This window comes from Gorilla gorilla, chromosome 9 (genome assembly GCF_029281585.2).
Source record: "Gorilla gorilla gorilla isolate KB3781 chromosome 9, NHGRI_mGorGor1-v2.1_pri, whole genome shotgun sequence".
NCBI classification, from domain to species: Eukaryota; Metazoa; Chordata; class Mammalia; order Primates; family Hominidae; genus Gorilla; species Gorilla gorilla.
The window spans coordinates 20,091,999-20,164,087 of NC_073233.2; the positions used below are offsets into that span (position 1 = coordinate 20,091,999).

Below are 72,089 nucleotides of genomic sequence, written 5' to 3' on the forward strand. Positions count from 1 at the left end.
ATACTGTCATATCCAAGTTTATATGCCTAGTGTAGTGACAAGCACTTTAAATAAAGGCATTTACCTGATTTAAACAACTTAATGACTAAATTAATAAATATGAATACTGTAATCTTTGTTTTGTTGCTTGTGTTCTTTTACAGATTAGAATTTGGTCCATAGTTCTTACGTTTGTTTTGGGAGAATATTTTGACCCACTTCTAAGAAGTGTTTCACCTGATCCTGGCTATTTATGAATATGGCTATTGGACTGGATGGGTTCCAGGCATACACTGTCTTGCCTAAAGTAGCGGAATGCGACATCCCTGAGGGTAAGCAAGTGTGTTAGCTTTGTGTTCTGTGCCCTCCTCCAGAAATGACAGTACTTGCTGCAAGACTGTGAGCTCATCGAGGCAGAAGCCATGGCATTCAAATTAGTCTCCTGAGCCAGAACTTAACATCTGTCACAAAGTAGGCAGTTCAGTGAGCTTTTGTAGTTTCCAACTGGATGCAGCACTATGACTGCTTTTAGCTACTAACAGGGCCAGGCACTGAAACAAGCTCTAAATCCCCACAGAAAAATCACTCTGAGCCATCCTGGCCCATCCCTAAATACCAACCTGTGCATGCTATTCACTGTGCCAAGAGCGTTCACTCATTTTTGCTTCTCACAAATCCTTTTTTTTCTTCCTATGGCTTGCATGTTTTGAATGACAGCTAAATCCTAATGCAGACTGTTTATACAATGGAGTCCCACGGAGCCCAAAGGTTGTGGTAATATTATTACAGAATTCTCATGATCCTTTTATTATTTTTTAAAAATGAGCCGTATGAATGTGGTAATACTATTAAGTGTCCGGCTCGATGAATTCTTCCATGTGTACACAGCCCGGAACGACCACCAGGATCAAGACGCAATATTTCCAGCTTTCCATAGGTTCCCTCGTGCCCCACCCCTCAGAAGTAAACGTTATTCTAACTCCTGTCACTACCGGTAAGTTTTGTAGGGAATTATTTTGGAGGAAGTGGAAGGTGGAATGAATGGGCCCACAGTCCCCTGGGGCTGGGCGAGACCCGTGGAGGCTCCAGGGGTCCATACAGCTCTCCGCTCTCACCGACCCGGGCCACACCCGCCAAGCTGGTAGTTCTCCGAACGGATCCCTCACGCCCAGCAATGGCCGGAGGGCCGGTGGGGCCGGAGGCCCCACCATAATAGCGCTAAGCACGCCACAATGGCAGCCCCGCTGTCTCCCGCGCGGGCCTCGCTGCGTGCTCCCAACCTTGGGAGTTGGCGCCCCTCCCGCGCGACGGACAGCCGGGCGTGGCCCTGGGCGCGACCCGACAGGACGCCAGCAGCCGGCGGGGGCGCTCCAGGACTCGAGATGTGGGGCGCGGGCCCATTGGCTGAGCATTCCCCCGCGAGCCTCCCGGCCGCAGGGCCCACCTCCCGGCCCTCTCTCCGCGCCCCCATTGGCCGTTCGCGTTCCGCTGGCGTCCGCTCCCGCCCCACTCCCTCCCGGAGGGAAACCGGGTTGGGGGTGGGAGGCTAAAGCAGGGAGGAGGATGACTGGTCCTGCGGATAAGGGTGTGCGCGAGAGCCAATCAAAAGCGGATGTCGAAAAGAGGCGCCGCGCCAGCCAGTCACGTCGCGAGGTGCGGTCGGGGCCGGCTGACGCGACTGCGGGCCTCAGCCAATGGGCGTGCCACTGCCCGTCCGCTCTTCAGCAGCCGGTCGGGGGCGGTGGAAAAGCGAGTGAAGAGAGCGCGACGGCGGCGGCGGCGCAGCTATTGCTGGACGGCCAGTGGGAGAGCGAGGCCTGAGCCTCTGCGTCTAGGTGAGAAGCGGGTGCGCCAGCGGGAGCGGCCGGGCTGCGGGCTCCTCCTCGCCTGGCTCGGGCAGTGGTTGCGGGAGCCCGGGCTGCAGGCCTGGCCGAGGCGGGGGCGCCGACCAGCCGTCCCGCCCCCGCCCCCGCCCGGGTACGCCCAGAAGTGAGGGCGCCCGCCTCACCCCGGGTGGTCTCTGCGCCTCTTTGCCCCGCCGCCGCCCTTCACAGGGCCGGGACCGCGAGGGGGACGTACGGTGGGGCCTGGTTTGCAGCCGCGGAGCCCGGGGGGCCGCCTGGGGTGGGAGGCCGCGTAGAGGTGGCGAAGGTGGGGCGGGGTGGTTAACCGAGCAGCGGGCTCCGCGTGCTCGCGGAAGGGTAGCGGCAAAGGGAGGCCTAGTGATTGCAGGATTCCGGGTCTGGGGAGGAAGAAAGTGGTGGGAAATAGGTGATGCTCAGAAAAGGGTGCTCAGGGAGAAGGCGCGGGGCCGGGGAGTGTGGTTGGCCTATTGGAAGTAAGGATTGATAGGGCCTGGGGGGAGATCAGCTGGGAGTGAAGGGAGGACGAGCTTGGGGTTTGAAGGTCTCTGGAGAACTGGGGACACGTGGATCTGGAGTAAGAGGCACCTACTGAAACCGGAAGGTGGCTGAGAGAAGGTTTTATGTGAGGTGTGGACGGGAGGCTGTTGGACTAGAAGGCATTAGTTGGTCTGTTAGGACAAAGTATGCAAGCAGCAAACGCGGTAGATTTATGTGTGGTAGGTGAAGGCTGTGAATCTTTTATGAGTAGTTGAGCAAGAACAGTTGTCTGATTCTGCAGTGTCGGAGAGTGGAGGGTCTCAGGTAGTGTCTTGGTCAGGTTTGAAGGTTAATTTACTGCTAGTGGAGGGCCAGATACTCAAAAGAGTTTTTAATTCTCACTACTGGGGCTGATCCTCCTACACTCCACCTCTCCTGCCATCCCTGTGACAGTTCATCTCGTTTTGCCTCAGCAGCACAAGAACTCACTCCCTCCGAAGTAATGGCATACATATTGTTTGCTTTTGACTGGATGGCAGTCAGGAATCCCTTAATTCTTTATGTTAAAAAAAAAAGTGTTGGTTTAAAGACAACATCAGAAGATACTCTCAGAAAATCTGCCCTCCAGGGGAGTTTCTCAGCTGTCATGTTGGGCATGTGTAATATAGCATAAAAATGATGCAAGATCTCTTACAGTAATACAAGTGAAAATTAACGTATAAGTACAATCCTGATGTATTTTTTTCAAGTTAATTTAAAAAGTAAACAGAGACAGGGTTTGCTGTCGCCCAGGCTGGAGTGCAGTGGCGAGATCATAGCTCGTTCCAGCCTCAAACTCCTCGGCCCAAGAGATCTTTCCACCGTGGCCTCTCAAAGGCTTGGGATTACAGGGGTGAGCCACCCCACCCAGGCCCTGTTATTCCATACATTTTCCATAAAATTATTTTATAATTTTTGTTTTGTTTTTATTTTATAAATTTGTATGTGTGTGTCTCGCTTTGTTGCCCAGGCTGGAGTGCAGTGACGCGATCTTGGCTCGCTGCAACCTCCACCTCCCGGGTTCAAGTGATCAGCTCTTGCCTCAGCCTCTCGAGTAGTTGGGACTGCAGAGACATGCCACCGCACCGGCTAATTTTTGTATTTTTAGTAGAGGCGGGGTTTCACCATATTGGCCAGGCTGGTCTCGAACCCCTGACTTCAAGCGATCCATCCACCTCGGCCTCCCAAAGTGCTGGGATTACAGGCGTTAGCCACCGCGCCGGCCAAAATTATTCCATAAATTTATCCATAAAAATTCCACATAAATTTTCTGGAGTTTGATTATGTATTAGGCTTGTTGGGAAATTTATTACCCTTGTGAAGAATTTTGTAGCTAAGTAGATTGAGGTTTTTTTTTTTTTTTCCCCACTCAGGAAAGACATGGTATGTATGCATCACTGCTATTCTGTTTGAAGCTTTTGGAATTTTTATTTATGGGGTGTGGATAGAGGCTGGAGGCAGAGACTGAGGTCAGAGAAGAGGTAGTAGAAAAGAAGGTGGCCCACTACCATATTTCCAGTGTATTTAAATGGGAGATAGAGTTTCTGTTTGAGGATAGGACAAAAGGTTTGTGAAGAGTATGAGTCAAGGACAGAAGCCAAAGAGAGCATTTGCTGTGTAACATGTTTGCTTGTTAACCAGATCAGCAAAGCATTTTAACTAATGGACCATTATTTATGATCTAGAAACAATTTTGTGAAAGCGATTTCTTAGTGATGCTGTTTACTGTGATCACATTTGCCCTTAGTATAACAATACCTAAGTGCTGAGGCGACTTGCAGTAGAGAAGTAATCTGAATGGCGTGGAGTGAATCAGGGAAGGTTTCCTGAAAGAGGTGAGTTTTGAGCCATCATGTGAACTAGAAGTTGGGATGTGGGTTATTACAAGACATGAGGATGACATTCCAGTAGTTTGTACTTGGTATAAGCAACTGTGGACAAGAGTGACAAATTAAAAATGGTTTTTAAGGATAATTGAAGATTCGAATGAAGATTTAGGGGTTTGGAAATCAACCAAGTCTATGTTGCAGCTTAGCTGATAAATAATTTTTTATGTTGGTTAGGAGAGAAAATTAACAGTTGATAATGGATTGGAGATAGGTAGTAAAGGAAAGAGCATAAAAATAATATTTGATAGTTATAGGAGAATGAAGTGAAAGTAAGGTTCTTGAGAGGTAGGTTTAACAGTCAACCATATATCATAAGTCGGAAACATTTTTGAGTCCTGTGCTAGAGTATATTGATAATAATAGCAAAATTTATTGGGTGCTACTTTGTGGCAGACACTGTTTTGAACCTTCCAAATATTATCTCATCTTCTGATTATCTGTATTTTATAGATGAGGGAGATAAGACTCAGAGAGATATAACTTGCCCAAGGTCACACAGCTAGGAGGGGACAGGTCAGGATTGGCAGAATCAGTCAGTAAATGTTAATTGAGCATCTGCTTGTTGCCAGGCACTGTACTAAGTGCTGGGTGTTCAACATTGACAAGAAAATTCAAGTCAGACCTCATCTATTTTCTAGAGATTGTCAGTTTATGTAAGAAGAGCCAGTGAAGAAAGAAAAAGATTAGTTGGAGAGATTTCTGTAGATACTGAGGAATACACTGTTTAGAGAAACCTGGGATAGAGTTTTAAAGAGGTGGTGGTTAGCAACCAAGTATATAGCTGAGAGACTCAGAACGATTGAGAAGAAACCATTGAGTTAAGTAAGTAAAAAAGTAATGTGAATTTAGTCACAAGAAAGCTGGAATGAAGATATTAATGTTTGGGCTGGTAGTTAATTGTGTTTAGTGGCAGGTACTCTATACAAATTTAAATATTTTCACAGTTATGGTCAGATTCATAGGAAAGATGATGGTATGACCCCTTGTAATGTTTTAATCTTTGGCTGGAAGATCATGGATGCTTTAAAATGCTTGCACTTTTTAGTTTTTTCAAATTTAAAAAAATGAGCAGGCAGACCGCCTGAGCTCAAGAGGTCAAGAGCAGCCTGGGCAACATGGCAAAACCCCTTTTCTATCCAAAAAAAAAAAAAAAAAAATTAGTTGGGCAAGGTGGTGTGCGCACCTGTAATCCCAGCTACTTGGGGGCTGAGGTGGGAGCCCGGGAGGTTGAGGCTGCAGTGAACCTTGATCATGCCGCTGTACTCCAGCCTAAGTGACAAAGTGAGACCCTGTCTCAAAAAAAAAAAAAAGTGAGCATTATTTTTATAATTAGTGGGGACAAGCATTCAACTGAAATGAGCTAATACTCAGGAAAATGTGGGTAGGCTAGTCTGAACCTGGGGTAGGAGAGAAGATAGTCTTATTTCAGTCCCTACTTGGTAAGAGCCACCTTGGTAGGTGTGTTCCTATCTTGGAAATGACTGGATTGTCACTGATGGAAACTGAAACTGTATGTACTGAAAGGTGGTATTTGCTTAACCTGAAGGATCAAGTTACTAACCCACCCTGAATGGTGGAGATACAGTCTTTGTTTTCCTGAACATTTGTTTTCTTAGAGTTTAATACATGAATTTAAGGTTTAAAAAAACCCAACAAACCACTGATAGAATTGTGTCATTTTAACTGCTTCTTTTGGCTTTATATCCTTCTTCCTACACATTGGTTCTATAGTTCCTCTCATTAATGGGTTTGTAACAGGCTTAGAGTTTCAGTTCAGTAAGACAAAATGGAAGTGCTGGATTTAGGTATAGCTGATCAACTTAAACACTTATAAATTCACCATTGTTTTCGGTTCCCAATTTGAAGAGTGGAGACAGAAGTCAAGAAAATAAGCTTTTCTTATTCAAAGAATGATTCCCAAACTAATAGGATTTGCCCTAGGATCAGTACAGACTTATTACAGTCTCCTAAACAGAGAGGAAAGAGTTTCGTAAATTCATCTAGCTTTTAGTTTAATTTCACTTGGCCCATAGGGATTCTGAGAGGAAACGATATTAATGTGATTCCTATTTCATCTAGGCACTGTAGCATAATCCTTCAATAAATTACCACATTGGATTCTCATATAATTCTCTAAAATGTGAATACCATATTACAGATGAGGAGAGTGAGACTCAGAGAAGTTAGTAACTTTCCAAGGTTGGAGAGCTAAGTGACAGAGCTGGGATTCAAACCTTTCTTTGTCTAACTCCAAAACTCATGCTTGTGAAACTAATAGCAAGGAGGACTGATTTATACCTTCAACTGAAAAAAAATGCCACAAGCGTTAGGTATTTGTTACCTTAGAAGATGAGACTCTTGCTCTGAGTGTTTGTGCTCTGTGACACTGCCTCTAAATAAATGACAGTGATTTTTTAGTGTCTTATAGGATACCTTATATTTTCTTGCTTTAGAGATGTATGTTTTCATATTTTAGAATTTTTTGAAGATGTATATTGTCTATATTTACTTCAAAATGTTTGTGAAATGGTTACTATGTCTTAAATGTATCTCAGAATTGATGAAGCATGGCATATGCCTGTAGTTTTCACACATAAGTATCTTACCAATTTGTTGTGCACTTTTTCTTACCAGCCTTCCCCATCTTATCCTATTATTTTTTAAAATATGATTTAATAAATAATTGAAATATATACTACCAATAAAATAACTCATTCTCTTTCATTAGTTAACATTACAGTGTACAGAAAAGCATTATGATGTAGAAAATTCAAATTGGGCCGGGTGCGGTGGCTCACGCCTGTAATCCCAGCACTTTGGGAGGCCAAGGTGGGCGGATCATGAGGTCAGGAGTTCGATACCAGCCTGGCCAATATGGTGAAAACCCCATCTAGTAAAACTACAAAAATTAGCCGGGCGTGGTGGCGCCCACCTGTAGTCCCAGCTACTCAGGAGGCTGAGGCAGAAGAATTGCTTGAACCCGGGAGGCAGAGGTTGCAGTGAGCCAAGATAGCGCCACTGCACTCCAGCCTGGACAACAGAGCAAGACTCCGTCTCAAAAAAAAAAAAAAAAAAGAAAAAAAATTCAAATTGAACTGTGAATCAGCAGATCTGAGCTTTAATTTTGGTTTTGTTAGCTACTTGGTGTGTAACTTGCTAGGCAAGTCACTTCCCCTCTATGGGCTTTAGTTTCCTCATCTGTAAAATGAAGGGGGAGGAGAAATTTTAAGCCTGTCTTCCTTGAACAGGTTGTATGCCTTCTTTCTAATTAAAAACATAGATGCCCTAGATGCCTTTCTTAAAAACTGTATTACTGCATTTTACAATATTTTCTTTTCATCTTCCTTCTTTCCCTTCTTAATTTATTAGAGAGGATAAATTATTTTTGGTATCCTACATTTACCAGGACAGCATATCTTAGGAAGCAGGGACCCAGAAAATAATGAATGAGTGAATATATGTTTTATTTGAGCTAATGAAAAATTTTTTTAAATAAAGTACTGTCAAAAAGATGTTGAAGTTTCATTGAAAAGTAGTTCTACCTAAAGAATGAAACGTGTTTAGTAAAGTTCAGTTCGTCTGCTCTGTATTGGATAGATGTACAAAGAAGAACACTCTTGAACTTGTCTTTAAGAAGCCCTCTTACTAGTAGGAGAGGCAAACTTCTAAACTTTGTATTATGGAAAATTGACAGCAATAATACATACATCACCAACTTTAAGAGTTACTAACTTGTGGTCAGTCTTGCTTCATCCATACCTCCATCCACTTCCTTCTTTATTTTGAAGCAAATCCCTAGACTTTTTTTTTTTTTTTTTACCAGTTGTTACCATGCAGTGTGATAAGTATAATAATAGACATGTTAATCCAAGTGAGGTGCAAATTTGTTCATATAAATATATTTTGAGACTTGAGCATTATACTGTTCTGGGCACGAGAAATTAGATATAGTAAGCTACTGTAGGGCAAGGATAATATAATTGAAGAGACTGTACATATGTGAAACAGAATGTAGCAACACTGGATCATGTGCCAAAATTGGTGGTAGAGACTCTTAAGTGGGAACTGACATTATTTTAGAATGAAAGTAGAACTTAAACAAGTGGCAATAGAGAGAAAGAACATTCAGGGATAAGGTGAGGGTAATCACATGGATAAAGCATGCAGTTAGGAAATCTAATTTTGGCTTCATAGAATAAGTTATATCTAAATCTCTATCTCTCTGTCTTTATCTTTTAGACTACTACAACATGTACTTGGCATAGTGTAGATGTTATATCAGAACTTGAACAAAGCCGGTTGCTGTAGCAGAAATTAGGACACACTACTTTGTGAATATATCACTGTTTGTGGTTAATTTTTTGGCACGTTCTGTTAAAAAGCCTTCTAAATATCTTAATACCACATGTATTAATGGATCCATTCTTGTTAGAATGTTTGTGGGTTTGTGCCATCAGCTTTGGTGTGCAGTTGTGTGTGTGTGATTAACTTAAATGTTAACTATTTGACAATTTTAAGATTATTTTGAAATATCTAGTTTAGATCATTCTTGTCTTACATGAAATTTTTTCCAGAAATGTTGGCATAATTCATGAGAAATCCTTGAATTTAGGGAATTGTTACCATTATAGCTTATTTTGAAGTATTCTGAGAATAAAATCTTAAAGTATATTCCCTAATGCAGAAATTGCTTGTCAAAGGTCGTGAACTTCTCTGAGCATCTCCTCAAAGTGTTGTGCTATCTCATCAGAAAAATGTACTTTCAAATATCCTTGGGGGGTCTGTGGATTCTGTCTTAATAATTTATTCTTTAATGTGTAGGCAGAAAGCATATTGCTAAAATTCAACTCAATTATCTTTCTGTGTGTTCTGCTTGCCTTTTACAAACAAGTGTTTTTAATTATTAAGAGTGATAAAATGATAAAGCTTATTATTGCAAATGCCTAATTAAAAAATTAGACATTCTTAGTTGAATTCTTAGGGAAAAACAAGCTGTAGCCAGTTTAATAAATAGGAATTATTTCACTAAAGATTTTGGAATAAGCGTGTGGTACTTTATTTATGGCTCCTGTCCATCCTGGATTAACAGGAAGTAGAATATATGACATGTGAATGAATAAATGCATAAATACCTTTTTTTCCCCCAGAAGTAAAAACTTTGACTTACTGTGTCCTTAGGCAGTTAAGATCTGTGGAGGAAAGGATCTGCTAAAGTATTTTGAGGTTCGCATCTGTGTTGAAACAACCGGAAGTAATGCAGGAGCTTAGAAACTGTTTTTGGCTGACAAAGGATTGATTCTCAGTGGAGCCCTGAGATACAAGTGCTCATAGTTCACTTAGTTTGAGGAATGGCCCTAAATGAGTTTCTGAGAAATAGGTGGTTTTAAAAACTTGTGGATTGTAATTAAAATGTAATTATGATAATGATTATGAACATAAGCAGAATTCTCAGGAGATAGGAACAGGTGAATTAGCCGGTAATGGGACATTTGACCCCACAGAGCTGTGCACAGACTGTTCGAAGTTCAGTGAATATTAGGTGAATTGCTTTAAAGTGATACCCTTGTGACCTGTTGGAGTTAATAATTTTTCAAGTACCTAATCTACTAGTAGGAAACAACTTATTCCAATACATAGTAGTAAAAATACAGACTGTGAAAGCCAGAAGAGATTTTAACAATCAGTGATCTGGCCTCTCCTTCAGTGAATTTAAAGAGTGATCAGAGAGGTTGACTTGCCTAAGGTCTGTTGGTTATGGCAATCCCAACAGCGTTGTTTCTCATTACCTGATTTTTGGTAAGTCTATTGTGCTTATTTATTTTGTTTGTCTTTTCATTCTGGATCTCAGTATTTGGAGAAGGAAGTATATTAACTTTAGCATGGTAACTAGATTATTGGTAAATTGGCTAAGAATTCCCTGAACTGTTATACCATAATGTTTTTACTTTGCCGTCATATACTCCTTCCATCTTTAACATAATAACCCATAGTTACAAGATTTATTAGGGTAGGCGTGTTTTAGGAGCTTAATTCCATTCCACAGTTGGAAACAGATATTAAGAATCCACAGTTCTTAAAACATTTTGCTCATGCTTTTTTATACCTTTCTAGGATGATCTTTGCCTAACAGCATTTAGTTGCAAGCTGTGTCTATGAACTTGGCAAAGTTTTAAAAATAAACTAGGAAAAGATTTTTGAGAAGAGAGTTTGTTATGGGATTTAGTCATTTAAATACATTCCTAAAAGCTATTTTTTCACCGCTCAAAACTAGACACTGGAAGGATCATTGACATCCAGGTTCAAAGAAGTTACTGCTTACATGACTGATCCCGATTCTGAGTTCTTTTGCCACATTTGGTTCATGTGGAAAGGCTGGCTGGGGCTAAGACTTGCCGGTACATTAGTGGCATCATAGCCAGAGTGAGGACCCTTAGAGCAGTGCCTGTCAAGCTTTTTTAGTCCTAGCCTTTTGGCTGAGTCATTCTTTAGCTCAATAATTTCTACTTTCTAATGGAATAATAACAATTGTCAAGGTATAAGCATTTTTTGGGAAGAGCTATATGGATGGTTCCTAATTGAATCACAAAAAATATGCTTGTCATAAAGTCTAGACTAATTAGAAAACTGCAGGCCTCAAATCCTAGTGATGGAATTGTATCAATATATTCTCTACAGTTATAATAAAATAACCAAAAACTAAATTGATAACGATGAGCCAAACCTAATGGTAATTTAATTAAAAGGCAAGAATAATGACAATTGAAAACGAAGACCAACTAAAGACAACACAGTTTCACTGATGGCAAGTGCCCCTCTTGAAAGTTACGGACTTCTATGTTTTGAGTATGCATATGTGGTAGGAGCTTGCAGCATTGCCAGTTGCAGCAACTGGATATACTAGTGGAATACAAATTGAAGTTTTTGGTACATTCTAGTAAAGTCTTCATTTTTGCAACTCTTGGTAACTAGCTTAATAGTTTATTCATAAGTAGCTTTATGGATTAAAGGAAGGTCATGTTTTCTTTTTTTTTTTTTTGAGACTGAGTCTCGCTGTGTCGTCCAGGCGGGAGTGCAGTGGTGCGATCTCCGCTCACTGCAAGCTCCGCCTCCTGGGTTCACGCCGTTCTGCTGCCTCAGCCTCCTGAGTAGCTGGGACTACAGGCGCCTGCCACCATGCCCAGCTAATTTTTTGTATTTTTAGTAGAGACAGGGTTTCACCGTGTTAGCCAGGACGGTCTCGATCTCCTGACCTTGTGATCCACCCGCCTCAGCCTCCCAAAGTGCTGGGGTTACAGGCATGGCCACGAAGGTCATGCTTTCTAAATCATTTATAGTCCATCAGGAGGCTTGGCCCTTTCTTGGAAAATCATTACTTTTGAAGGCTGGTTTAGTAATCCTTGAGCTGCTCATGAGCATTGGTTCCCTAGCTGTGTTGGGACATTTATGAAGAGCAGGGCTTAGATAGAATTTAGTGGGTTTTTTTTGTTGTTGTTGTTGTTTTCTTTTTTTTTTTTTTTGTTTTTTACCTCAGGACATTTGTAATCTTTGATATGCTAATATACATCTTTAATCTGGTTGGGATAAAGCATATAGTTTCCTAGCACCATTTACCACAAATGCTGCCTTGGAGGACTGAGTCCTGTTTTTAGGTTCAGCCTTGAGAACAAGATTCAGAAGGCAGCAATAAGAAAGTGACACAAGAAAAATAGAAAATACAGCATATATATGAAGCATACATAATTTACCTTTGTTAATTTTGGGCGAAGCGGTATGTAGTATATATGTAGTGTTCAGGGTAAATATGGTATGTTTTCCTATAACATCAGTTTTACTTCAGTAATTTGAAATATTTTATATAAATCTTCAGGTATATTGTGAAGTCAAATTTTATAAATTTTTTTTAGCAAAAAAGATATTGCAATTCTGTTATAAAAGTTTGAAAAGCTCTGTCTTTGGTAGTACACTTAAAATATTAGCATATCTTTGTATATTGGAATACTGTGTTTCACTTCTCTGAGTCTGAAAGTATTAGGATTAAAATTTCATGTCTTAATATGAAAACATTATTATTAAGGTAAAAAGTGATCAAGCACAATAGTTTACCTAAAAAAAGTCATGTATGACTTACGGGAATTACTTTATTTAAAAAAAACTGTTTTCTTCCCCTAGAAGGAAATTGAATACATGTTTTTGCAAGCAGCAGACTGCTTTTTTCCCCCTCCAATTTCACTAACTTAACTAATTGTTAGAACTACTTTTTTGTTATTTTGGGTGCTTCTTCCTGTTTATTATTCAGTGTTATCAAGCTGTATGTTAACAAGAACACAGCCCACCTTCTGTAGGCTTTATAGTAGAGAAGTTATCCTACTGGTTCTGGCCTTAAGGACAGAAACAGAAACAAAGGAAAATGTATATTATTGAAAAATTTGTTTTCTGATCAGCAGATAATTTTAGTGCTACAAAACTGACATTTCCTCTCTCATAGAGTAGAATTTGACTTTTTAAAGGTGTCTTTTTTGATTTTTACATCACTCAGAGGAATTCTGAATCTTATTTTTCTCAATGTGTAACATTTTCCAGGATAGTAAGATCCTAGAAGCATTTTAACTCTTGTCAAAGTGCCATGCTTATGGAACAGCATCATTATATGAAACAGTTGTATAGTGGCCTAAGAACTAATGAATGTCTTTAGATTCCTTACTACCGAGAAGTGCCTTGGGGGGAAGTATTGGGGAAAATAGGATATAGACAGTTAAATATTGGTAAATCAGTGCTTGTGTAGGCAAACAAAGTGGCCATTATATCTACTTCAATGGGTACTTACCACAGGGTTGGACACTAGCATCTTTTATTGAAAAAAGAAATGTTAACCAGGATGCTACAGCTGATCTTTATTTGTGGAAAATGCTCAATAAGCCTTAATTTTTGAAAAAGGAAAAAGGAACCCACTGTTATTAGGAGCTTGACTACACTAAATAATTTGTACACTTTGGGTTTGCATTTTGGCTCTTTTTTTGTTGCTTATAGATTTCTTTCAGGTGAGGTTTTCTTTTTTGAGATAGGTTCTCACCCTGTTGCATAGGCTGGACTCAAACTCTTCGCCTCATGCAATTCTTCTGCCTCAGCCTCCCAAGTAGTTGGTGTGCCACTGTGCCTGGCTCAGAGGATGTTTTCTTTGATGTTGAGTCTGTCTTAGTCCATTTGTATTGATATAAAGGAATACCTGAAGCTGGGTAATTTATAAAGAAAAGAGGTTTATGTGGCTCACAGTTTTGCAGGCTGTACAAGAAGCACGGCATCAGTATCTGCTTCTGGTGAGGGCCTCAGGAGGCTTCCACTCCTGGTGTAAGGTGAAGGGGAGCAGGCATCACACGGTGAGAGAGGAAGCAAGAGAGAAAGAGGAAGAGCTGCCAGGCTCTTTTCAACAGCCAGTTCTTGTGGCTGAGAACTGAGCCAGTTCTCACTATGAGTGAGAACGCTTAGTGGCACCGAACCATTAATGACGAATCTGCCCACATGACCCAAACACCTCCCACCAGGCCCCACCTCCAACATTGGGAATCAGATTTCAGCATGAGACTTGGTGGGACCAAACAAACCATATCTAAACCATAGCAGTCTTAATCAAAACATTAAGTGATGATTGCAGTTACCAAAATATAGTAGGAAAAACACTGGAGCATTGGTTTTCAATGCTTCAGATGGGAATCTGTCAGAAAATCTTAATGGATATACTTAGCTCGAGGCTTCTTCATAGTCTAACTTCTGTAAAACAAGTTGTCTTGCTTTTGACTAGAGGTGTGTCAACTCCAGATGGTAATGCTGCAGAACTTTGCTCCTTAGTTCAGCTAAAACCAGGTTCAGGAGTTTATAGTTAATTGAACATGGGAAAGTTAATTGAACATGGGAATGTGAAATTCTCGTTCAGTAGATGAGGTTATTGGGTAGACAGAATATTTCAAAGTGTGAAGTCCATGAGTCCATATTTTTAAAATGGGTTTTGAGTGGCTAAAAAAACAGTAAGAAACAACTCTTCGTTGTACCGTAGTCCTGTGAAATAGGTCCAGCATGGGTTGGTGATTGACAGTCTCAAGAGTAACAGGCAGTTACTTTACTTGATGCTGTTTGTGACAGACTATTTTCTAAGGATGGTTGCAACAGTATTTTCCATCGCACATGTGTGAGCTTGTACAGACCCTAACTGTTCTCTCATTCTGAGGTGGGATTTAAGTCCCTTGAATTTGGGCAGTCTTGTAAATCACTTGTAGCCAATAGAATGTGGCAGAAAATTACACTGTATGACCTCCAAGGCTAGGTCAGAAAAGGTGAGAGGGCTTTTGCCTAGCTCATAAGAATACTGGTCTTTAAGCCATTAGCAGCTTTGTAAGTATCTGACTATTCTGAGGTCCCCATGCTATAAGGAAGCCCAAACTATCTCATGGGGAAAATCGAAGAGGCTAAAGTCCAGAGCTAGAACTGCTCAGCCAGAATTGCTTAGCTGAGCCCTTTACAAATTCCTAACTCATAAAAATTGTGGAAGAAAATAAAATGGTGGTTGTTTTAAAACACTAAGTTTTAGAGTGATTTTGTTATGTAGTGATAGGTAGCCAGAATACTCCATTCCATACTACTTTCCCATCCATACTTTTAAATTCTGTGCTTTTTTATTATTATTATTGTATCAAGTTTTTGAACAAAGTAGTGGGCAAGAGTTTCTCTGAGTTTGTGACAGGATTATGTTATGTGCTCTTCTTCACTTGTAGTCTTTTCTGCAAAATAATACAGCCCAAGCCTCATCCCTGCATATCTTAATGGGCTTTCCTTTTAGAAATACAGATCTTAAAAAATACATATCTTGAAAAAGGCTATAGGTCATGTCATCCTTTTGCATTCAGCCGCTGGCATATCTACATTTCTGAAGCCTGGCATTAATGTGTTGTTTTGTTTATGAAGATATTATTGTATCAAACAAGCATTTGTTGCCCATTTTACAGTGTGTCAGTAACAATAGTAGTAGTGAAATCATAGACAACGAATATTTAGACTGTACTGCTTTCCCATTGATGTCTTTCTCATTTATACTTCATTTTTCTGAATGTTTGTGGAATATTGGAAGTCATTGTTTAAAACAGAGGTTGGCAAACTATGGCCTGCAAACTGTCTTCCGGTTTTTTTAAAGTTTTATTGGAACACAGCCACACCCATTCATTTATTTATTATGCATGGCTGCTTTTCTGGTACAGTGGCAGAGCTGAGAAGTTGTTGCTGAGATTGTATGGTTCACAAAGTGGAAAATACTTGTTACTTGGCCCTTTACAGAAACCTTTGCCAGCTCCTGGTTTAGACTGTTTCTTAGTTGATTATCCTTTTTACTTTTTTAGTTTTTTACTTTTGAGGCAGGGTCTCACTCTGTCACCCAGGCTGGAGTGCAGTGGCACAATTATGGCTAACTGTAGTCTCAACTTCCTGGGCTCAAGTGATCCTTCCACCTCAGCCTCTCAAGTAGCTAGAATCACAGGTGTGCACCACTACGACTGGCTTATTTTTGTATTTTTTTTTTCAAGGTGGGGTTTTGCCTTGTTGCCAAGGCTGGTCTCAAACTCATGGGCTCAAGCAATCTGCCCACCTTGGCCTCTCACAGTGCTGGGATTACAGGCATGAGCCACTGCACTCAGCCAGTTCCCCCTTTTAAAGGGACATTTATTTGAAGTTATTTTTTCTTCTACTTTTAAAGTCATGCAATCTAATGAATATTAAAAGATTATTTAACGTAACTTTCTATCTGCTGCTTGAATTTCTTTCAGTACTCCTACCATGTGGTCTTCCAGCTGAAAGGAATAAGATAATGAGATAAGCAGAATTAATTAAATAATGACAGCTGGGAGTGGTGGCTCACGCCTGTAATCCCAGCACTTTGGGAGGCTGAGGCAGGTGGATTTTTTGAGGTCAGGAGTTCGAGACCAGCCTGGCCAACATGGTGAACCCTCATCTCTACTAAAAATACAAAAATTAGCTGGACGTGGTGGTGGGTGCCTGTAATCCCAGCTACTTGGGTGGTTGAGGTAGGAGAATTGCTTGAACCTGGGAGGCGGAGGTTGCAGTGAGCCAAGATCACGCCACTGCACTCCAGCCTGGCTGACAGAACAAGACTCCATCTCAAAAAAAAAAAAAAAAAAAAATGACAAAGCAGCATTGGATATGGGTGTGTTAAACACAGGAATTGCACCTCATTGGGAGTAAAAAAAAACATAGATGAAATACTAATATTTTGTTATTTGTCCATTTGCTCAAAACTGTCTCTCCATTGGTAAGTTTTTTGTTTTTTTTTAACAATTTTTCATAGAGATGGGGTCTAGCGATGTTGCCCAGGCTGGTCTCGAACTCCTGGCCTCAAGTGATCCTCCTGCCTGAGCTCCCAAAGTGCTGGGATCACAGGTGTGAACAACTGTGCTTAGCTTCATTGGTAGATTTTGACTTTGAATTTGTTTACTTGCAGAAGGCACAGAAGAGCCAATTTTAATAGAAAAAACACATAAATGGGCTGGACTTCCAGGTATAGCTATAGGTGGTAGAAATTTTTAGGTAGCTGGATTTAATGGTTAGATATTCAATTTGAGACTCTCCATTGCATTACTTAGTTTCCCTAAATAAATGTGTAGCAGCTAAAACATGGAACTAAAAGACCTTACAAATATACCTGTTATGAGTTACTGGGTTTGTACAATAAATGATGATACAGAAAGATGCATACAAGTAGAGCCAGTCTAGACTTGACTGCAGTACTATATTGGGTATTGTACTATATTTGTATATTCTATGTACTTTATTGCTTTGTGAACATGGTGAACATTGTGAATGAGGTGAATCTCGCAGGCGATAGAAGAAGGTACATCCATTTCCAAGATCAGCATTATCTCGAGAGGGAAAGTAATTTTTCACATTCCATTCAGGAAATCCATCCTGTTAGAGTCCCGTTAATTATTTGTTTCATACATAAGTAACCATCTAATGTTTTTAATACATTTTCCATCTAATAAAGAAATGGAATGAATTTAAGTAATAAAGATTAGTAAAAGAAGGAAAACATAGGTTGAGCATCACATTAAAAATTTTTAGACTATTTCTGAAATATTACAGATCAGACTGACAGCTGAAGGACCATACTGAGAATCATTACCATAGAAGTAAAGGGAAGATGCATAAGGAAATGTAATTGTGTGCCCAGTCTTTTGTGTTTATCTTCACAAAAATGCTGTAAGGTGGAGTTGGGTGGGTTGGGTGTTTTATCTGTATTTTAAAGATAAAGAAACTGCAGACCCAAACAGGTAAGCAAGCTCAACAGCAAGGTAAACAGGTGAGTTTAGATTCTAACCTAAACCTGCTAGACTTGGAGTCCCAGGGATTTCTATTGTGTCTTGGTGCTGGGTTATCTGAAAGGCTCGTTTCTATAAAGGGCCTACCTTATTTAGGAAGGAGCAGTTTATAAGCTGGGCCTCATTTCATTCAGTATTGAAAATGTTTTCACTAAACATTTAGTTTCCTAATAGCTCACTAGTCTGTGTACTTTATTGCTTTGTGAACATGGTGACCATTCAAGTTTAAGGCATTTAAGTTACAATGTATATTTTCAAACTGAAGTGATCCATAGGATTACCTTGGTATAGGTATTTGTAGAAACGTGTTTGAATGTATTGTTAGTCTTAAGCAAGACAGCAAATCTTCTTGTTTTCTACCTTACCTTATTAACTGTACTGCCTTGGGGGTTTTTTGTTTCTAATATTTCAATAAAAGATTCTGTGTAGGTAAGATCTCTCTGTGGGTCAGGTAGGGTGGGGTTGGAAATAAAGCCACTGATCTTTGATATGTGCATCTTACCTGAAAATGATGTCTTTTTATTCAAATTGATAGTGACAATAATTAAATCCACCTAGAAGATGGTCTTCTGAGTAGTGTTCTAAGGTTGACAGTAGACTTTTCTCCCTCTTGTTTTTGGCTGCCTCTGGAAATGGCCCTCAGGGAAATCCTGGTAAAGTCTAATTGCCTTTAGATTTTAACTACCTGGTTTTTTTTTTTGTTTTTTGAAATGCAAGGTCTCACATATTTATTACTGAACCCAGCCAACTGGCACCTTCATAGCACATACAGAGAGAAAAAATATATTCCCAATAAGACATGTCCAACTGTCCAGATAGTGGTGACATTTTCAGCTTGATATGGTAACATGGTTGTGACCTTGACATAGCATAAGTACGTGTGCCATCTCATGTGCAATTGTTTATAGACCCAGTCTGGTTCTTCTCCAGTGTTTCCTTTTGGAGTTGTACCTGATTTTATTACCAGTTTTCATCTAAATCCACTGGGAGTAGGACAATTTTTTGCTTTTGTTTCTTGGCCAGGAAACGCTTAATCCGGAAACTCTTGTGAGAAGACATGGTGAGAAGCCAAGTCGAGCACACACAATGATGGTGGAGAAAGGAAGAGAGAGCCTGAATTTTTTAACAGTAAAATTTCTATACTGAGTTGCTAGTTTGGCCCATCAACTTTTAATGCAATGATGTGGAATTTTCAAGGATTCTCAGCAAGAGGTTGTCTTATTTCATATGTTAAAATTTTCTGTGGAGCAGATTTTTGTCCATTGTATGCAGTTAGTAAAAGCTGAGGCCTTGTAGTGGAGACTGCTGTTGTTTCCTCCTGTCGTGAGTCATACAACTTTAGAACTGGGTAGGACCTTTCAGATCATCTATTTTAACCCCTTCACTTTCTCTGAACTTCTCTTCTAGTGCTGTGCACTCAATTCTCATTCATGATGTGATGCCTTGACCTCGCTGAAAGACAAGTAGAAACTTTATGTGCCTTCTCTAAAAGTGGGATTTAGTTAGAAGATTTGGTTCCAATTTCACCCTACCCGTATAGACGTGCTGAGGGACCTTAGGCAAGAAAAGTTATTAAGGAGACTTTTGGAAAATAGTATCTGAAGGCATGAGAGAGAGACAGTTTGTACTAAATAAATTTTTCTTTCCCTTTCTTCCCTTAACTATGTATTTTTCTCCTCACTGGTGAGTCTTCTTTAAAACTTCATTCTTATTCTACCTGGCTGACCCATGGAATTTCCTCTCATTTCCTTTCCGCATACCCCACTTCTTGTATATTTGTTCATATTTGTCTTACTGCTTAGCAAGTATCTGAAATAATCAGCTAACATTATGTTAAAAGTTTTAATTAATTTGAGTTGTTTTAAATTCTAATACAGAAAAAGGAATTCTCATTTCTTGGCACCAAAAAGCTGCCTTTTAAAAAAAAATGGTAATTTTTTGTGCTTTTTAAAAAATGACTAGTCAAGTGCAATAGTGAGAAGAAGGGAACAAGTAGAGCAAAGAGTTCAATCTATAACTGTGAACAATCAGTTGTGATAATTCACTATCTTTGGACCAGCTTTACACTTTTCTGATTATTGGAATACTCCAATCTCTCCTTTTAATTGTTTTATCTGTTTAAAAAAACTCTTTTAAAAAGTTGAAGATGAGAGGATCTTGTCTTTAATTATCCAGAAGTTTCTAAAATTAATGAAACAACATGATTAGCCTTCCATTAATATTAGGGCATTTATTAAGAGAATACAATCATGTTACAAAAGTGCAGGTTTATATTGAGTGGGGTGTTACCTTAGAAGTTCTCTGTGATTCTCCATTTGTGGTCATTTCAGGCTCTTTTGGCCCATGAGACCTGCGTGTTCTTTTGCAAATGAGGAAACAGGTTTAGAGTAGTAGCTTTATCTTAGGATCTCATAGCTGCTAAATTGCAGAGTTTGGACTTGAACTCCTAGCAAGTAAATATATCTTAAGTAGCTTTGTAATATGTTTCTCTTAATGCATTTATAAATGCAAATATGTGATAATTTTTTTTACAGCCACTAGGAAAACCCACTTTGTAAGTAAGCCTAAGTGAATTCCTTGAAAATAATGGTGATACATGGTACTCAGCATTTTGCTGATCTTCAGAAAGATTGCTTCTTTAACTTGAGTCAAAAGATAAGGTGTGTTTTGAACAAAATAGCTAGCTACGACTGCTAGGTGCTATTTCCTAAAGCAGCTCAAGAACAGTGAAAATAAATGTAAATTACCTTTCACAGTCCTGTCGTCCCCTTCCGCAAGTGTGTGGGAATGCTAATGCTGCAGCTTTTCTCGTATTGCAGTGGTGCAGCTACTTCTCAACAGATGACAGGTGCTTGTAGATATCTTGCTGTGTAGCAGGAATCTGAACAGCATGCTCTGGAAGGATTGTCAGCATTCCTTTCATGGCTTTTGCTTTTCTAGTTGCTTCTGGCCACTCTGGCAGGACTGTGGAAGATAGGACAAGTCTGAACTTCCCTTAAAAGAACTCTCATTTTTATTGGCTTTGCCAATAAGTTTGTAGGGTGAAGTGTATTGGTTGAATGGGGAAGCCAAGAATACATTTCTTTTCAAATTAGTGCGGCTTTCCTTTGAGCCAGAGGCAGAGTTTAAAAATATTTAGTGCTTGTCATATACACCATGGAATACTATGCAGCCATAAAAAATGATGAGTTCGTGTCCTTTGTAGGGACATGGATGAAGCTGGAAACCATCATTCTCAGCAAACTATCGCAAGGACAAAAAACCAAACACCGCATGTTCTCATAGGTGGGAACTGAACAATGAGAACACATGGACACAGGAAGGGGAACATCACACACTGGGGACTGTTGTGGGGTGGGGGAAGGGGGGAGGGATAGCATTAGGAGATATACCTAATGCTAAATGACGAGTTAATGGGTGCAGCACACCAACATGGCACATGTATACATATGTAACAAACCTGCACATTGTGCACATGTACCCTAAAACTTAAAGTATAATAATAATAAAATTTAAAAAATTTGAAAATAAATATCAAAATGCACAATAAAAAAAATGAGTCTCTTGTTGGCAGCAAAAAAAAAAAAAAAAATTTAGTGCTTGTGAAGTTTTTGGTGGCATTATGCTAAGTTGTGGGAATTGTTTTTTTTTTCCCTAGGAGGAAAACTGTGTAAGTCATTATAGTAGTATAAAATCACTTGTTAATAGCTTTGAAAGAAGCCGCTTCATTCTACAACTCTCTTAGCAAGCAATCTTTATTCTGTTAGACTTGAGGAGAATTAAGCCTAACAGAATATTTATTTTCTGCTATTTGGTGGTGACAGATTAGCTCTTTAGGCTTTGGTAGGGCAGATGTCTTGATAACTGAAGGAAGTACATCATTCTGGGTTTTTTTTAGGGTTGAACTCATCACAGGCTCTAATTTCTCAATTGTTAGAGGGAAAACTGCTTAATATGTTTCCCTGTCTTACATGCATATGTACACCTATGGAAAACTTTCTGGTGCCTGGTACCTAGTAGGCCCTTAATAAATATTTGTTGAATAAATTTTTACATAAGAAAAAAATAAAGGTCAAAGAATTAGCTGTCAGAAAGTTTATGCAGAAAGTAAGACTGTCATGAGTAGCTCTGCTGTTCTGTGAGCAATCTTTTAATTATCTTGATTTCCTTATGCTTTAGTCAAGCTTTTGGATCCTGACCTTGATGTTTTCTCCCAGGTTCCATTTAGGGGATTGGTAAAAAGAGCTCTTGCCTCATTATAGTCCTTTCCTGTCCTTGTTTTGCTTGGGTTGCTGTTTCTTCTGGTATGGCTATTCTACCAATTCAGTCTTATCTGTTTCTTCTAGAAATTCTTCTGTTTCTTTTCTTTCTTCCTTTTTGTTTGACTTGGTTTAATGGAGCTATTTTTTCCAGGTTGTTATGAACATATATTTTTTAATTATGAAAAATTTGGACATAAATCACATGTATCTACTCCCCAGCTTAAATAAAACATAAATACAATTCAAGCTCCTTATTCTCTCTCTGGTTGTATTGCACTCCCTCTCATGCATCTATTAATATTTTTCCATCTGTATGCATTGCTGAACAATACAGAGCATTGTTTTGAATGTGTTAGAGCTTTTTGTAGTGACATAATACATGAATTCTTCTGCACCTTGTTTTTATTTTTCCTTTCATTATGGTTGTTTTCTTAATATGTCTTTTCTGCTGTTTCAGAGGAATTTGGGTAGAGAAGATAAGTCAGCTCATGTATTTCTTACTCTAGCTTTTTAAAAGGGGAGATTTAAGCACCTTTTGGATATACTGTCACTAAGAGACACGTAGTAGAAAGGGCTCGGTGTCACCTCTTCTTGTTTCAATTGGTGTTGATACGCAAATATGACACCTCCAGTGTTACACAAGCTAGGTAATTGAGTCTTGCTGCTGACCTGTATTTGGTGTTATAAATCCCTTTGGAGTCAGAGAAACACCATTCATTTGTGTTTAGGGTATAACTGAGGTTGAATGAAGATTTGAGTTCTTATTGCTGGAAGGAATTTTTAGACATCCTTTAGTACAAATTGTACCAAAGAAACTCAGGTCCAGAGAACGTGAGTGACTTGTCTGAGGTGATCCAAGGGAAAAACACAGGGTTAAAAATAAGCTATAGTTCTCATTCTTCTTTCCACTTTACTATAATGAACTTGAGGTTTGAGTCCTCTCTTGTTAATGTTCTATTTTGACTTTTGCCTGCTTTTTAAAATACTTATTTGAATACCAAGAGATTTTTAGTATGTAAGAATGATGGTGAATCCTTAAACTAATGCTTATTTGCCATGTTTTTCTTAGGATCAAAATGGTTTCAATCCCAGAATACTATGAAGGCAAGAATGTCCTCCTCACAGGAGCTACCGGTTTTCTAGGGAAGGTGCTTCTGGAAAAGTTGCTGAGGTCTTGTCCTAAGGTGAATTCAGTATATGTTTTGGTGAGGCAGAAAGCTGGACAGACACCACAAGAGCGAGTGGAAGAAGTCCTTAGTGGCAAGGTAAGTATGGAAAATGAGCACTCAGAACGAAGAAAAAAGCGTGTGCTTGTGTATATAATTATTGTAGTCGTCAATAGCTTGGTATATTTCTTCAGTATTCTGAAAAAATTAGTAAAAAAAAACTTAGTAAGTTCCTACAGGATGGCAAGAAACTGGATATGACTTGTGAATCACAAGGAGAAAAAGTTTTCCTCTGTGACTGGCAAAATTGTATAACAAGCTCTAAATTACCTTTATGGTAGGTATTTAAAGTATGTTTTTAGAACATTTGAGGCAGGTTGTTTGTAACTACTAAATAATTTAAATAGCCTTGATAATAATAGTAATTAGGTAGTGAGACTACCTACTATTCTGTAAGACACTATGCTTTGATAAAATTTATAAACACCACTTACTCCCCCACAACAGCATTAGGAGGTAGAGAAGTCACATATTCCCATTTAACAGATGACAGAGGGGCCATATAGAATATAATATGTCATATATTTTGAGCCTTTGGAAAAATATTACTAAGAAAAAATGGAAATGAGCTAAAGTAAAATTATTTCACGATCATAAGTTTGTGAATTCTGTCAAAATGAATGAATTTATCTGACATTTACTAATAAATAGTAAGTTGAATCGGAAGGCTATAAGCTCAATTTTGGTACACATAAGGAATCTGACTGCAGGCATATCTCAAAAAGGAATTTCAAGTAGAGCATTTATTTTACAATTAGAATAACACTCATTTGAATATCTACATTCGTATAGGCCTCTTAAAAAATCCTGAAACTGTAGCAAGCCTCTTCATAGCAACCAACCAGACTTTTGATTTTGAATGAACTTCATATACCTTTATGATAGTTCTTTGGAATTAATTGTCATATCACATCAGCATTTGTTTGACACCATGCAACAGATATTCCACATTATGTTGGTTTTATTTTTTAATGATGGGATGTAAGATTCTTTCTTAGAAGTTTAAAAATTACTATTATACTTCTAAATTATTCAAATTAGTCTACATTAGTCTCCCTTAATCATTTTTTCTCTCTGATTCTTTGCTGAACCCTTCTGGAATCCTTTGCTTCCCTTAAAACCTACAAGGAAGGAGTCATCAATGGGGCTGTAAAACCACAAGGCTTGTTCTAAGTAAAATGTCTACATGTATGTTTTGTTGCTGTCTCTGCCCTTTGTTTACTCATCTTGGCATTTTTATTATGAACCATTTATAATTGGTATATTTTAATTTTTCTCCTGATACTCCTCTCCCCCCAGTGAGGGGTTATTTGTTCTTACTCACTTTTTATTTTTTAGATAATATTTATTGTGCCTGCTTAGTCCTGGGCACTTGACTTCTTGTAGGGGGTGGAATTCAGGGATAAGTAAGATACGTTCCTGGCTTTTTAGACAGTTTTTAAGAGGGAAGGAAGAGGGAGTGATAGACATGTCAGGAGGAGATAGGAACAGATATTTAAGTTGATGTGCTGGCCAGAATTGAGGGTCTGAGTAAAACATGAAGAAGACTTGGGCATCTTCTTCGGGGTCTTCAGAGCAGTGCTTCTAAAATTTCTTCCACACTAAGCCTAAGAGAAGGAGTATTTTCTACTTAGAGCCTGAGGTTTCATTGAACTTCAGTGGTTTAGCCTGAACATACAGCTATTATTTTCAATAAAAAAAATTTTTTCCCCAAATATTTGACTTAACTTGATACTCCATAAAATTATGTAATTTTATCTTATGCCTTCAGTTACCTCCTGGCATATCCTACCACTTAATCCTAAAGCCATGTATTCTCCATTATGTATAGCATTGCTGGTGAGTCCATAAAAATGAGTCCTTGTTATGTCAAATAGCAGTGAGTGTACACTTAAAGTTAGTAAGAAATTTTAGGTATGGTCTACTCTGATTTTGAAATAGGTATAAAGAATATAAGGCCAAAAGCACATACCACCATATGGGACATTGACTTATAGCAGGGTTTCTCAGCTTCAGCACCATTGACATTTTGGGCTGGCTAGTTCTTTGTTCTGGAGGCCTGTTCTATGCATGGTAGGGTTATCAGCAGCATTCCTGGCCTCACTCATTCTTGTGACAACCAAAAATGTTTTTAGACATCACCAAATGTCTGTTGGGGACCAAAATCACCCCTGGTCAAGTACCATGACTTATGGGAATGTCTCAGGTAACAGAAACTCCATTGGGTGATGAAGATTGAATTAAAATAATTGATCATGGCCTGTCACGGTGGTTCATGCCTATAATCCCAGCACTTTGGGAGGCCACGGCTGGTGGGTCACTTGAGGCCAGGAGTTCGAGACCAGCCTGGCCAATAATGGAGAAACCCCATCTCTACTAAAAAATACAAAAATTAGCCGGGTGTGGTGGTGCATGCCTGTGGTCCCAGCTACTCGGGAGGCTGAGGTGGGAGGACTGCTGGAACCTGGGAGGCAGAGGTTGCAGTGAGCTGAGATTGCGCCACTGCACTCCAGCATGGGTGATGAGTAAGACCCTATCTCAAAAAAATAAAAAATAAAATGAAGTAGTTGATCATGAAGTAAATTCAGGAAAGAATCAAGGATATTAAAAAGGCATTAGTAAACGTAGTAAAGTAGGAACTAATTGGGTACTAGTGGGTTGAAAGCACCAGAAAAGATGGTATTGAGTAAAGAGATGTTGGCTAGAGAAGGGAAGAGTATCACATTTAAGATCTAGCAAATTTAAGAGCAGCATGATCATGTCCTGGTGGTAGTGGTATAGATAACTGATATTAAAGGAAATTAAAGATCATCAGCAATTAGGAGAATGAAGAAGTATGAATCAGGGTGTTAAAAAGTACTTTTTTAGTCATTCCTTAGGTTCCTTTTCCTCTGCTTGCCCCATAAGCAAGTTTCAGGCTTAGGCCTTGTTATCTTCAAGTTTCAGGCTTAGGCCTTGTTATCTCACTAGGTCCAGTGAGATGGTTACTCAGCCTCCCTCTGTTTTATATGAGATGAATGGATGTCCTTTAAATTAGATTTGGATTTAGTTTCATATAGTTAGGATCTTGGGTACTTATTATTGCTGTTACCTGGATAAACTCTTTTCTACTCCCAGGGCTTCAGTTACTACCTGTATGTGGTTAGTAAAATCTATGTTGATAGTCCAGCTCTCTCCCTGAACTTAGACCCACAAAGCCAGTCACCTCTACTAGACCTGTCTTCTGGGGTGTCATGCAGGCACTTTACACTCGACATTCAGAAGACTGAATTTGTATCTCCAAAACAGTACTTCTTTCTCTCCCTGAGTTCATTAGTCTACTGAATTTATTCACTTAACAAATGTTTAAAGTCTTTATCTTGCCAGGCAAGATCTGTTCTCTTGGACTTGTATGCTGAGCAAAATAGGTATGGACCCTACCCTAATGAAGTTTGCATTCCTTATCTCTCAAATTCAGTCATAAGCCAAAATGACTACATCCTGAATGTTACATCCTGAATCTCATTGCCGTTATTTTGATTCAGACCAGTAAATATCTTGATATGGGCAACCACAAGAGTGTCCTAAAACTCATTACTGCCAAAGGATTTTTTAAAAATTATGAACATGCTTGTATCACCTCTCTGCTTAAAATTTGTCAATAGCGACCGGGCTGGTGGCTCACGCCTATAATCCCAGCGCTTTGGGAGGTCAAGGCAGGGGGATCATGAGGTCAGGAGATCGACACCATCCTGGCTAACATGGTGAAACCCCGTCTCTACTAAAAATACAGAAAAATTAGCCGGGCGTGGTGGCGGGCACCTGTAGTCCCAGCTACTCTGGAGGCTGAGGCAGGAGAATGGTGTGAACCCGTGAGGTGGAGCTTGCAGTGAGCCGAGATCGCACCACTGCACTCCAGCCTGGGCAACAGAGCAAGACTCCGTCTCAAAAAAAAAAAAAAAATCTTTATCAGTAGTTCACCATGACTCCCAGATAAAATTCATCTTTTTAATGTGGCTTAAAAGGCACAGTTATCTGGCCTTTCTTATCTCCATACAACTCTAGCTGCTTTTCCTGCATACTCTATGTTCCAGGCTGACTGAATTATTTTTAATTTCCCAAGCATATTAATGCCTTCTGATTTCTAAGGGGTTATACATGCTACTTCCTCTGCCTGGAAACACTATTATTCTACTTTGTAATTTCAGGGCCTTCCTCCCTCACTTTTGTCCCTAACACACACACACATTCTGCTAAATGTCATTTTCTCTGAGAAGCCAGCTTGTGTGTGGTCTTTTAAAGCTGGGTTAGTTGTTTCTCCTATGCAGGCCCGTAACACTTACCTGTTATTGCTTAACACTATATTTTAATTGTACATTTACTTGGACCAAAGGCCATTTCCTTGTGTCTTTAGAATCTAGAAGGTGCCTGCCTGGCTTATATGAAATACTCAGTAAGTTTTTATTTTTTAAATTAAGAAAACATTAATATTCAAGTCATGTGCTAGCAGTGGAAGTAGCAGTAGGAGCTATCAGTAGGAGCTGTTATATACTAAAGTCATCCAGGAAGGTGGAAGTGAGCACTGATATGTTATATAGACTTTCTTCTTAGGTTAAGAATCCTGCTTAAACTGCAAGTTTGAATTTCAAATGGAGAGTCAAAGTGTGATAGAGCAGTGACCTAGAGGTAGCATCAGTGTTTCTCTGTCAAATCTGGGATAAAAACTTAAACTTGACTCACAATTAACTATGCCTTTAAACTGTAATCATTTTGTGATCTGATTGTCTAGCAAAATTTATTCCTTTGGGTACACTTAAAGAATATTTAATTTTCAGCTTAAATCGTATATATGTAATACTTCTGAAGTTTGTTCAGTTTCTAGTTTGCGTGTGCTTACCAACTTTTTCCTTGAACATATTGACTTTGTTTTCCCTTTTAAAAATTTGTTCTAAGATTTTAGGTAGAATGTAAATCGTGTTTTTTTTCTAATCTATTAAAAGGGAATAAAATAAAAATGAAGTGAAGTGAAAAATTAAGATCTAGATTTTGGAAATCTGAATGATCATTTTAAACATTGTCCTAATGTCTATATTGCTGAAGTCTATTCTGAGGGGTGATACAATCTAATCAGCCAAGGCATGGACAGTTCAAATTCAACTTTGTGAACTACCAGCTTTGTGTACTTAGCAAACTCCTTAACTGCTCTGAGTCTCAGATTCCTTATCTGCAAAATGAGGATAATAGCGTGGGCCTCATAGGGTGTTTTCTATACAGAATAATGGCAATTAAGAATAGCAACTTTAGGAATTGTATAGTTTAAGTTTCTAAAAAAATAGTCATCCTTGGTGGGAAAAAATGGTGATAATGAGTTTTAGAAAGTGGAAAAATACTGCCCTAAAATAAATATTTTTCCCCCTTGATAGCTCTTTGACAGATTGAGAGATGAAAATCCAGATTTTAGAGAGAAAATTATAGCAATCAACAGCGAACTCACCCAACCTAAACTGGCTCTCAGTGAAGAAGATAAAGAGGTGATCATAGATTCTACCAATATTATATTCCACTGTGCAGCTACAGTAAGGTTTAATGAAAATTTAAGGTAAGTACAGGTAATTATATAATATTTGAACTTCAGTATAGTTATTAAAAAATCTCATTTTAATTCTTCTTTTTAGTCAAGTTATTTTGAATGTGATTTGATACTATTTGCCTATGTTAACTGTGGCTTTCAGTATCCTAGAGTGTTAAAAGAATTTTCTTCTTCTTCTTCTCAGTTTAAAAACCTTGGATAACTAATACATGTTTATTGGAAGAAGTTGCCATGAATTTAAACATGCAACAGGGAAGAGGCAAAAAGTGGAGTAGAAGAAAACTTAGTCTTAACAACTAATAGTGTTTGTCTTCTCTTTCTTCAGAAGCCTATACCCCAGCAGCTTTATTCTTCTAATCTACATCATATCTATGTGAAAATAAACAAAATTAGGCTCAGGTTTTACAGGATAAGGAAAAATTGGTTATAAATTTAAATCACACCTTTTTATTTTCAAACTTTTGCGGTAGTGCTAGGGGCAAGGTATGTTGGACATAAATTTAATTTAAAAAATAATTTAGACTTCTTTCAAGATTCTTGTTGCAAGAAAAAGTTAAGACTCTAAATGTCCACTATTCTTAAAAAAATCTAATGAGTATGCATTTCAAATAATGGTTCTGAATTCAGAGCATTCTTTTTGACAGTGTGTCTAAAAATACAGTTTTTATAATGTTAATCTAATTGTATAGTCTCATGCCAATTAAAATGGTGTAGACTTGGTATAGGTTTCAAAGCTACTTGAAATGTAAAATGTTGTCTTTAAAATGTTTTAAAGATAAATAACTAAAAGGAGGATATTGAATGCTCTAACAAAGAAATGATAAGTGTTTAAGATGATAGATGTGCCAGTCACCCTGATTTAATTACTATACATTGTACGCATCAAAACACCGCTATGTATCTCATAAATATGTACAGTTATGATATGTCAATTTAAAAAATAAAATACATTTTTAAAAGTTTAAAAAATTGAGTTCTGAGGCTGAGGTGGGAGGATCACTTGAAGCCAGCCTCAGCAACATAATGAGACCCTGTCTCTACAAACAAAATATTTTAATTAAGAATTAAAAAAATTAAAAATTAAGTTCTGATTACAAAAGGTTTGATATTATTCTCCCTATTGTCTTTATCTAATGGAAGTATAAACGTCAGTCAACATTATATAAGGTGACAGTTCAGTGCCAAAGCATTACAGTGTGTTTTGCCTGTATTCCAGGTGAGGGCACTGTAATAGTCCCTTAGATCTCTGCAGTAGTCCTTTATGGGTTTTCAGTGTATTTTCTCATTAGTTATTTTATTCCATGGTCACCTTACCTACTGTAATATTATAGGGAAATCCATTGTACGCTTGAGGAAGCTGAGGCAGCATTGTAATGGAAGGGCTATGAGCTTTGGAATTACATACATTAGTTCTAATCTTGACCATATCATTCATTTACTGGTGAGTTTGTATAAGTTATTAACCTCCTTAAGCCTCAGCTTCCTGATTTATAAAATTGAAGTAACATTTCTCAAAAGATTATTTTTTCTTCCTTCAGGAAATTTAAGTGATGTCTCAGTTTGACTGTCCATGGCAGGAAATCTGAATCTGTAGCAGTTGCTTTATTTATTTTTTAGCTCTTTCTATGCAGCTGACAGGTAAAATATTGTGCAGCCATTATGTGTTAATGATTCAAAGGTGACAAAAGTATGTTATTAGGACTATAATATGATCTTATTTTCATAAAATATATGTGTAGATGTATTTATGTACATGTCTTTCTATATTTGCTGATAATACATTTATCTTTGAATGTTGCAGTTACAGGTAGGTTTTTAGTCTTACCTGTGTATTTTTTCTACTATGAACATGTGTTAATCTTCAAATAAAGGTGTATACAAATGACTTTTAAAAATTATTTTTAAAAGTAACACCTATAAGAAATCTTAAAGGGACTGATACCCTCATCAACTAACAAATCTCCTTATTTTTTACATTTGAAATTTCGTTGTGTGTGTATATTTTTGTATATAGGTCTAACTATTTGTTTTTAACTAGCATTTCCAAGATTGTGAATGTGGTCTCTAATTTTTAGTGATTTATCTTTTCCTAAAATTCATTAGTGTGAAATGGTCAGTAAAGTAGATTTTTTCCCCCATAGTTCTGGCTTTTATTATTTCCTTCACAGACAAAAGAAAGAGTTCACACAGCTTTATGAAGCTTAGCATGTTTTCATGAAAAACATATGTAGATATTGGCTAATGGTAGTATAGTCTTCATTGACTTAACGGGGAAAGTTATATGCTTTGAAAGGTGGACAGGAAACATTGATTAGGGTAAAACTCATAAAGGGAAGCTTTACAAGGAGGACCAAAGTACAGCACTTTCAGGGAACTTTCTTTCTGTCCCCCTAGGGTAAGCAAGGCTACCATTAATGAAAAGGACATCTTCTCGTTATTATTTTCTTCTTTTACTAGAGATGCCATAGCAGAAGGCATCTTACGTATTACATTGTTTTTCTTTTCCTTTGTCAAAGCATGTATGTTCACTGACCTAGCCCTTGTCATTACATTGAAATTATTTCTGGGAAGCAATTTTAATGGATGTTGACTTCCAAGTGGTGATAGGACATTAGGTTTGGGTCAGACACTCTATAATACTCCAGGCAGGCATATAACAACTTCGTATGAAAGAATTACTGTTTGTTTTTGTTTTTGTTTGAGATAGGGTCTCACCTTTATCGCCCAGGCTGAGAGTGCAGTGACACAATCACGGCTCACTGCAGCCTCGACCTCCTGGGCTCAAGTGATCGTCCCACCTCAGCCTCCCTAGTAGCTGGTACTAGAGCATATGCCAACACACCTAATTTTTGTGTTTTTTGTGGAGACAGGGTTTCAATAACAGTTACTCTTTATAACTACTTGTTAAGTTAACCTACAAATAAAAAATGGCATGAAGCTTTTACTGTTGGGGGGAAGTTTTCAGATGTTACTACAACATTAAGCCCAATGCCTTGGGAGAGAAACCAACATAAATTGCACACAGATCTTATTTGCAAAGTGCATGTGGTCTAGAGGAGATAGGATATGCAAAATAACCATAATGTAGGATAGAAAATAAGGATGTATTAAGGAGCACACATGAAATGCTATTAGAGTTAAGAGAAGGTGGATAGAGCTCACTTGTTTTCAGATGTGGTGGTTCCTAAATCTTGAGACAGGAGAAAAATAGATAGGCTTAGGATTCATAAGGAAATACTGACAAAAAGTGTGGGGAGGGCTGGGCGTGGTGGCTCACGCCTGTAATCCTAGCACTTTGGGAGGCTGAGGCAGGTGGATCACCTGAGGTCAGGAGTTCAAGACCAGCCTGGCTAACATGGTGAAACCTCATCTCTACTAATAATACAAAAATGAGCCGGGCGTGGTGGCACACGCCTGTAATCTCAGCTACTTGGGAGGTTGAGGCAGAAGAATCACTTGAACCTGGGACGTGGAGGTTGCAGTGAGCCAAGGTCATGCCACTGCACTCCAGCCTGGGCGACAAGAGTGAAACTCCGTCTCAAAAAAAAAAAAAAAAAAAGAGGAGAAGTGAAGATAATAAATGGAGTAACTTAAGTAGTTCATCATGGGATCTGGCATAAGGGAAGGTACTAGCTGATATAAGGGAAGGTACTAGTAAAGGAAGTGCAAGTAAGACAGGGTCACTAGAGTTGAGAGTAATGGAGAGGCAAGAAACTGGAGAATGTGAGGACAAAAACCAGGCTGAAGGGAGAGATGGATGGACAGATGGTGTGGTTTGAGGAAAATTCATAGTACAAAATTTTAGAAATAGAGCAATTCTGAGTGATAAAACGCAAGGTATGAATATGAAAGATTTTCAGAAAGGAATGGAAGTTAAGATTGATGCTTAGAAAAGATCAAGAAACTATTGAGTTTGTTGGGCATTGATTATCAAACTTTAGAATGTATTAAGAATCTTAAGAATTACTGGAAAGTGTGTTAAAAATGCATATTCTTAGACTGCACTTGCCAAATTTTGACTTTTTAATTTTGAAATCATACTCCAGAGTTCTTTTTAGCAAGAGCCTTAGGTGTTAGTCACTGTTGCACCTTGTTTTGCCCCTTTAGAACCATTGCTGTCAGAATCAGCTTTGGAGACATTTTTTAAATTACAGATGACTGAGCCCCCTACCCTAAGATTGCGTCATTGTTCCCTAAATATCTGTGTCTATATTTTCATTAAGATTAAAAAAAATGGCAGTAGTAGTGATAAGATCTCATCTAGACAGTATTTTCTCAGGGGCAGTAGGGTGGAAAAGAGACTTGTGTCAAAATGGCCTGGAGAACTTATTTAAAATATAGTCTTCCAGACCTCATTTCATGTGTTAAAAGTATCTGATGATGAGGTCCAGGAGTCTGCATTTTTAATAAACTGCTAGGTATATGTTATGCCAAGTATGAGAACCCTGGTTTAAGGTCTTTAGAAGTATTATCAACATAGATTTCTTTGAAAAACCTAAGATGCCTGTAGAAGAAAGACGAACAAGAAAATGTATTGGCACTTCAGGTCGTTGAGCTTTTTTTTCTTTTTTTCTTTGAAGTGATTTCCATGTCTTCATTTAGTGAAGGATTCTAATTACAAAGACTTTCTCATTTTGTACCCCTCTCCCAAAAGCCTGTCTTACTGAAGATACATTTATGACTCCATATAACCAAAACAACGAGAACATTATTTTTGTTTAGTACTAAATGACTTCTGATATAACATGTCAGAGTCTCAGTCTGAAGGTCAATGGAGTAGAAATTGGATTGAGGTAAAACACAGTTAGGTTAACTAGCCTGGCAGAGAGATACTAGATGTTACTCACGTGGGTGCAGAATGGCTTCAGGTTTGGGCTCTCAGGTACAGATGCAAAGGGAAAAAGGCAAGGCATAGAAGTGTTCCTCTCAAATTATCCCTTATTTTCGGTGACCTAGAAACTCTGTCACCATCCTCAGGGACATGTAACAGAATATCCTTTGTGTACTTTTCCCAAAACATGGCTCTTCCTGCCCCCATTGTTTTGCAAATGCAAAAGAAAATAGTGCATTCCCTTATAGTCTAGTGGACAGTATCCTCTATGTGAAATGTCTTTCTTGTTGGATTTTCACTTGAACAGATTTTCTCCCTCAATTAAGGAAGAAAAAAAAATGCATCCATGATTTTAAGAACTCAACCCAATTATTTCATTAAAAAAATTATTTCTAGTGTGTTTTCATAGGGTCTTGGATACTATTAAATGAAAAGAGAAACTATGGCACAGGACTTTTTTTCTCTCCTGGAGTTATTCCTTGTTCCTGGTGACCCAAAACTTGTCCTGTCCTCAGGAACCTGTAACAGAATATTCTCTGTATTCCTCTCCCAAACAGTACCCTCCCTATCCCCATTGTTTTACAAATGTGATAGACATCAAAGCACTGCTTCACTTTACAGTGAAGTAGACTGGATTCTATCTATGACATCTCCTGGTCCTTTAAAACAATAGTTGGATTTTTTTCTTAAATACTGAAAACATAAGAATTTTAGAAAGTACTGAAAACTTTTTAAAAAAGTCCTTTGAACATTATTTTTCATTATTATAAACATAGACTTTCTAATTTTACTTTTAAAACAATATAGAAAATTTCTGTATTTCTAATTTTTTCCATAGTTATAATTTTAGTGATTTGATGATAGTCCATCATGTTGACATACCACAGTTTATGTATTATTCACTTAGAATAAACTTTAAGGAATTTTAGTTTCTTTTTATTTGAAAAATGAGGATTAGAACAAGTTTTTCCTCTGAGTTAATTTCAACAGGTTAACTAGATTAATAAATGTACCATTTCTGTAATTCCTGGTACTTTGTCCTAGTTTCCTTCAAATCATTTGTGTCAGTTTGTAGTATCAACAAGTGTATTACTTTGCCATTTTTGTCACTAGTATTGAGTATTTAAATCTTTTCGTTTGTTTTTATTTTTTTAATTGACAAAGGTATATATATTTTTCATTTACAACATGTTTTGAAATATGTATACATTGTAATGGTCAAATGAGCTAATTAGCATATTCATTATCTCACATACTTTTTGTGGTGAGAATACCTAAAATCCACTCTTTTTGTAATTTTTAAAAATAACAATATATTGATACTAACTACAGTCTATGTTGTACAATAGATCTCTTGGTCAGTTTTTTAAAAGCTGTAAACAGAAGTTTAATAGAAAGCAAATCTATCCACCATCTCATTACCTTAAGGAATATTTGTTGACTGCCTGTTTGGTGACTATGTTAGAAATACTGCTAAATGCTTGCAAGCTATTTGTTTAATTTTATACCAGTCTTGGTAGGTTTCATTATTGTTCCCATTTCCAGGTAAGAAAACTGAGGCCTGAGTGCTTCAGTTTATGTCCTGATAAGTAGGCCAAGTCAGGATTTGAACACAGGTCTGATTCCAGAGCCTTGTTTTTAATCCTGCTTCAAAAAAATCGTATGTATTCTTTTGGTATTATTCATACAAATGTTTCATGTTTTTATAGACTTCAAATAATTATTTTAGTAGCTATATTCTTTCATTGTGATAAAATACTTACTTTATTGAGTCATTCCGTATTCCATAGTGAATATTTGGGCTCTAGGTTTTTATTAATTACATGATGCTTCATTGATAACTTTTCTGCATATATACTTTTGCTTTTGTGGAATTATTTACTTCAAGTAAATTCCAAGAAGGGAATATATAGATTATTTTGGGTCTTGCATATGCCTTGTAACAAATGTACCAGTTTTATTATAATATCCCTTTGAATTTTGTAGGGTAGCCTTAGAAAAGTGTTTGGATTGATTGCTACAAAGAGGAAAATAAACATCTTCTTTCTTGATTATATGTTAATATAATTTAATGTTTCTGAGTTTTCTCTGGCTGTATCACCCTTATTAGTGACTCTACGTTAACATTTTAAAATTACTTAACCATTCTATTTTTTTCTCCCTGTGGCACATCCATATTATGCAAGATTATACTTTTAAAAATCAAGATGCAAAATAAGTCTAGCATGACTTAAAAATGTATGCATAGAAGCTAAAGACTGAAATTATCTGTTTGTTCCTGGATAATTATATAATTTTTAAATTTCTACTTTAATTTTTAAGGGCTACAAGGCAGGTTATTTTATAGTCAAATTTTTTTAACACAGCTGATAAACATATTTAATATGGAAATAAAATACACAAAATCACAGCTAAAGGATAAGTTGTAAAGAAACAAAAATTTCTCTGTCTCTCTACTTCTCTAATGAAAATGATATTTTTTAACAGGTAAAATAACATAGCTTCCCAATTTTCTATTGTCACTTTTTCTTTTTAAACAGAGATGCTGTTCAGTTAAATGTGATTGCAACACGACAGCTTATTCTCCTTGCACAACAAATGAAGAATCTGGAAGTGTTCATGCATGTATCAACAGCATATGCCTACTGTAATCGAAAGCATATTGATGAAGTAGTCTATCCACCACCTGTGGATCCCAAGAAGCTGATTGATTCTTTAGAGTATGTTTGTTTGAAATTTATATACATTTACTTTGATCCCAAAAGAGGCCAAGGCGGGCAGATCATGAGGTCAGGAGTTCAAGAGCAGCCAGGCCAACATAGTGAAACCCCATCTCACTAAAAATACGAAAAAAATTAGCCAGGCGTGGTGGCAGGCGCCTGTAGTCCCAGCTACTTAGGAGGCTGAGGCAGGAGAGTTGCTTGAATCCCGGAGGTTGCAGTGAGCCGAGATGGTGCCACTGCACTCCAACCTGGGCAACACAGTGAAACTCTGTCTCAAAAAAACAAAAAACAAAAAAACAACCTTTGGATTCAAGTCCCTCCCTCTTCTCCTCACCCCACCCCATATACACGTGCACACACACACACACACACATACATTTATCTCTTCAAAAATTTTTGCATATCCCCTGCATTCTTATTGTATAGATTAATATCTAAATAAATGTTAATGAAGTCAATGTATAGTTTTCACTTTTGACCAAGTATAATGGTAATATTTGGAGGAAGGCTCCTGAACATCTTATTAGTGATATTAAGGGCTCTCTTTTTCAGGGAATCAATCTTAGCAACCAAGAAGTACCAATGGAGACCCATGACTGCCTGTTTAATAGCAAGGCTCTAATTTATCAAAGGATTCCCCTCACCACCCCCCAGCCATGGAGTATATATATAGAGGGGCCTTTAATTATTAGAGAATCAGAGGAATCATAGTCTTAATTCATAACCTTACTTTTTGTCTTTCTGAGGACTGAGATCCTGTCAGCAATTGTTACATGAAAATTATTTGTGAGTATTGATAGATAGGGATTAAATGAGGGAGTATATACCATGACCTTGTCCTCATTTGCTGCAGCTCAGGCTTTCTCATCAAACAGACAAGGTTCAGACAAGAAAAAGAGAGATCTTTTTTACTTTTACAATTATATAAACATTCCAGTATCCACCATATTTTCATGTTTGTTAATCCTTATATAATATCTTTGAATTTTTTCTCCTTTATTCTTCCCTCTTTTAGTCTTCTTTCTTTCCAGAGATTCTATCCACTTTGACTGCTTAGTTAACATCTGCTGCTTTCCCCTAAAATAAGCACAGTCTTTTCTTTAAGGCTTTCCTGGTAATATGAGGAAACAGATTGTAAAAAAAATGAGAAATTACCAAGACATTTTCATTGTAATTCCCTAATTTCTGTTTTCTCACTCATTTTCTTAGATGGTCCCAAATATCTACTTCATTTTCTTCATAGATCAATAAACAGAAATGTTTAATATCTGTGGGAAAAGTTGAGTGTGGAAGTTAATGGAGCATTTTACTTTTTCTCTTACTAACAATATATACAAACATTTGAGAAACTGAAAAAGAACTTGTAAGCTAATGCTGTATCTCCTTTCCTTGCTGCAAAGAAATCTAGCTAACAGATAATTTTAAGATAACTCATGGGTTTGTTCTGTAAACTCGTTCTAGTAATAAGGCTTACTAGCTCAAGTTTCTCCTGAGTTTAGGCAGGTTTTTTTTTCCTCATGTATCAACTATCCCTTTCATTTTTCAAATCATCTCCATGAGGTGGAATTTTTCCTAAGTTGGGTAGCAATTTCCCTTCAATTTAATTAATCTTCTTTTCCTTTCATATACAAAAAGTACTTCCATATACAGAAGAAAATTTTATCTTGATAATCTCCATTTTATGCTTTCTTATCAATTAGTATGGGTATCATTAGAGTATGACAATATACTGAGTCTACTTGCATACACAGCATTATTGACAAGAAGGAAAAACAAGTACATAACGTATTAGAATCAGAAGTTTAGGAAAAACCATGGACACCACCTAGTATATCGCCCTCCTTTTACAGATGAACAGAGTAGACCATTTCTTCAAAGAGAATTGGAGGAATTTTTTTGACTTCATAGTAGGTTGCTAATTGAATTTTTATAGCATGCTTCAATTTATTTTTATTGTTAATCATAGCATTTGTTAATCTCATTAGAGCATATGATTTGCAGTGCTGCACCTTAAATACTAGACCTTTTATGCCTTTTATGTTCATTATAAATGTATGTTAATTATAACTGTATATAATTAACATGTTACTTCATTAGGTGGTTATATACAGCTCTGTATTTCCTAACCTGCAAACTTCCAGAAGGTTTCAGATATATTTTGGAATTTATTTGGACTTTAGAGAGGGTATATAATTTATGTACTGTGTAATAAGAAAAAACTTTAACTTGATCTGGGTTAGTATCCCTGATCAAATACATGTAAAATATATGAATGTTTAAACTAAGTTGTATCAAAAAAAAAGACCATAAGTCAGTGTAGATCAGATTTTGCTATCCACTGTATGATTTATGAAAGAACTCTTAGTTTTCAGATCTTTTTGGATACAGAAATTGCAGATAAGGGATTGTGGACCTGTAGTTGATGTTTAAGAAAAATAAGGCTAAGTTCCATTTTTCAGTAAAAGTTGTCAAATGATTTGAGTCACAACAGCAGATATGTTTGAATGTGCTAAGTTCAATTAAGTAGCTTTTTATTTTATAGTAAAATATCTGGAAATATATTTGTATGCAATTTCTTTACCAGGTGGATGGATGATGGCCTAGTAAATGATATCACGCCAAAATTGATAGGAGACAGACCTAATACATACATATACACAAAAGCATTGGCAGAATACGTTGTACAACAAGAAGGAGCCAAACTAAATGTGGCAATTGTAAGGCCATCGATTGTTGGTGCCAGTTGGAAAGAACCTTTTCCAGTAAGTTGTTAGAAACCTTTATAAATAACTGGAGTTGAGAATTTTAAGTTGTAACTCTGTATAAAAAGAGCTGGCAGTTCTTTAAGAACAGGTATTATTTACTAAAGGTGAATTACCATGGCAAAGCTGTTTTGTGTTCATAGAGTTAATTTTATTGGTACTTTCATTTCTATAATGTGACGCTGGGTATATAGAAATGTAGATCAACATTTAAAAAATCCTAATTGAAAATTAAAAGCTGTGACATTTTCTCAAGTCAGAGGAGATTTGGTTTGTTTCTTAGTACCAAAAAGAGGCAGACCTTCCAAGAGGTAGACCCCTTCCTCTGTAGATCACAAAGTAAAAAAGGTACAGGGTGTTAGGGTATTTGTGAATTCCTGGAATGAGAGAAAGCAGAAATATAAACCAGTTGGGTCAATTGATTTAGGCAAAACCTAGGTCTGTGTAATGGTAGTAAGTGATAGCATCTGTTATTGCTTTGACAATTATTCTATTTTTCTCTGTTTTATTCATAATTTTGAGGAGGATTTACCATTTTCCCTAATCTCAGGATACTGAATTAGTAAATAGCATAAAATCAAACTTGAACAAGCTTAATTTTGCAAAAATATTCAACAATATAAACCCTCTTTTATAAATTTCTCTTTGCAGAGAGTTAATGGAAGAGTAGTAGGTAGCCCTTTGAAAATGATTGTACTCAATCATTTTTGATCCCAGAGGAAGACTGCTTCTGTTTGGGACTGGTAGAAATAGTCTGGCCTGAATCTAGTCTGTTTTTTAGTTTTTAGAAGACAGCTACCAAGTATATATTTGGGGTTGTAGAGTTCAAATAATAAATCTCTAGCTTCATAATGTTTCTAAGCTTCTCCCCCTTTTAAAATTTTTGGTATTAGGGATGGATTGATAACTTTAATGGACCAAGTGGTCTCTTTATTGCGGTAAGTAAACCTTTTGATTTATTTAATATTCTATACATTTTTCTGCTTTTTGTATATCTTTAAATATATATACACTATGGCTTATATATCTTAAGGTGTTGTTTTTAATTTCAACAAAGGCAGGGAAAGGAATTCTTCGAACAATACGTGCCTCCAACAATGCCCTTGCAGATCTTGTTCCTGTAGATGTAGTTGTCAACATGAGTCTTGCGGCAGCCTGGTATTCCGGAGTTAATAGGTATATGAGGTGACAATGTCGCTTATTAAATATATAGTAACTGAAAAGGGAAGACATAGCTATTGAGTAATGTTAATTAATCCCTCTATCCAGATATTGCCATACCAATATTTAGGCAATATCACTGCCAACTCCAAGAGTTGGTATTATCACAGACAATAGCAAGTGCTCCCATCAGTAGTAATGAAGAATTAATGTTAATGCTCATGTATTACTTACAGGATAGACAAGTTCACTTAAAAATGAAAAAAAAAAAAAAACCCTCCCCTAAGGATGATTTTTTAATCCAAACTAAAACTTGTTGAATATATAAAGAGCTGAAATTCACAGAATATGGTTTACATATATTAAACATGGTACACCAGAGCAGCTTTAATCAGCCCATGAACATCTTTCCTTTAAAAAATAATAGTAGCATTTACAGGTAACACTTAAACTTTAAACTTCCCAATAACTTTTTTTTTCTAGGTAGTAAACTACCCTTATTTTTGATAATCAGTATTTTCTGTCCTAAAAAAAGAGAGATAGGATTATATGAATATGTTGTTTCTGGCAAAAGGAAACTTAGTCCATAATTTTTTTTCAGCTAGATCCTCTGAAAATGAGCCAAGAAGAGCTGAGGTCATTTGTTGTTTTCCTCGTGTTTAAAAATAGACATTCCTGCTAATATAAGGAGGAAAAATGTGAAAGAAAAAAGTCTGTATTTTTTAAAATAAGTAATTATTTTTGGTAGGGGAAGAAGAAAGGGTAGTTGTAAATAGTCATTAAAGTAAAAACTAATCCTTTAAGGATAATTAAAAAAAAATATTATAGAAAAGGTGCCCATCATCCTCATGTCTTCTTGAATACTATGTAGGACTTAGATTGGATATGTTTGACCTCTTATTATGATTAATTGGTTTCATCTTTGTCTTTGCAGACCAAGAAACATCATGGTGTATAATTGTACAACAGGCAGCACTAATCCTTTCCACTGGGGTGAAGTTGGTATGATTTTACCTGTGTTTTTGAATGTTAGAATAAATCTTAAAGAACCAAGTTCTCTAAAGTTTTAATGTTAGAATACCTATGAGGCATTAAGGCCACTGAGTTACCAATTTGTTCTTAATTGTCGTCTTAGAAGTATTATCTACCAATACTACCTTGTGGTCCTTAATAATGTTTCACAAATTTAAAAATATCCTGCTGTCTATTCTTACCCACCCACCCTACCCTTGTCTAAGCCTTGCTGTTTTTCTCCTGCCATCTGCAGTAGCCCTCATAGATACCTATGGCATGGGAACAGTGCTTTTTTTCTCCCTTGTGAGCACCCTCAGTCTTAATGTTGCCTATCCATAGGCAGTATCACTTCTTACAAGAGGTGGTATATCAAGTGGTACCCAGAGTAATAAACGAAGGAGTTAGGAAGTAGGATACAGTTTGCCAGAATATTTTCTATTAACCTGTATTAATCTATTTAAATTCACAGATTCACAGCAGATATACATGTTCCTAGTTCTATAGGAATAGCATAACTTAAATAGGAATAGTTAAAACCCATTGAAATTGAGTCATTTTTAAATTGTTGGTTGATGAGTTCAAATTTAAAGTAAAATTTTTTTGGCATTGATTTAGTGATAGGTCTTATTTAACCTCTAATTGATTAATTACCCCTGCAGAACAATTTTGATTTCAATGTAAATTTTTTATGACATTTGTCCTAGGATTTTTCTGTGGCATTTTTATTTCAGTGTAAAATTGACCATTAGAGCATATAAGAAAAAGATAAAATCTAAGGTGATTTTAACTTTATGATAATTATTTTCAGTATTCTTTTAAGAATATTTAAACATTTTTAATGAGTTAGGTTTTTTGTAATCTTTTATTGTGTTATAAAGTTTAGTAAAAGCTGAAATTGAGCATTATATTTTAGTGACTATCTCAATATACATTTCTAGTAAAGTATTAATATAGATGATACTAGGTTTGATTGTGCTGACATTACATAGCCTGTATAAATTACAACAGAAGTTAATTTTGGGTTGTTTTAAGCCTGTTAATATATGTTAATTTGAGCATCTTAAGCAAAAGATGATTATTTTCCTTTTCTTTTTTAAGTAAGTACAGTAATAAGAGTCTGGAAAGAGGAACAGAAAGGAAGAAGCTATCGTGAGAGGTGAAATATAGAAAGTGACACTGTAAACTGACATAGGTAAAACATTAAAAGGATTTTAAGAGTGAATTTTAGCAAAAATTCATTCATCTAAAATTCATAAATAGCAGCAGTTATAAAACCACTTGAGTTTAGCAGTCTAATAACCATATTCTCTTAGCTACTAGAGAGTAGAAAAGTTTGTTTTTTAAATGTACGAACTCTGACATCTTTGGTAAAATATTTTGCATTATAAAAACATGATTTTTTTTTCAAAACTTCATTACATGGTTATTATCAAAGCTGTTACACAACTTTTCTTCTTCAGAGTACCATGTAATTTCCACTTTCAAGAGGAATCCTCTCGAACAGGCCTTCAGACGGCCCAATGTAAATCTAACCTCCAATCATCTTTTATATCATTACTGGATTGCTGTAAGCCATAAGGCCCCAGCATTCCTGTATGATATCTACCTCAGGATGACTGGAAGAAGCCCAAGGTAATGGTGACTAGCTCTGTCTTATCTGTTCCTCTGTTAAACAACCCATGCTTACACTAAAATGCATATTAACTCTGTATTTGTTTATGCTTATGATAAGGCTTAATAGCCTTTTGTGAATGAGAAGACTCTTGAATTTAAGACTTTGTCAGAAAAGCAAAGGTGTTGTAAGTCACTCTAATTTGTTTAAAGTTTGGATAAGTTATTGTCATGTATTGAATTCTCGGTCTTACTTTAGGCTTCTTTCTGAATAACAATATTTAAATTGCTTTGACGCTTATTTTTCCTACAGGATATTATGTAAGTCATTCCTTCAAGATGAATCCTTTAAACCAAGTATTCAGGTGCCCCAGTTTTAAGTTTAATTCCAACAGCCTATCGCATCATTATCGGAAGGGTGTCAGCCATAGAGTATCTGCATTATTGCTCGATTGCACTCATGTTGACAGGTCAGAAACCGTGGTAAGAAGAATAGCAGTAAATACACTATGTATTGGTAAGGTGGTGGCAGCTTGCTGGAGAGATGAAAAAAATCACTAGCATGAGCTTTACCTTTAGATTTACTCACCTGATTAATCACAATCAGAATGCTAGGACATTTCTTAGAATTTGGAGATCTTTGGGGACACTAACTATGGATCACATCGTATTGGGTCGTTCATCCTCCAAAATTCCATAATATAGGAAATGTCCTACATCATGGTTGTCATTGTTATTATAAGCTGAAATTGAGCCCTTCTCTCCCTCTTAAAAACCTAGGGATGAGTTTGTATAGGGGATTAAGGGCAAAAGTTTTGCTTTAAATGGATGGTGCAGTTTTATGTGAAAAATATAGGATGCTTCTAGGAAATTACTTGAAATATCTCAGCTGCCCATTCAGCTTATAATATGGTTATTTCAGTTTTTGACTAATTATCCAGGTTGGGAATGGCATAGTTATGAAAATAAAGTTAATAATAAACGGAAAACTTTGTTTTCTTATCATTGTTATAGCTTTTCTTTCTTTTTTTTGTTGAAATCCCGCAAACTTAAAGATCTCCTACTGTCTTTACCACACAATTACAGTGGAATATACTATTAAAATACTTAATTTTTTTTAACTACATTGGCATTACAGTGGAGTTGTTGATTGGAGAGTTCAGGATTTGAGTATTTTTGTATAAAGAAGATGCTGATCCCAGAACTTCCATCAACTACTCAAAAAATAAAAGTGAGGTAACTGCCAGTTACAGTGTATCAGGATCTGAGTTCCTTGTAGGTATTGTCTGTGGATTCACTTTTCCATGATGTTTCTAACCCTATATGTTAGCTAATTGAAATATGTGAGAGGTGTTGAACAACTTTAGAGCAGGTAAAGAAACATTTTCAGACTTTTCTAGAATGATCTGCAAAATGCAAGACTTGCCATTGGAAGCATTCTTCATGGCTAAAAAGCAGATGTAAATTCATGAATGGTGGCAGTGCATGCTTTCTTTATATTAATAAGGTTGTTATAATTTAGGACAGAAAAGTAAAAACTGGGTCAAAAAAAAACAGGTTAAATACATCACATTGCCTTACACGAAGAAAGAGGGCTTAGTAAAATTTAAAAAAAAATAAGTGAATAGCTGGTTTACTAAATGCTTCAGAGGAGATGTTGCTGCATAACAAATCATCTCAAACTTAGAAGCTAAAAACAGCAACAGTCATTTTATTATTTCCTTCAATTATTTCTGTCAGGATCAGGAATTTGAGAAAGAATCCACTGGGCAGTTTTGGCTTGGAGTCTTTCATGTGTTTGTGATCAGATGAAAGAGGCCGGTGGGCAGAGAGGCAATGGAACAGCAAGGGGACTGATGTTACTCTTTGTCGTGTCGTAAGGATCTCTCCATATAGCTCTTTGCAAGGATTAATGATAGCCTTAGGGGAATTAGACTTCTTATATAGCAGCTGATGGCTTCAAGGGGGAAGTCTTTTAGCAAGTAAGGTGGAGGCTGCGTTGCCTTTTCTGAGCTACCCCTAGAAGTCATGCAGCATCACTTTTGCCTCATTCTTCTAGTTAGAAGTGAGTCACAAATCTTCTTAAATTTTTTTTCATATGTTCATAATTTTATTTTGGTGCCTGACATAGCACATTTTTAAAAAATACCTCAAGTTCTAGGGTACGTGTGCACAACGTGCAGATTTGTTACATATGTATACTTGTGCCATGTTGGTGTGCTGCACCCATTAACTTGTCATTTACATTAGGTATTTCTCCTAATGGTATCCCTCCCCCCTCCCCCCACCCCACGACAGGCCCCCAGTGTGTGATATTCCCCACCCTGTGTCCAAGTAAGGGGATTTAGAAAGTGGTCAAGATGAAGGGTATTGTTGCCATCATTTTTGGAAAGTACAATCTGCTATAGTCAACCTTCTGGCCAAAACAATTCATATTTCTTCTACATGGAAAGGACAGTTGCTTCTTCCCCCCTCATCCTGCCTTCCCCCTCGCGCCTCCCCATCCCCACCACCGCCCCAGATCCCTGTGGCATCAGCTGGAAGGCAGGGTTTTGTCATCTAAATCTGGTCAATTGGCGGATGAGGCTCTTTAGGAGTGATTTTGTCAGCATAGCTCCTCAAGTATAGTTCCTCAATAATTGATATGTGAACTAAAGCAACGAGTTACTGACTGCCCATACGCCCATCATAAATTATGGTAAGCATAGGATAATGGCTTTAGACAGTTTTATTCAAAAAGAGAGAAATTGGGAGGCACCCAGCAAACACTGGTCTATAACATTTCTGAATTCCAGTCAGATATGTGTTGATGATTTCTTGATTAGGAGCTCAGTCTTATTCTCTGGGAGTTCTCTGAGGTTCTTGCCTCTGCCCTCTGAGTCATCCTTCCTTTTGCATAAAAACTGGCCTGTGGGCTCTGTGTGCAGCCAAGTAGCCTTCTTATCCTGCTTCCTGCCCATGAAAGGTTAGGGGATCAGGGCAGGAACTGGAAAGCTTCTCTTGTAAGTTAGGGCCATATAGTAAATATTTTAGGTTTAGCAGGACATGCGGTTTTTGTTGAAGCTGCTCATCTTTGCTGTTAAAAATGAAAGCAGCCATAGACAATAGGCAAATGAATGAATATGACTGGGTCCCAGTAAAACTTTATTTACAAAAACAGGTGGTGGGCTGGATTTGGTATATAGGCCCTGGTTTGCTGACCCTTGATATAGCAGTCTTTTCATTTTTTTTTTTCTTGTCTATCCCTTTACATGTAATCTGACATGATTGCTTAAAAATTGTGTGAGTTTCCGGTGTATCTGTTTTCAAGGAATCCAGCCTATTAGACGAAAACCATACCCATAAGTCTCTTTGACACAAACCCTTCTCTATCTTGGGTCCCCTGTGAGGTTGCTATGGGACAGCACTTTTAGATCTTAAATCCTTGCCTCTTAGATCCTGCCTTTTGAACAATAAGAGTTTCTGTTACACATTTCTTTAAGATCTGGAGAGTGCCTTTTGTCTGTCTGAAAGTTCTAGAAGGCACTGCCTAGGTCTTTCTAAAGTCTTAGCAAAGGATTCATCTTCCCCTACCCTGCTATGCTCAGAAACTGTTTCTTAAAGAATTCCTGGCTGACATTTTACATTTCCTCCAAATTCCACTCAAATAGTTAATTTTTTTAAGACCATCTTTGTCCTCTTTTGCCCTCTTTCAGCAAATTTCAGCTAGATCATTGAGTTTATTAGTACACTTTCTATATTCCATATAACCAGAGGTGACAGTTTGTTGTCCTCACTTCAAGCCCTCACCAACAGCTTTCTTAAAACCCTTTAAGGCTTCCATTAATAATGTTTTCCTGGTCCTTTCACATTTCACTACTGATCACCTCACAGGCCTTAGAGATTTTGTTTACCACTTGACCCTGAAGCCAATACCACATGTTTTAGGTTTTTATCATAGCAGCCCCTCCCAGTGTTGAGATCTGTGTTGAGATTTGTTAATCTGTTTTACATAACAAGTCACCTCAAACTTAGTGTCTTAAAGCAATCATTTTATTTGTGTGTCACAATATCTGTGGGTCAGGAATTCTAGAAGGGTTAGCTTGATGGTAATGGCTCAGGATCTTTCAAATGATTGTAGTCAGACAGGGACTGGAGGAGCTTTGCTGTGGAGGGAGTGGTAAAGGGGGGAAGGGGACAGAGTAGCTGGGGTGGCTGGGCATCTCTCTCTCTCCAGTAGTGTCAGACCCTCTCCATGTGGCCTCTCCATATGGACTAGTTTGAGCTTCCTCGCAGTATGGCAGCCTCAGGGGGAGTTGGACAGCATACACAGTGACTGAAGGCTTCAAGGGTGAGTATTCAGTGAGCAAGACAGAAAGCTCTACACCTTTCTGACCTAGCCTCGGAAGTCACATCATGTCACTTCCACCTCATTCTGTTGGTTCTAAGTTATTTTCAACTCTCATTGAGAAGACAGTCAAGGTGACATTGTATTGTAGGTGGGCATGTAGGATGGAGATAATATCATAGGCACCTTTGGAATTTAATATCTTTCCTAAATAGGAAACGTTAAGGAAACAGTCTTCTTACCTGAGGTTTGTGCTGTGTGAGGCTTTCTAAGTATCAAAGCAGGACAGATCCTTGACCTCCGGGAGCTTATAATCTGAATGCAACAAGGAATATAAAGGTTTTTTTACTTAGACAATTTTGTAAATGTTAAATACAAAGTCTTATAATTTATAATATTTCATTTGTTCAGAAATTTATTGAGCACAGTAATAGACTTTACACCTTATATTGGGGCCTTACTATGATGCCTAATTCTACGTTAAAGTGATGTCAGTCATGTCATTCATTTCATCCAGTTTACTCGTTTACATAATAATTCTGAATGTGAGCTAGATAAGCATCTGACCTGACATTTTTTTAAAAATGGCTCCATGATCTTATGTTTTGGTTAACTAGCATAACTTTATCTAGCTTAACTTCTCTAAACCAGGTATCTATTTTTAATCTGTGTACTTCTCAACTGGAGACATTTGACAACGTTTGCAGGTATTTTTAGTTATCACAACAGGGGGAGGGCTGCTACCAGCACCTAGAGGCCAGGGATGGTGACAAGCATCTTATAGCATGCAAGATAGCCCTCCACACGAAAGAATGATCAGACCCACAATATTTATAGTGCCAAGGTTGAGAAACCCTGGACTAGATAATCATTAAGATCTTGCCTTACTCTAAAGGACTGTGATTATTTTTTTAAATTGCCATAATAAAGAATAAATACATATTCAGAACATACCTGGCAATGTAGTCATAAACATCTGTTCTAAGGTATGTTTAACCAAGGAGTGATGGTGCAAAGTTTTACATTTCTTATTCCCCAATAGTTTTCAATCCAGTATTTTTGTTGCATGATAAATATTCTATAAATTTCACACACAAATACATGGCCTTTCAAATTTCTTCCCCCTCCCCAATTTTTTATTGCAATTATTTTTTGAATGGCTGAATTACTGATTGATGTTAGGGTGATTGTGTCACTTGAATGAATCTGAAGATAAGATTAGGTGAGAGAATTATCAGTGAACAAGAGTTAAGAAAAACTTTTTAATAAGGTATATATAGGAAAACCGTGTTAGCTGTGTGTGTGTGTGAGATTTAAGTGTGCTAAACTGGCGTGATAGTATATATTGATTTAGTGACAAACTTGTTGTATCTTTTTGTTTAGAAAAAAATAATCACCTAATCTTTTCTAAAAGCAGCATGTGTTTTTCCCCCTCAGATGCTTTTTATCTACAGAACTATCCCTGTCCAGAAATTGCCTTCGATGCTTGATAATTCGTTTTGTGTTTGAGATTTTATTTTGAAATTACTTTATTGGATGAAATATAGTTTTTGTTTACATAGTTTATATTGCTTCATTTTCTTCCAGTATTCTGGATTCAGAGTTTATTTCTAAATGTATTGAATGTGTTATCAGAAGTGCTTAGCTAATGATACTTTTTTGATTTTTTTCTCCTTATTTCTAATGTAATTTCCCTCCATGCCCCTCCCATTTCTAAAACCCCTAATTTTGAGACTGTCTAAACTATATGATACATATAATCCTAATCGTTATTATAATATAAATGAAATCTTTAAAAAGTACTTCTCCAAAAATTATTTTTCTGTTCACAGAAGTTGGGGTTTTTTTGGTGTTTGTTTTGTTTCAAAAAGTTCTTTCTTCCCTTTCCCTACTTATAATAAATATTATTGTATAGATGTTACTGCTCAAGTTACTGTTATGATATCAATGACTTACAGTGAGCCATGATATATAAAATGACAGATTTAAAGATTAAAGCTCCTTGTACTTTAAAAACAAAGAATCACAGTCTTTCTTTAAAGACACACTTTAAAAAGAGTGTCACACTCCTTTATTTCTGTAAGGATGAGTATTGGTGGGGTATGGAGAGGTGAGTGGATATCTATTTCAGATAGTTTTCAGCATGAGTCATTGATTTCACAGCACATCCAGATGATCAAGAGTGGCGCCAATCATTGTTAAAGAAAAGTTGTTTTGTTTTTTTAAATGAATAGAGTTGACTATGTGGCAAACGAATATTTCTGTATTCTTTGCTTCAGCAGTGCTGAAGAGTTGGAATTATAAATATAACACAGTATGTTATTAATTCACAGGAAATCTTAGCAAATGCAGCTGTGAATTAAAATGGAGTTTAAGGAATAGAAAGCAAGGAAATATTAATTGAATCCATTCATTTGCTTAGTATTTTATGTAGAAAATTTAAGAGTATTGTATACCCTTTGAGAATTAATTCTGTATATCAGCAGAACTCCTTTTAGGTGGTGTTAAATGCATTTGCTGCTGCTTTCAAAAAAAATTTATTTTCCTTTTGGATTTATAAATTGTTCGTCCAAGATGCAGAAATAGTCTTATTCCCTGCTGATTTGGTACACTTAATGATTAAATGTTATAATTTTAATACTAATGTCTATATTATAGGGGGAAACTTGCACCCTGGGTGGTGATAGGATTTTTCCTAATCTATACAAAATATGAATCTGTCAATTTTTCTTACAATACAGGATGATGAAAACAATAACTCGTCTTCACAAAGCTATGGTGTTTCTTGAATATTTCACAAGTAATTCTTGGGTTTGGAATACTGACAATGTCAATATGTTAATGAATCAACTAAATCCTGAAGATAAAAAGGCAAGCAATTATTTTCTGTTTTATATTAGAAAATAAGTAGCATACTAATTACAGAACTATTAGCAACCTGAGAAATATTTTCCACTGCTATTATGCAACAAGTAAGCCATTATTTATAGTCTCTCATAAAGCTTTAGTCATAATTGTTAGTGGTGAAATAAAATTGCTGTATCTTAACATTTCTAGTGTAAGTATTTTAGAGTGGCAAAGGTATTTTCAAAGCATGATTGAAATGTTGATTCTTTTTTTCCCTTAATGTTGGTTTCAGAGAGAATTTTATCTTTATGTGTTTTTCTTTCAAACACTTTGTTTTCTCTTGAGTTTTGAGGAAAAGCTTCTCTAAGAAACTGTTTTTTATAAACTCTTTTACTTTTTGTTATTCCACATTTTGCCCTTTGTTACTTTGGAACTTAAATTCTTTGTGTATGTTCTTTTTGAGCTTACTCTAGATGTTTTAACATGTATATCTAACACAGACTAAGTTAAGCAATATTTATAGCCTCCTTAATAATATTTAGAACCTTAAAATGTTTTAGTTGTGATTACCACTCCCACTCACTTAAAATGGTTGTATTAATACATTACTTCAGTTCTCTAATTTTTCTTTTTTTTTTGAGATAGAGTTTCGTTCTGTGCCCAGGCTGGAGTGCAATGGCACAATCTTGGCTCACTGCAACCTCTGCCTCCCGGGTTCAAGCGATTCTCCTGCCTCAGCCTCCCAAGTAGCTGGGATTACAGGCACATGCCACCACACCCAGCTAACTTTTGTATTTTTAGTAGAGACGGGGTTTCACCATGTTAGCCAAGCTGCTGGTCTGGAACTCCTGACCTCAGGTGATCTGCCCACCTCAGCCTCCCCAAGTGCTGGGATTACAGGCGTGAGCCATCACACCCGGCACAGTTCTCTATTTAAACCCCATGTTGAGATACTCTTTTGTTCATTTAGTTTTTATTTAGATTTCTCCCTCCCTCTCTCTCTCTCTCTCTCTCTATATATATATATATAAAATATGTATATATGTATACCAATATCTGTGTTTTCAGATTTTCTCCTTATGATCTTCTTTCTGCCTGAAATATATTCAGCATACCTAGAATATGTTTTACTAGGGAATCTGTTTTGTAGTGAATTCTGAGTTTTTGATTGTCTGATATGTGTGTTGTTTCACCCTTGGTTTTGGAACATGATTTCAGCACGTTAAAGAACTTTTTTGCTGGGCATAGTAGCTCATGCCTGTATCCCAATACTTTGGAGGCTGAGGTGGAAGAATGGCTTGAGGCCAGGAGTTCAAGACCAGCCTGGGCAACGTAGCGAGACCCATCTCCACAAAAATAAGAAAAAATGAGACAGGCATGGTGACATGTGCCTGTAGTCCTAGCTACTCAGGAGGCTGAGGTGGGAGGATCAGTTGAGCCCAGGAGGTCAAGGCTGCAGTGAGATGTGATCACGTCATTGCACTCCAGCTTGAACAATAGAGTGAGAGTCTCTCAAAAAAAAAAAAAAAAACTTTTTTATTTATATTCTGTCTTACGTTTTTGCTGTTGAAAAGTCGGTAGTTGGCTCTTCCTTTATAGGTGATCTGTTATTCCTGGCTCGTCTTCCATTTTCTCTTTATGTTTGCCGCTTGGCAGTATCACTATGATAGTGGGTGTAATTTTGAAAAATTTACCTAGATTGGATTGGGCTTTCTGAATCTGAGGTTTGGTGTCTTTAGGCAATTCAGAGAAATACTTAGCCAGTGTTTCTTCAAATATTGCCTCTTCACTATTCTTATATCGTCTTCCAAAATTCCTAGTATGTTAGATTATTCTGTTCTCCAAATCTTTTAACGTTAATTTCATATTTTGTATCTCAGTGTTTCTGGGCTAAACTCTAGATAATTTAAGATTCTGTGACAGTCTGCCAGCTGTGTCTAAACTATCCAATTGAATTTAGAGTTTTATTGTTTTATTTTCAGTTTTAGAAAGTATAATTTTTCAGATCTTATGTTTCTTAAACAGTCTCTAGAATTTTTTCTTGAAACATATTAAATATAATTGTTTTACATTCTGCTTCTGATAATTTAAACTTCCAGATGATTTGCAGCATCTGATTCTGCTATTACTTGAGCTAGGTCTCACCCATGGCACCTAATTTTTTAAAAAAATATTTGTTTGACTATAAATTTATATTCTTTGAGGATTTCTGTGAGAATTTTTTTGAAGCCAGGATTGAAAGTGCAGTTTTCTGATAAGGACTTGCCTTTGCTTCTACCAGTAGCCTAGTTAATTAGCTAGCTGGCATTTATAAGCCAGGGCCCCTTTAAAATATCTGATTAGGTTTTTAGCACAACTCAGATTAATGTAGGCCTTAAATAGACAGTAGGGGCCGGGCGTGGTGGCTCACACCTGTAATCCCAGCACTTTGGGAGGCCAGTGCTGGGATAACTTGAGCTCAGGAGTTCGAGACCAGCCTGGGCAACAAAGTGAGACCCTCTCTCTACAGAAAAAAAAAAAGAAAAATTAGCCAGGTGTGGTGGCGCATGCCTGTAGTCCCAACTACTTGGGAGGCTGAGGTGGGAGGATGGATTGAGCCTAGGAGGCAGAGGTTGCAGGGAGCTGAGATTGTGTCACTGCACTCCAGCCTGGGTGACAGAACGAGACTCCGCCTCAGATTTGGTTCATTACAGTTTCTCAAGAGTTTCTTTTTTCATCCAGTGCCAGCTTCCTTTCTCTTCCCACTTATTTATTTTCATAATGTTTTATTTAACCTAATATATAATCAAAAATATTGTTTGAACATATCAAAAACCTAAAAATTATTTAAAGGATATTACTTTCTGTTTTTTCACACTGAGCCTTCAAAACCCAGAGTGCATTTTATACTCCACTGCATGTCTCAGTTTGGACTAGCCATATTAAAAGTGCCCAAGAGGCACAGGTGGGTACAGAAACAGAAGCCTGTACTGCCTGCAGAACCATGAGCCAGTTAAACCTTTTTATCTTTACAAATTACCCATTCTCAGGTAGTTCTTTGTAGGGTTGCGAGAATGGACTAATGCACCTAATCACTACCTCCTCTGTCTTCCCAGAGGGAAAAACTCTTGAATTCTAACACTAAATATTAGTTTTACCTATTTTTGACTTTATATAAATGGTATTATACAGTATTTTTTCATTCTTCTGTTGATAGACATTTGAGTTATTTCCAGTTTCTGGCTATTAGGAATAATTATCCTATGAACATTCTTTATGTCTGTATGTACACATTTGTGTAGGGTATATACCTAGAAATAGGATAGCATAGGGCATTCATATGTTCAGTTTAGCAGGTAATGGCAGTTTTCCAAAGTGGTTGTATCAGTTTACATTCCAGAGGACAGTGTATGAGAGTTCCTGTTAATCCACATCCTCCATAACACTTGGCCTTTTAATTTTGATTTTTAATTTTAGCAACTTAGGTGATATATAGTGGTATAACAAAATGATTTTAGTATACATTACCTAGTACATAAAATGTTTATTTAAAAATAGTTTAAAAAAAGTAATTAATCCTATTGGAAAATAGATTAGAGAGATGAACAGTTTACAGAAAATGATTCCCAAGTATTTGAAAAGATACTCAGCTTTACTCAGTGGAAATGCAGACTAAAGTTAGACTGGGATATTATTTACTATTTATCAAATTTACAAAAAGGCAGACTTGGACAATGTACTCTGGTGAGTTCCTGGACAAATCAGCATCTTTACACATTGCTGGTAGAACGATATGGTGTATGTTTCTCCATTCTTTTATTTTCAGTCATTTTGTATCTTATCTTTTAGATATGTCTTTTGTAAGCAGCATATAGTTAGTTGTAAGCAGCATAGAGCTGTTAGTTTTTATTTTCAGTCTGACAATTTTTGACCTTTAATTGGAGAACTTAACCCCTATGTAATTCCTATCATTTTAGATTTAGTCTGACTAGTAGTGCTTTGTATTTGTCACTCTGGTTTTAAGTTCTTTTTTCTTTTTTTTTTGGCCGCCCTTTAGATTATGTTTTGAATAATTTAATATTTTCCCATCTATATGTGTTGCATAGAATTATGTTCCTTTTTGGTTTAGTAGGTTACTCTAGAGATTACAATGTCCTTTAATTTAGCAAGGTCTAATATAAATTGATACTTTTATCCTTCTCTGATAGTGAAGGATCTGTTACTGTTATTAGGTTGGTGCAAAAGTAATTGCGGTTTTGGCCGTAATGCATGTTTTAATTCTATATATATATTAAGCCACACAAGACAGTATTTTTATTGCAGCTTATGCAATAAATATTCATACAGATTTACCAGCGTAATTGTCCTTTTATTGCTCTTTATTTCTTCCTCCATCCCCAGACATAAATCTAGAATCATTCTCCTGCCTAAAGAATATCCTTAAGTTTACTTTCTCTAACATGGGTTTTCTGCTGATGTCAGATTGTCTCAGGTTTTATTCTCTGGAAATATCTTTATTTCACCTTTATTTTTCAAGGATATTTACACTGGCATAGAGTTTTATTTAGGACTTATTTTCATTGAGTACTTGGAAAACATCTCTGTCTTTTGGCTTTCATTGCTTCTGTTGAGAAGTCAACTTACAGTCTAATAGTTGTTCTTTTGGAGGTAATCTATAGGACCTTTTTCTGACTCTCATATGCCTAGATGTGTGTGGGGGCAGGGATGGGGGGAGTGGGAGTTGTATTTGTGTTTTGAATTCGTGACTTGGTTTCTTATTTTTGGAAAATTTCCAGGCATTGTCTTCTCAGATACTGCTTCTCTTCCTTTTTTTTTTAAATAACTGTTCTTATGGGATTCCCAATAACATACACATATACCTTCTCAAAATGTTTCCTAAGTCTTCATTTTAATGCAGAGTTACTGCATTTTTATATTTTACTGAATTTTTTATAGTAGCTTTCCCTTCCTAGAATTGGCTATTTTTAGATAAGTGATGGTATATACTGAATAATATCTTTGTAACTCCAAAAAATTATCTTATTATATGCTAAGGAGCACTGAGCAATGCATAGCCCTCTTACTTTGCCATAACATTTCTGAAGGCTTTCTTTTCTGGATTTACCTATCCTTCTCATCAAATAATCTAATTACTGTTATCCAAACTCCTTAGCCAGCTTTCATAACATATCTTGATGTCAGAGAATTTGTTTTCATAACGCCTCTTGATGTCAGAAGTATTCTCCAGGAAAATTAGTCTGTTCAGTAGGCATGATGTACAGGAAGAGAGAAGAGACTGCAGGTAGAAAGGAACTGGAAATGTATTAGTACGTGCGTAAAGTAGTGAGGAATACATAGATCTATGTGGACAATATAATTCTGTCTTTTTTTTCTTTGTTTAGCAAAATGGTACAGGCTTTTTTCTTCCTATATTTAACCTACTTCTCTTTAAATGCTGACATTAGTTTCCAGATTATCTTCTCAAATGCTTCCATGTTTAATGGATGGTATGAACTAGGAATACAAACTTTTCAGTGACTAGCAGTAAGATTTCAGAAGTTAATTCTGTATTTAAGAATTTTGTAATTATGTCACTTGGAACTGGCCTTTAGAAAAAGTGTGAATTTCTGACTGGTTGTGAGAAAAATTAGTCAAGAAAATAATCAGTAATTTTTTTGTTAACGTAGACCTTCAATATTGATGTACGGCAGTTACATTGGGCAGAATATATAGAGAACTACTGCTTGGGAACTAAGAAGTACGTATTGAATGAAGAAATGTCTGGCCTCCCTGCAGCCAGAAAACATCTGAACAAGTGAGTTTGATGCATGGATTTGATTGCTTCTTGTCTTCCTCATGAAATATTCCACAATTTTTTTGGTAAACTGGTATATTGAATAAAAGATACTGCTAGTAATCTATTATATTTAGGAAAAGTACTTACCTTTGGACTGGACCTATGGTAGTATTACTTTAGCCTGAGATTGTTGAAACTTAACTGTCTTCATCAGTTTGTATCTTTCTTAGTATGAAGTTCAGGTGGAATTGAGTTTCAGAAATTACTATTACGTTTCTTTGTATTGCTACTTAAGAAGTAAAGATATTAGAAGAAAGATAGTTTAGATAATCTATTTTAAAGGTTTGTGTTTTTGTTTTAATCCTCAATAATCTTTGGAGGAAGAGAAGAGAATACATTATTCGGCATGGAATTTTTTTTCTTATATAAAATAGAGCTATATCTTTATCTCTTTATACAAGTAACACACTGGTTTTTTTTTAATACTTAGAAAATAGGAAAAATCACTGGTAATCTATCATTCAAAGATGCAGATAATTTTTAATGATAATCTCTTATATTTGTAGTGCTTTTTAATATGATTTTTATGACACTTTTTAAGACTTTCACATTATTATCCCTCTCATGCCTCATAACTCTGTGCGACTTTGCAGGGCAGCCAGTTCTATAGATGAGGAAATTGAGGCTTAGGAAAGTTATATTTGCCTAAGCCATATTGTATTGAGTGGCAAAGCAAACTAGAATATTGATCTTTGACTCCATATTCGAAGCTCTTTTCTCTACATCATTTTTCTTACATTGCCGTCCTATCTTGCACTGCCTGCTGAAGTCAGTATAATTTATGTAACATTATTACATATCTAAAGGTTTGTATTTCTTTCAAACACCATCAGAAACATCAACATTTTTTGAAACATGAGCTGAAACATGAGAGTAACATATTGTTACTCTTTGAGAAAAGGGAAGATCCTCCTTTATCAAGTTAATGCCATGTTTTATGCTTGGATAAGGGCTTGTCCACTTGGCCTTTGATCTTGTGACTGTCAGCTGTAACTGAAACAGTAAGTTACTTGTCTGACAACTTGTAAGCAACTAAAGATGTCAAAAAAAAAAAAGTTTGCTCTATTTTGTCTGTACTGTGATGTATGTAATGAATGAACCTTTTTAGATTAGATGGGAAGCTCTAGAAATTCAAGGTACATATCTGTTTTACCTACAGTATACTTAATGCCTATCATAAGTTTCAAATTAATATGGATTTGAGCTTTGATTAAAAACTCAGTATTAATTAGCTGCCATCTAACAATACTTTATTCTAGAAAATACTGTCTAACATATCTCTTGATTTGCTTTCCAGGTTGCGGAATATACGTTATGGTTTTAATACTATCCTTGTGATCCTCATCTGGCGCATTTTTATTGCAAGATCACAAATGGCAAGAAATATCTGGTACTTTGTGGTTAGTCTGTGTTACAAGTTTCTGTCATACTTCCGAGCATCGAGCACTATGAGATACTGAAGACCAAGGATTCAGCATTAGAACATCTATACATATGGTGATCTAAATGTACAAAATGTAAAATGTACTTAAGTCATCTCACTTTTTGTCAAGACATTAAACCATCTTAGATCGGAGTGTGAAGTAAATTATGGTATATTTTATGTAACATTTTAATGTTTATGCTCATAAAACTTAGTGAACACACTGTGTTATGCCAGCTCAAATCTACAGTAGCCACCAAAACCATGACTTAATATTTTGAGCCCTAGAAGAAAGGGGGGGTGTGCTGAGGACAAGAGTGGGGAAATAGGAACACTGACCAGTATAACTGTGCAATTCTGGAACATATTAATTAAAATATGCCTTAACATATAGTGAATTTCTAATTCTAATGTTCAGTGCAATGGAAGACATTTATTTGGACAGTAATACTAGCAAAGTTGGTAGATATTTGATTCTTCATTTTTTGTTTTTTTCATTAGTTGAAGTGGGTTTTAGTTTTGTTAAAATTATAACCAACCTATTTTCACATCATTCTGTAAGTTAAATGATATCAAACATGAAAGACATGTTCTCATTTTTCTTTTTCTGATTAAATGTCTGATGCATATCATTTTTCTATAAGTAATCAGTTGCTTTTAAAATCAGAAGGCTATATTATTCTAATGACCCTATTCGATCTAAATGGGTTTGAGAATCCATATCAGCAACATACGTGTTTTTTGACAGAAAGTGAAAACAAATTCCGTAAAACTGTTAGTATCAAAAAGAATAGGAATACAGTTTTCTTTTCCACATTATGATCAAATAAAAATCTTGTGAGATTGTTTATGTTTTGAAGCAGGAGGATTTCTTGAGATTTGATGGAAGTGGGAGTTGGGAAGGATTCACCATACTTGTGTTCTCCTCCCTTTATAAATTTTATTCATAGGACTTTTAAAAGGCTTGTGCTATCTTTCCAATGAAAACTGAAAGTGCATTATTATGGAAGAATGTATTTGCAGGTAGTAATAGCATTAAAAAATGTACTCGTGTGTAAACACATACTAATTTTGACCTTGAAAGATGAATTCCTTCAAGAAAAATAAAATAATGCTTAAGATAATGTGTATGAAATTAAATAAAGGACTTTATTTACATACTACATAAGGTAGCAAACTGTTGAATGAGTTTGAAGGTATCACTTATTTTTTATGCATGTGGCTTTAGCTTTAGAAAGAAATGCATTATAGAAACAAGTAATAGCAAGAAAATTGATGTATATTTTAATGATACATTAAAATTCCCTTTTAATCATAATAGTTTACTTACTGTTTTAACATAATTTGATTTAACAAATTGTTCAGCATAACACTTCTAATTAAGTTTATCAAGTTGTACTGTATTAGATAATCAGCAGTGTATCTGGAGTGTGTTTAAAGAGAACAGTTCGCAATACAAAAAGTTACATGGAGCTTTACATCTTAACTTTCTTTGTCAATTTAAATGCAATGTATAAAAAGTTTATTTTGCTATTGTGAAAAACTAAATGTAAAGGAAATCACCTACTTTCATGCAGGTGTATAATCTTGAAAAGGAAAAATGCTTCCATGATGAAGCCAGATTTTCTGTAGTAAAACTTTTAAATATTATTTTAAAAGAAATATGTATATAAATATCTCTATATTCTTTGGAATGATACTAAAGTCTCTGGTCTAGGACCATACCTTATATAAAGGTATAAGAGACCATGACAATGTCTGAAAATGGAATAGATAATGATGCCTTTTATTTAAAGTGGCCCACATAATATACATTGAGTACTCCATCTCTCCAAATGTATTTCCATAATGTGTTGAAAACATGCTAACATTTGTATGATTTTTATACTTCTGCCGAATAGACTTAGAATCAGATGAATTGTCTATGTGTCTTGCAAAAGAGTTGGGGACAACTTGGGCAGGCCTATGAAGTGCATAGGGAGTGTATGTCTTCTGAATGGTTTTATTGTTCTTGTAATCTAGCTTAAAGAAATGTTAACTGGGAGGGTGCTGAGGCCACTCACTGCATTAATTTTGTGTGTTTAGAGTTCTGTTGTCAAAAGAAAACTAATGAATAAATTAGTTTGTCTTTCTAGAATTTAAAGTTCTAAGATTAGTATAAAGAGTATATAGATTGTTAATTCCCACCAGCTAGACTTTGAACTTAAGTCAGACTTAAAGATTTGAGAAATTATTTGTGTCATTTACTAGACGTGATTTTTTTAGTTCTGTTTGATTATATTTCCTACACAAACTTACTTCTTATTTAACAGGATAGCCTACTAAATTAAATGTTTCTTATTTCACTTAACTCATTTGATTAAACTGTATTCTGAAACATTTGGGGTTTTTTCCCCCTATTCAGTTTTAATCTTGGAATATGCATTTGTAAATTGTGATGTCATTGAGACTATATTTATATTTGACTTGGCAACATTAACATGTCCTAAGACTTAGTGTAGAGAAGCTTGGCAGTACGTTCTTTGACTTAAGGATGGCATAAAATAATCATTTTTGAACCTGTGTAATAAAGCTTGAAAGCAGGGAAAAGAATTTCCTTTTCCCCCTTTTTTGTGTTGTCTATAGGAGTTAACTTGGGATTGTTTTGTGGGTTTTTGTTTGTTTTAAATGTAAATTGAGAATCTTTTATAAGAAATAAAAGCATTATTGGGTGCCTTTGTTTGTAAACCAAAAAGTAATAAATGAATCCCTATATTTCCATTGTAGTATTTATTGTATTTTTATGTTCTGAAAATTACCCATGGAACAATATGCTTAGGATTACAGGAAGCAGTCCTTACTTACACTTCTTGTCTGTTTTAGGTGTAGTTGTTAATTCTTATGTCCTAATTTTATTTAATTCTGAGTTGCTTACACAGCATTTTAGGGAAAGCATACAGGCAGGATGAACACTTTGTGTTAAAGTGTTATTTTTATGTATTACCTGGAATGAGGCAGGTTTTTTTCTGTTTTCTAAAAAGAGTAACCAAGATACCTCCAGGGTGTCATTAGGTTCCAGCTGCTCTCCTCCACATTGAATGATATCTTGTTAATTTATAGGCACATTTGTGGTAATTTATATGTCTATAGAGTAAGTATAAGAGATAATTCATTAGTAATAGGAATTAACTGACCCCTTTTGGACGGGGGAGAGCATCAGGCTGGGGTCAGGTAAGTGTAAATGGCCTTCTGAGCATGCTCTTCTAGGCTGACTCCCAGCCCTGACTTGAAACCATTAGCGCTAACTTGCTCTGTTTTGAGAAAAACTTTCCAAACTTTTGCATGAGAAACTAGAAAAAGGAATGTATGCCACGTAACTGGATTACAGAAATGAGTTAATAGTCTCTGTGATAAAAAAATGAAATATTTTCTTATTGAATTAATATTTTTGTCTTGAAGCATTTTCTAGTGATAGAATGTATTTGTCTTTTTTCCTGGTGGTACCCTCTTAGCATATATCTTTGCTATCCTTAAGATCCTAAACAAATCATCTTTGTCAGTTAAGTATAGTTGCGCAAAAATTGTTAAATCCTTTGTCTTTATTAAAGAAAAATTTGAGTAACATTAAGTTTGATGTGCTCCTTTGCAAGTTGATGTCTCTAAAATTCATTTATTTAGAAAAACATGAAGTGGTAAGTATAAGTTTAATGTCTTTACCGTGGGCCTGAACTCACAGAAATAAGGATATAATTGTTTTTTGGCCTGAGATCACAGATGATAGCTGTGATACCTGTAATTTTATACAAGGGGGAAGGGAGACAATCAAGATTTTTCTGAATTCATTTGTTTAAAACAAAGTTAACATTCCTAGTTATTGTCTTCAAAATACTTTTCTCTTCTAGACGTTTAATTTTCATTTTTAAAGTTCCATGAAGTTGAATTAGGTGTCTTCCAAAGATGCTTTGGAGGCAGAATTCCTTTATTTTCTGCTGTTGTACAGTAAACCTAATTCTTTCTCTCTCATATAAATCTAGAGAGCTTCCTTTCACTTGTTTTGAGCAAGGTGTAACTAGGAAGTGTTAGGTTGAGCCGTATAAAAATGCTAATATGTCTTTGACCTGTAAGAAATTTCATATGGCTCAGTCTAGTATTATAGCTGCCTTTTTTTCTTTTGTTTTCTAACAGACACACCTGAACCTAAACAGATGGGTGTAGTTTTATTAAAGTAGTCATCCAGATTGTTTATCAGTATTTAGTTGTTTGACATTTAATACCTAACTTTCTGCTTTATGTCACATCTTTAACAGGTTCTTGTCATTTCCCCTAACTTCTCCCAAGTTGGTTGTTGGTTTCTTGAGAGCGAAACCAGCATTGCACATTTTATGTTATAAAAACAACACTAATAACATTTGTTAAGTTCTTACAATGTGCCAAGCACTACTATAAGCATTTTACATGTAATAACCCACTTATGCCCTCTGTGTTTGCAAGTGTGATAACTAAGGTGTATGATGTTAATAAAGTACCCCAGGTTACACTGCTAGTAGCAGAGCCGAGACTTGAACTCAGACTAGTTCCAAAGCCCACCCTCCAGTCCATTATACTATACTGTCTTTCACCATAGGAATACAGATATTTCTGGACTATTCAGAGGTTACCTGACTTGTACTAAATGTCTTTGCTGACTTCATTTCAAAAACCCAGCATTCATCCATTCAACAAATTTTGAGTGCCTGTTATGATTTAGGCACTGTGTCTTATATTGCAATTATTGCAATTATCTATCACATACCAAACTAAGCTGCTCAGTGGCCCAGTCCTGAATATGACACACTGCCTTCCCTTAGGATTTTGTGATTTGATATAGATAAATAAGCAGATAATTATTTTAATATGTAATGACAGGTAAGAACAAAATACTAAGAGCACAGAGGAGCGATTTCTTGCTTATTTCGAGAAAGCTCATACAAACTACTTTTGAATTGTGGTTTTATGTCAGATTGGTGGGATGCTGGGGTAGGGAAACATCCAGGTTTCAGGAAGAGCATTTGCAAAGGCTGGGAGGTATAAGGAACTGAGAGGAAATGCTTTGGTGCTAAAGGAGAGGATGGCTAAAGAAAGATGAGGCTGTAGAGATTGCTGGGCCATCTGAGGGCCTTCAGACGCTCAGAATGCACTATAGGCTGTGGAATGGCTGTTGCAAAAACACTAAGAAGGTTTTCCTAGCCAAAGCACATCTGTTACTGGAAAAGGGGTCCCAATCCAGACCCCAAGAGAGGGTTCTTGAATCTCGTACAAGAAAGAATTCTTGGTGAATCCATAAAGTGAAAGCAAGTTTATTAGGAATGAAGAATGGCTACTCCATAGGTAGAGCAGCCCCAGGGGCTGCTGGTTGCCCATTTTTATGGTTATTTCTTGATTATATGCTAAACAAAGAATGGATTATCCATGCCTCCCCTTTTTAGACCATATAGGTTAACTTCCTGATTTTGCCATGGCATTCGTAAACTGTCATGGCCCTGGTGAGATTGTAGCAGTGAGGATGACCAGAGGTCACTCGCATCACCATCTTCGTTTTGGTAGGTTTTAGCTGACTTCTTTACTGCAACTAGTTTTATCAGCAAGGTCTTTATGTCCTGTATCTTGTTCTGACCTCCTATCTCATCCTGTGACTTACAATGCCTAATTTGGGAATGCAGCCCAGCAGGTCTCAGCCTTATTTTACCCAGTCCCTCCCTATTCAAGATGGAGTTGCTCTGGTTCAGATGTCTCTGACATATCCAATTTCTCTTAAATATGAGTAGATTTTGTACTTTAAATGAACAGACTTTTAAATATATTTTCTAAATGAAAATTTAAGAGAAAAAAATACTGGTATAGTGTCACTCGTTTTTTGAGAATACAGACCATATCAGTGTTTAAACAACCAGTCTCTGTTTTTCAGTTTTCTATGATTCTCAAAGTGCAATCCCCAGACCAGAGGAGTCAGCATGGGCATCACATGGGAATTCATTGGAAATGCAAATTTCGGACCCCACCCCAGATCTATTGAGTCAGAAACTGGGGTGGAGCTCAGCAATCTATTTTAACAAGTCCTCCAGGTATTTCTGATGCACACTAAGATTGGAGAACCACTGGTCTAAGAGTCAGTCTTCATGCCATACCAACACGATCTAAGTGGAATGCTTTTCTGGGGTTTTGGGACAGGGTCAAGTAAGCACCACTTAAAAATCAACGTTTAATGCCAGGCGCGGTGGCTCAAGCCTGTAATCCCAGCACTTTGGGAGGCCGAGGTGGGCGGATCATGAGGTCAGGAGTTTGAGACCACCCTGGCCAACATGTTGAAACCCCATCTCTACTAAAAATACAGAAAGATAACCAGGTATAGTGGCGCACACCTGTAATCCCAGCTACTTAGGAGGCTGAGGCAGGAGAATTGCTTGAATCCAGGAGGCAGAGGTTGCAGTGAGCTGAGACAGCACAACTGCACTTTAGCCTGGGTGACAGAGCGAGACTCCATCTCAAAAAAAAAAAAAAAAAAAAAAAAAATACAAAACGTGTGTACATAGAAAAAGGTCAACTGGTAAGAATAAGTTCAAAATATTAAAGAAGTTAGGGCTATATGATGGTTATGAGCCCCTTGTTCTTTTAGTTTTCTGCAGTGACTCTGAATGATTTTTTAACTAAAGCAAAGTTGTTATTTTAAAGTAAGGTAAGGATGAGTATGCTTGGATCTAGAAAAATAACAAAAGTGTAAAAAAAGTCTTATCTCCAATAAAAGGTGAGGGTTCATTCATTCTGAATTTTTAGCTTGAGACGATTTTTCTTGTGAGTCGGGAACAACAATTTACTAGGCTGCTATGTCCCTTGAAATTGTCCAGGTTTTTTTTGTTGTGTGTTTGGTGGACTTGGTAAATACTTCCACCCTTACCAGTTTCTAACTTGGTCTTTCTCTGATGACCTTGCCAACCCCCGAATATACATCCTGTCCATATAATAAGTAATCACTCCTCCAGCTAGCTTAGTTTTCCTTTGTGATTCCCATTATAATGCTATATTGGCATTCTCATTTATAAATCAAGTAACAGTTTATAGAGAATCAGCTCTCACAGAGACTGCTCAACTCATAGTAGACTGAGAAGGTATTTCTGGTCCTTAAAGCTGAGTTCTAGAGCCTGTGCTATGGGAACGTCTAACTACCATAGCATGGCACCAACAGTTGAAAGTATTGCTAATTTTCAAATGTCTTATTAGAAGAAATCTGAAATAATCAAGATTCTTTTGCCTTAACCTCTATGAAAACGGCCTAACCTACCCCATTACATTAAAAACACCAATTTACATTTTTTTCCTCTATTTGATGTATGAGCATTCTTACAGGATAGGGCCTATTTTTTAAGGTACCTGGCGCATAGAAGTTACTCAATGAATATTTCGTCTTAACTGTAGAATGAAGTTTGTCCTTCCTTCCATCAGTCACAGGATTCTTAAGCTTCCTACTTATATATAAGATTTTGCAATCAAGACTTTGCCAAGAAGGGTATAAAAGTTAACACCACTGACTCTTTTGTTGTTGGTCACCTAGAGATGTTAACGCAACATGTAATGCAAATACCCCATGTTAGAAACTCCACAGTTGACAAACTTTACTGTCTTTTATTCAATAAGCATTGATTAGCTGTTTGTGGTCCATTAATGTAAAATCATGCTAAGTGCTCTTTTCTAAATTGTTAACATCATAATCAAAGTACTAACAGATGCCTTTATAGCTCCAGGATTTTTCTTTGAAGACATTTTTCCAAAGAGATCTAGTTGTCTAGATTGAGGGGCAACTTAATTTCTGGTTTATGGGTAGGTTTGATGACTCCGCTGAGCTCAGTAGTGCTGAAGTGGTTAGGAGGGTGGGCTGTGCATGTGACACCTGACAGAACACAGCAGATGGAACACTACCCTGCCTATATCATCTGCCTTCTGCAATATGCCAGAATGCATCTTATAGACCTGCATTGATTTTTTTATTTTTCCCCCATCTGGTACAAGAGACAGTATGCAGTGCACTGTAAGAACTGCCTACCTTGCTCTGAGATTCACCAGACTTCAAGCCTTAGTTCCCTCAGTATTCAATATTGTTCTAACTCATACCGCATTATAAACACCCTTCTGCCTCTCATGTATTGTCAGATATACTTCACCTACAAGTGCATTGTATATATCCATACTCAGTTTTACTAGACCACTAGATTCTGGGTTATCACAGAGTAAATGGATAGTTCTTAAATAAATGTCAGTACTTGGGTCCTGGAGTACTCAGAAATCCTCCTTGGCACTAGGTAGACATTAGTATCAAAAACACACACAAAAACCATCCTGTAGGAGGAAAATGGAAGAGCCCGTTAGAGCAGAAAGGAAATCTTTTTTTCACTTAGTGGAGAAAAATGCAAGGGGAAAATGTTGACTTTTAGGCATTCTAAAACTCCAGTTCACAGGCTTTTTTACAAAGCCTGAGTATATTGTATAAATCTAGCTTCATCTCTTTGAAAGCCACTTATACTTGTTTGCCTACCCTGGTCTCATTTGCTATTCTTTTTGTTACATAGTTCCTTGACTGATCCTGTCTGCTCGTGCTTTCCCCATCTCCCCTTTGAAAGCTCCCTTGCCAGCTGTAATGAGCCTCCCAGGATCAGCTGGCATTCTTCTTCCAGGGGACTGGGCTCCTATAAGGTCCACATACAAGAAGAATGACACTTTTGGAAATAACCAAGCAGTTAAAGATTAGTGTTGAAAGGGATTCTTAAAGAGCATTGAATATTGCTAACTTGCTTTACCCTTGAAGAGTCAGTGGTAAAATTGGAGTCAGTATATATATATTATATATAGTGTTAATATATATATCCTATTCCTTTTATGTCACATAACTCAGCAAAAAAAGTGCTGTCAGAGAATATTGGTTTGTGGGGGGAGACCTTTTCTGAAACAATAGTTTTTAAAAAGCAGAAAAGGTTTGTCAAACATTATGCTTATTTAATTCTTCTTTAATTCAGATGATTTCTCTGAGCTCACGCTCTTCACATTATTGCTAGGGTTCTTGAAGAATCAGATCGTAAGTTTATAAAGCCCCAAACTGAAAATGCCATCTCATTGGATGATACCAATCACTTTGCAATCCACAAGCTCAGAGTTCATTCTAGCTAACCCCCAAACCAGGATCTGGCCAGGTCAAAATTACTGGCTAACTTTTTAAACATAGAGTTTCCCTGGACTGACCCCTGGAGTTTCTTTCTTTCTTTTTTTTTTTTGAATCAGAGTCTCACTCTATCACCCAGACTGGAGGGCAGTGGCACGATCTCAGCTCACTGCAACCTCTGCCTCCTGGGTTCAAGCAATTCTCCTGCCTCCGCCTCCCAAGTAGCTGAGACTGCAGGCTAGCACCCCTGCACCTAGCTAATTGTATTTTTTCTAGAGATGGGGTTTCACCACTTTGACCATGATGGTCTCCAATGCCTGACCTCAAGTGATCCACCCACCTTGGCCTCCCAAAGTGCTGGGATTACAGGTGTGAGCCACCATGCCCGGCCTGACCCCTAGAGTTTGTGATTAGAGAAAAGCCCAGGGATCTGAATTTTAAAATTCTCTCCCAGTGACTCTGATGATCCAGATTTCATTGTCTCTGCCCTAAGCCAGTGGTATGCAGCAGGATCATCTGAAGAGCTCCATATACATAGAGGTGTCTAGGAGCCATGTATCCCAGACAACTGGGACACGGACTAGACATTTATAATAATCCTTGTGGGTGATTTGACATACTTAGGGTATTTAAGAGCCACCCAAACCTTTTCAAGAAATGTTTTGCCACTCTTGGGAAAAAAATTCCAGCATTTTTTCCAAATAAGACAAAAGTAGATGACAACAATGTACACAATTTCAGTTCTTTAGCATTTTTTCAGCAAATTCCACTGCCATTTTAGTATAAACATTCTGCTGTTTTTGTAAATAAATATACCTTATCTGCATCTCTAACATACTATTCCATAGTAACTCCAGAGCAGAAGTACCTGGTCACTTCTAAAATTTAAAAAATAATATAATAATATAATACCAGCCTGGGCAATATAGTAAGACTCTGTCTCTACAAAAAAATAAAGAATTAGCCTGGCATGGTGGTATGTGCCTGTTGTCCCAGTTACTAGAGGTGGGGGTGGGTAGGGCTGGGGAGCTGAACACAGGAAATCAAGGCATGATCACACCACTGCACTGTGGCCTGAGCGACAGAGAGAAACCCTGTCTAAAAGAACAAAAAACTGTGATAACAAAACTCTTCCATAAGGATAGAGAAGCAGAACTGTATTGTGGAAAGAGAGAGACTGACTAGGTATAAATTCACTGCCCCTTACCAGCTGTGTGGTCATGGATAAGTCATTTAGCCTCTCAGCTTCAGTTTCCACATCTGTAAAATACCTACCTGGGAAGGTGGTTGTAAGCATTTAAATGGTACAATGAATAGAAAGTGTGTGGTACATAGTAAGTATTCAGTAACTCTTCCCTCAGAATCACCAAAAAAAGTCCCAAACTATAAAAGGAATTATATTAGAATTATACTAATGCAACCTAATTTATATTTTCCACTTTCACGTTATGGTTTTCCGATTTCTAACATTTTATTTCTATCACATTTTCTTTTTTAAAACTATTTTTAAGGATTACATATTCTGAAATTTTGAGAAAAACTAGAAAACATTAGTTCCCTTTTCTGTTTGTGGTGTTAGTAATAACATCTCTTTCCTTGAGCACCTCCCCTACTGTGGCTTTTCTGCAGCCAGCAGTTCTTGGCCTCACAGATAGAGAAGATCCTTCCAATCTTTCCCACCCAATGACACAATTCCTACTTACTTCTCCCATAGGCAGAAGAATTCCTCAGTTTGCAGCTTCCAAATTATCCATCCCATGGTTTTTTTTTTGTTAGCCAGACCTCGAGACAACTCACCCTCTTTCCCACCTCCAGTGGTCTGTAGGCAGCCAGTTTTCAAGCAAACAAGGGTTTGTCTTCCCTTCTGGGGTTGAGAAATTTACAGCATGTAACTTGGGCCCTATTTGTTTCCCAATAACATTTTGGGAGTTTCCCTCCTTTTGCATGTATTTAAAAGAGATAAACCTGAAACACAAAATAATTTGATTTTTCTAATTGTGTAACTTGGCTCCCAAGAACATTTCACATTCCACTAGCCTTATAGTCCTCCATGCTGAAAAATTATAGGCACAGGAGGAGCAGTGGCTTATAATTCATAAAAACTTTAAGGTGTCCGGGAAACAAGCTCCCAGCTAACTGAAACAGGAAGGAAATCATCCACTTAGCTGCATATGCATTTAAAATCTTGAAATTGAGCTAGGTTCCTTCCTCAGGACAAAAATCTATGCCAGAATAATTTCACTTACAACTAGAAATTGCAAAACATGTGTTTAGAAATTGTTAAATCACAGGTTCTTAGCTCTAGTTTTGGGTCTTTTTTTTCTTTGAGAAACAGAGTCTCGCTTTGTTGCCCAGGCTAGAGTGCAATGGCATGATCTTGGCTCATTGCAACCTCGGCCTCCCGGGTTCAAGCAATTCTTGTGCCTCAGTCTCCTGAGTAGCTGGGACTATAGGTGCCTGCCACCATGCCCAGCTAATTTTTGTATTTTTAGTAGAGATGGGGTTTCGCCATGTTGCCCAGGCTGGTCTTTAACTCCTGACCTGAAGTGATCCGCCTGCCTTGGCCTCCCAAAGTGCTGGGATTCCAGGCGTGAGCCACCGTGCCCAGCCGGGAATCATTCTTAAATCTTCTCTCTCCTTATACTAAATATTGCATAAGTCACCACATGTTTTCCACCCTAGTCCCTTAACTTTCTTACATCTTCACCACTACTACTGTGATCCAGAAAACCAACACTTCTCTTACATGGATTATAACATCTTTGTAACTGGTCTTTGTGCCTCTAGCGGGGTTCCTTTCCAAAGCATGCTGTTTTCAGCAGCCAGAATAATCTTTCTGAATCACAAATCTGATCATCCCTTTTGTATACCGGCCCCAGGATCAAGTCCATACTTCATAAACAATTTCTAAGCTCATTATGGTCTGGACAATAGCTTCTCATGTCTCACATTTTTCTTACTTCTCACGCCCCAAGCACTTTTCGTTCCACCAAAATTCTAGTCTCTTTCTTGCCTTCATCATTATGTTCTTCTGCCAGCAAAGTTCTGTCTACTTTCACCTGTCTTTCAAGTTTCAATGTGGGCATCATGCCTGTATCAGGAATGCTTTCAACTGCAAATATCTAGAAGCCCAGGCTGCAGTTAATTGTTTTTTATGTGAGAAGTCTGGAAAGTGGCAGTGGCTAGCATTGACTCACTGTATTTTTATTTTTATCACTATTACTTTTAATAGAAATTATTATTTATTTATAACAGTAAGATTAGTCTTTTAAATTATTGCTCCCATGGTTCTGATAAAACTCTATTCCACATTCTCATTCTCCTGGTCCAAACCAGGGATCACAAAGAACCAGGTTTTATCTGACGTTTTTGCAAATCAGCTAGTTAATAGCTGATATCTGTGTTAAGAAAAATGTTAAGGCCCAAGAGGGGCTCAGCAGAAGAGAATGCCATGCATGATCGTTTAGTCATGTCTGTCACGGGTGCAGAAAACAAAAACATAACAATGTGTGCTATGTATCTGCCATTTTTTGTCAAACTTATGTATCTGTAAGTGGCCTGGTGTTAATACAGTTTTCCATTTACCTTGTCAGGATGGAAAAGGACAGTTCTAGAACAGGAAAAACATTGTGAATATTTGCCTTTAATCTGTGGAGCTGGTGAATTATTCCACTTTAAATGATAAAACCTCACATTTCTAGGATTAAACTCAATTAGTCATGTTATACTAGCTTTCATATAGACCACTAAATTTATTTGGCTAATATTTTAACTTATCATAGTATACTTTGAACTAATGTTACACCACCTAACATATAAGAGCCTTACAATAGTGTATTTCCATTTATCTCCTCCCTATTTTGTGCTCCACTGTGGTCAACCTTTTTTTTTTTTTTTTTTTACTTTTCCAAATGGTACACAGAGGTGCAATACATAGTTAATATTTTTGTTTAAATAATCAACTGTTTTTCTTGTAATGAACTTAAACAATAATAAAAACATTTCTGAAGTTTTTTGTTCCAAAACTCCATGGTCAATTCATATTTCCAACTGCTGACATTTCCCTTCAGCCTGAAAACATTAACATTTCTTGTAGTATATAGCTTTGCTGGTGATGAATTTCATCAGCTTTTTTTCTTTGTTTGGAAATGTCTTTATTTTTCTATATTTTTATTTATCTCTGGAAAAAATTCTAGGTTGACAATTTTTTCCTTATTACTTTAAATATTAATGCATCATTCTATTTTCTTTTTATCTCTGTTGCTTCCCATAAAAAATCAGTGATTATTCTTCGGATTGGTCTCCTGTATGTACTACACCCTTTTTCTCTGGCTGCTTTATTTTGCTTCCAGCAATTTAACAATAATGGATGTGTTAAGGTTTTTTTTTTTAATGTTTATGCTGCTTAGGTTTTATTGAGCTTCTTCTGGGGTCTAGGGGTTTATAGTTTTTATTTCATTTAGAAAAATTTGGCCATTAAAAATTTTTTCTGTACCAATCTCACCCCCTTTTATGCTGAGACTTCGTGTATACATATATTAGACCCTTTAGTGTTACCTCATAGGTTACTCAGTCTATGTTTAATTTTTCATTTCTTTTTCTCTTTGTGCTTTGGTTTGGATGGTTTTTATTGACCTGTCTTCAAGTTTACTGATTTTTTTGTAGTGTCCTATTTAAGTCCATCCAGTAAAATCTCATTTCAAATATTATAAATTTTAGTTCTAGAATTTTCATGTAATTATCTTTTTTTACTTTCCATTTTTCTATTGAGAGTCCCTATGTCCATCTATTCCTTTGAATCTCGAATATATTTATAATAGCTGTTTTAAAGTCCTTGACTGCTGATTTTAACATATATGTTGGGGCTGGGTTTGGTGGCTCATACCTGTCTATAATCCTAGCACTTTGGGAGGCCAAGGCAGGAAGACCACTTTAGGCCAGGAGTTCGAGATCACCCTGGGCAACATAGTGAGACCCCAACTCTACAAAAAATTTTTTAAAATTTGCCAAGTGTGATGGTATGCACCTGTAGTCCTAGCTATCCAAGAGACTGAAGTGGGAGGATTGCTTGAGCCTAGGAGTTTGAGGTCGCAGTGAACTATAATTGTGCCTGGGTAACAGAGTGAGACCCTGTTTTCAAAACAAAACAAAACATAAATATCCTGTCTGGGTCTGTTTCTTTGGACTTTTTTGTTTGTTGTTGTTGCTGCTGTTGCTATTGCTGTTCCTAATTATAGGTCCCGTTTTCCTGCTTCTTCTCATATCTAGTAATTATTATTGCTTGATGAATATTGTGGTTCTTGAACTCCCGGCCTCAAGTGATCCTCCTGCCTTGGCCTCCCCTTATTCTAAGACTAGAGCAGACCTACTCCAAAGGTATGGTCATTCCAAGCTTTCAACTGAATGCCTGGGGTACTCAGTGAAGTCTCTTTATTCTGGCTAGATGGAAGACCAGTATCTCCAGCAGTGTGCAAGCTTCAGAATTATAATTTAGCTGATAGGGACCCCATTAGCTGTTTCTTGACAGGCCTGTGGTCTATTGCTCTGTGCATCTTCTGCTTAGCACTTGGGCAAAGACTCAAGGGGGCCCATATGCAGATTTCAGGAGTTCCTTCCCTGTGTAAATCCCTCCATCTGGTATCCTAACCCTCAATTTCCAGCCATTTCAGCAGCTCCAGCCTCTGATCTGTTTCCTCCATGCAGGTGGACCAT

At 36.8% G+C, this 72,089-nt stretch overlaps 1 protein-coding gene across 4 annotated transcripts; it reads left to right on the top strand.

The window, feature by feature from the left end:
- The first annotated feature begins 1,480 nt into the window (after positions 1–1,480).
- FAR1 (fatty acyl-CoA reductase 1) lies at positions 1,481–59,974 on the top strand. 4 transcript variants are annotated; one of them, XM_055356600.2, is made up of 13 exons: positions 1,960–2,059; positions 4,108–4,195; positions 22,954–23,149; positions 28,513–28,688; positions 36,051–36,230; positions 38,818–38,995; positions 39,889–39,933; positions 40,053–40,171; positions 41,091–41,158; positions 42,631–42,802; positions 49,850–49,979; positions 55,622–55,749; positions 57,089–59,974. In XM_055356600.2, exons 3-13 carry the CDS (start codon positions 22,961–22,963, stop codon positions 57,249–57,251), a joined length of 1,548 nt encoding a protein of 515 aa, XP_055212575.1. In that variant the 5' UTR covers positions 1,960–2,059; positions 4,108–4,195; positions 22,954–22,960; the 3' UTR covers positions 57,252–59,974. The 4 variants fall into 4 exon arrangements, with proteins under 4 accessions (XP_004050782.1, XP_018892914.1, XP_055212575.1 ...); XM_063710989.1 differs by having other exon boundaries at positions 1,960–2,054; XM_004050734.5 differs by lacking the exons at positions 1,960–2,059; positions 4,108–4,195 and adding an exon at positions 1,481–1,814.
- Positions 59,975–72,089: the final 12,115 nt, after the last annotated feature.

What these genes read in the sequence shown, in the direction of transcription:
- FAR1 (XM_019037369.4), top strand. Translation starts at nt 22,961, where the DNA reads ATGGTTTCAATCCCAGAATACTATGAAGGCAAGAATGTCCTCCTCACA. An exon ending in AGGTTTAATGAAAATTTAAG is followed by an intron (nt 28,689 to 36,050) that starts GTAAGTACAGGT and finishes CTTTTTAAACAG; the next exon opens with AGATGCTGTTCAGTTAAATG. An exon ending in AAGCTGATTGATTCTTTAGA is followed by an intron (nt 36,231 to 38,817) that starts GTATGTTTGTTT and finishes TTTCTTTACCAG; the next exon opens with GTGGATGGATGATGGCCTAG.